The sequence below is a fragment of the Harpia harpyja genome, chromosome 4, assembly GCF_026419915.1.
Source record: "Harpia harpyja isolate bHarHar1 chromosome 4, bHarHar1 primary haplotype, whole genome shotgun sequence".
NCBI lineage: Eukaryota > Metazoa > Chordata > Aves > Accipitriformes > Accipitridae > Harpia > Harpia harpyja.
In genome coordinates this window covers 15,252,561-15,324,649 of record NC_068943.1, presented here as the reverse complement: position 1 = coordinate 15,324,649, position 72,089 = coordinate 15,252,561, and the positions used below count along the sequence as shown (strand labels likewise).

General features: G+C 41.8%; 1 protein-coding gene across 4 annotated transcripts; it reads right to left on the bottom strand.

The window, feature by feature from the left end:
- Positions 1–39,065: 39,065 nt before the first annotated feature.
- Positions 39,066–45,646, bottom strand: SPRY2 (sprouty RTK signaling antagonist 2). Of its 4 annotated transcripts, none has more exons than XM_052785903.1 (2): positions 44,738–45,646; positions 39,066–40,846 (listed from the first exon to the last, which is right to left on the bottom strand). In XM_052785903.1, exon 2 carries the CDS (start codon positions 40,793–40,795, stop codon positions 39,854–39,856), a length of 942 nt encoding a protein of 313 aa, XP_052641863.1. In that variant the 5' UTR covers positions 40,796–40,846; positions 44,738–45,646; the 3' UTR covers positions 39,066–39,853. The 4 variants fall into 4 exon arrangements, with proteins under 4 accessions (XP_052641863.1, XP_052641866.1, XP_052641867.1 ...); XM_052785906.1 differs by lacking the exon at positions 44,738–45,646 and adding an exon at positions 43,319–43,808; XM_052785907.1 differs by lacking the exon at positions 44,738–45,646 and adding an exon at positions 42,641–42,757.
- Positions 45,647–72,089: the final 26,443 nt, after the last annotated feature.

Below are 72,089 nucleotides of genomic sequence, written 5' to 3'. Positions count from 1 at the left end.
ACACACACCACCACATACAAGTGCTCTTAAAATAGCAATACTACTCATGTATAGTATCCACCTGCTTCTCAAAACAGAAGTTCTCAAGAAAGGAACTGAAACTAGGACTCTTCACGTCCTAATTGTTTGATCTTTCTAGCTTGTTTCATTTATACATTTATATTACATATTTCTATATATCTCTAAATATAACTCACATACCACACAAATGTAGGACTTCCTCTGCTTACTATAATACCAGTGCAAGACATAGATCTCCTTGTAGTCATCGAATCATTTATTTAAATCCTGAAAACTGTGACGTGTCATATTCATTCAAGATATCTAGGTACTCATATATCTGGGTGTCTCAGTATAATTCATCTATGATGTTCATATCATGCCTCTGTTCCTTTGAGTTCATCGTAATTACAGCTCTGCTGTAAAAACCATTGTCTAGAAAGTAAGAAAAGAAGTAGGCCTGTGGTGAATCTCCTATTATTTCTGGAACTGAGTATTTCAGCAGTAACTTAGATAAAATTAAGCTGAGGTGCAATCCTTTTCTTTTTCTTTCATATGATAATCGTACAACATTCCTCCAAACTCTATGACCCAGGAGCTGTTTTACACTTTCAGGGGCAAAGAATTAAGACCTTTAACAACTTTGTGATGTGTTTTTACAATGCCAGTGAGGTTACACAAATGGTTTACATCACTTTAGCAAAGGATTAGCTCTTTTAATAATATTCAGTGCCTGATTACCTCCGCCCTCCCAAGCCACACCCTTAATTATATGCAAATGTTAGGACATTTGTCCAGCCAGGGGCTGGTACTTACTTTTCATATTGTATTTGTTTGTCCCAGCATGTCGCTGGGACAAGTTTAGGGAAAAGGCCCTGTGTCTTCTGCAACAAATGAACCTGAATTCCTCTGCAAAGCTGTGAGGTTCAGCCCATTCTTGTGTTCAGAAGGCTGGCCATCTGGAAGTGCTTTACAGCTTTCATTAATAGAGAGATTTATTGAACACAGTAATATAAAATACAAATAACTGAATCAGAGAAGCATTCTCTATGTTACATTGACATTAAATTCAAACAACTTTATATTTTCATACTTTACATCTGACTTTCCATATTTTTGCAGTGACAACACATTTATCACCCTGTTTTGCTTGATGCATGAGGCTCCATACAATATGCTGGGTGAAGGGCAAGGATGGACACCCCTTGTAGGGTGTCAAAAGAGGTGGATATCCTCACTGGAACTGACTGTGGAGGGACAAAACCACAGGACAGGACTGTTTTACACCTCATTCTATACGCAGTGGCTGATGCAATCCTTCTCTGGAACGCTTCTCAGCGAGAACATCAATGTGCCCCAGGAGCAAAAGAGAAAGCTTGTCATCCCTAGCAAGGAGTTGTGCAAGCCATAGTAGTAGACCTATGTTTGCAAGCCTGGCATTTGACAGGCCTCACAATAACTGCTCTGGAGAGGTTGTTGGGAGAAGCTGGTGGGTTTTGGAAGCTGGACAGTGGGCACGGAGCTTTTAGCATTTTTTGAAAAGGATTTTGTTTTTCCTGTCATCTATGGGAAGGACTCCAAACAACTTGAATGTCTGTATAGCTCTTTGCATCCACATCCTTGACGTAATAAACTCCTTGCTAGATCTTTTTACCTCATTGTCTGCTGCCTTATGCAGCTATGATTGATAAGGGCTGCATTTTTTTTTACTCTTGCCAAAATGATAAGCGACGTGAGAACCCATCCACATAAATGGGGGACCTAGTTTGAGTCAAGCATTAGATCCCTAGGGATGGATTGCCCCTAATGCCCAGGTGCCCTGTATCAGAGAGAGTCACTGCACTATAAAAGGGCTTTGAAAATGCTTAAACTGTAGGTACAAATTTGGAGTCAAAATTAGGTGGACCGGACTGTAGACTATATTGACATTTATACTGCTGTCTTTACAACTCTGTTAAAATTGTTACAACAGCATCAGCAAGGGACTGTATCTGCCTGGCCGTAATGCATACTTCAGATCTGGGAAAGCAAAACTGTACTGGTTTACATACATTTGACTTTGGAAGCTTTTTCCCTGCTGTAAGATCACGAGTGCAACTGATGCTGATGCCGTTCACAAAGTAACACACGAATATAATTGAATTTCTTTTGATGTACCGTGTAATTATCTCACAGATCAATAAGGGAGCTAAATGAAATTTATGTCCTATGTTAGCACTGACATATTATTCACTCTTTTGACTATTGATCTATACTAGATATGAACTTTTTTCTCTTTTTAATTCTCTTGGACATTGTTATAACATTGCCTACTCTGAAACATGTTATCTGAGACACGTAAGTACCAGTGTCTGTTATCATTAGCAACAGTAACCAGATGAAAATTCTTATGAATATTTTTTACTCTGTTAATTCTCAATCAAATCCCTCAGTTGCTTTGGACTATGAGACACACTTCTCATTCTCATGTGTCACTTGCACATACTACATCAAATCTCTGGTGCCCGTCTTCACCTTATTATGAACTCTTTACATTTAAAATGTGAGGATTATGAAGAAATAAAGCTGTGAAAGAGCCACGAGGATTGGGTCCAAACTGACTCTAATTTTTATTCACATTTTCTCATTTCTTCTGGGTCTTCTGTCCTACAGTTAGGCTGCATGGAGTTCAGTTCTTCAGTATCAAACCATTCTGATTTTGAGACTATTTGTGGGAAACTTGAACGAGTTTTATTGTAACCTACCTAAAAGTTACAAACATACAGCCTTTAGTATTTGATATATACCTGCTTTGTTCACTACAGCTACTGCTGAAGCTAGGTTCAAGACAGTAAAGAGAGAGTCAGTACTTGTATTGTCCACATCTGCCCTATTCTGGATCCCATTTGTATTGTCCACATCTGCCCTATTCGGGATCCCATCTTTGGAGAGACATAAACACAACACCTTTGCTAGGCACATCTAGCAGGTCAACTGAATGTAACACACTTGGGCTTGACACAAATCAGTGCAGAATAAGGCACTGCATAGTGTAAACCAGTATGCCTGTGCTCTCTGTGTAATAAAGCAAATGCGTTGTTCGGCATGAGAAAAGTCTCACTCTCTGAATTGGGTTACATTCATTTCCACATTCTCATAGCATGCTGTCATTCCTAAGAAAAAAATGGCAGTCCAAGTTTGTGCTAAAACAGGGAGTGTCTGCCTCTGAACTCTCACACCAAGCCTGGTTTTGGTTTTAACCAGCTGTCCTGATTGCCTGAACATCCTCTCCTTGTGATCGTGTGGCACTGAGTGCCCAAACACCATTTTTCTGCACATCAGAGATTTTTATGTTGCCAGCCAAGAGCAAATTAGATTGCTAACCATGCACATCTCTCTGGCCCTGTAATGCTGGACACGATAGTTGTTTTCTTCAGCATTGCTCTTCTGTATGGTAACGTTCTGCATTTTGCTTGATTCACAAGTGTAAGCTAAAGAAGTGCAGGAATGATCAGTAACAGATGCTTAAGGATCTAATTACAGAAACTGACATAGTCACGTTTTTAAATGCAAACACAGTAGTTTATTTAGAGACACATATGCGCTTTATATTAATTAGTCTTGAATGTACCTCAACATGGATTAGAACAATAAAACAGTGTGCCCCTTGCAATCTGATTTCAGTGGTACTGTCTTATATTGTGTTTTGGCCAGACAACTCCATAAGGAAGTTTTTTGTAGGAATACTTTGTGCATGTCCACTTGGTAAAGCTTTCTGTGTGATATGTGGATTCAGGCTTGTAGGGCCATAAACTGAATTTATATTTAAGTCTTCTACCTGCCTTTTGCTTACCACTTAGGCGAGAAAAAGAAAAAAAAATACATATTTCTCTCCTCATGACACCTTTAGCAGGATTAAAAAAAAATTCCTTGTGATGTCCTTTTGAAAACTTGTCTTTCAGATAGTTCAGGAGAGGTTCCAGTTCATCTAATGCAAGCACGCAACTGATAGTTTTAGCTGTCTGCTGGAGCAGACAGTGTACTCCAGAAGGTAAGTGCTAAAGCCTCTATATAGTATATTTGAAGATACCCAGATTGAGAACCTGCCTGCCCCTACATTAAGTTCCCAAACTGGGTACCTAAGCCTCAGCAGCTAAAATCTTTCATAGGCACTCAGAGCCATCCGTTCCTTTCTGTTGACTGTGTCCTTACAAAGTACATATTAACTTTTGTGGAACTGCTTCATTGGTTACCTAAAGTAGAGAGACAAATCAGGTGTCCCATTGGATGCTTAGGATGTTGCCATGTATTTCTAGCCTGGGAATTCCAACATATTTTATGACTGGATTTTAATAGATATTTTATATTGCACATATCTACATATATAAATGGGGTTTTTAAATGCTGCAGGCTGACACTTGCAAAGAAACTAGTGATTTTGGACTGTACTGGGGCCTTGATGCATAATTTTTATGCACCTTAAAGGGGCTGAACTTTCCCAGGGGGGATTGTCACTTCTATAGTCAGACCTTTGCAGTTTCTCAAGTTTAACATCATAGTGCTGACACCCACTGAAAGCAGAGGCCAAAATCATTGTCTTCTCTTATCTGGTCTTCTCATTTCTCTTTTCATATGAACATCTTAATCAATATTAATCATATTTTATTAAACTAAAAGTAGGATTTTGTTTCTCTGTATATTATAGGGAATCAATGAGTTCATCATAAACTACTAAATGGACAGAAACATGCCTGTCCACTGTGTGTCATAAAACATACATTCTTAAGAAGGGTCCTCTTAATTCAAGTGAAAGGATATAATATTTTGGGGGTAGGAGAAACTGAGTTCCCTCCTGCTGTCATTATAAAGGTCCTGGTGGGAACATGGAGAATCTTATAACAACCATAAAGTTCTGCAGAGTTTACAGAAATATTTTTACTTTCCTAGGCACCTCCTCTCATTTTCATGTTCTTTAACTGATTCAAACTCAGGCTTCCCGGGAACACATTTTAATACAATTTACTGGTAGAACCTTTTTAATGGTGACCAGCCTCCCTCCATCCCATTCCCTTACAAAGAAGATACAATATCTTTTGCCAACCCAAAGTTTCTTCTGTTTTCTCCAAACTCTCCCCATGCTTTTAAACTTTCTGTTGTTAATAAAGATTACTATTATAGGATCAAATGCTGCTATACCTATGAAATTTACACTTCTGTGTGATGAAAATCAGCAAAAAGCAACGCATAGCATATGAAGTTGACGAGATGATAACTTGGTACAGTTTTTTAGATGAGGATTCAGTAATGTACTTTAACAAAAGATGTTTCCTGGAAATACTTGCTTTAGCAAAGGATGTCTCCTGAAAGATTCCATTAGCAAGGAATCTTTTTGTAAAGTCTCAGTATTTCTTTGCTGATACATCAATATTTTTGCTGAAATATCAATATTTTTGCTAATCCATTTCTTACACTACCGTTAAAAAAAAAAGTTTACTGTCTATCTAATTCACCCTTGCACAGATTGTGCCATTCTTTTCCCCCAGGGAATGAATTTGCAATGTAATTGTGACGAAGTTTCACTTTGTGTTTAGAAAAAAATTGTGTTCTGCAGCAGAAACAGGACATTCCAAGGTGTCCTGCCCTTCAAGTGTTTGCAAAGATGCTAGTTCCTAAACACAAGTAGGTAGGAAGCAAAAATATGTAGCTTTGCAAAGCATTAATTTATAAGAGTTGACCGTACTTCAAATGCAGTTTTTCCTACCATCTAGATTAGATTCATCAGTTGCCAATCTAAATGTCTAACTGAAGAGCAGCTTTCTGAAGAGTCTGTAACTGTCGCTTGGCTTCATCCTTCCCTGTTTGCTCCTAAGGTTTCTTTCCTCTCTTGTTTTCCTTCTGAAACAACAATGCACTCTATTTTGGGGTTGCTAGTCATGATTCCAGGAATGGGAATCCAACTCTTGAGTACAACAGCCTTTACATAGTAACTTCTTGGCAGAAATTCAGAAATGCTTTGACCAAAGGGAAGAAAAAAAGGACCCAGAATAAGGGTAACTTGAAATGAAAGACACTCTCAAAAAAAAAAGTGGAAAAAAAAACCTATAAAAAATACCTTCACAACATGAAAGACTGAAGAATTGAGATAAATTGTGATATTTGTTTTTCATGCTTAATTTAAAGCTTTTTGCTACTCTATCACCAAGTATCATGAATACTAAGATACTTCTCTTCTAAATGTGTATGTGTATATGGGAACATTCTAACCCCAAGCTTGCCAAACTGCTCTCTTTTTAAAATTAACTCTTGATGGAGGAATGGTTCCATTCAGCAAGGGAAGGAGTTTAAGGTTTCCTTAAGTCTGGGGAATTAGCATAAGAATGGTCCTGGAAATGATGAACTGTCTAAAAGGTTATTCTGCTCACAGACAAATGGTTCACTGTTCAAGGGTACCTGCTTCTCTCTCCTCCCCCCGCACCTCCACCCCCTGCAACACTGGAGAGATGTCATTGGAGGCAGAGCCACAACAGGCGATTTGGGATTTTGGCACCTGAATGTGTCTCTTTAAATGTTTTCCTTCTCAAATTCCTTTCCCTCTTTCTAGTTATTTCTGACTATGCTTTGCCCCACTAATCATATCCTCTTCTTGACATGACTGTCCCAGCTAGCAGGACGTATACACCTAATATGGTGCTTCTCTCACACCTCACAAGGCTTCAAGAAGTAGGTACTCTGTTCAGTTCTGTCTTGTAACAGTCCTTTTTAGGTTTTAAAGACCCCAAATCCCTGTGTTATTTTGCTCTACCTTTCCACTTTCATTTTTATCTTGCTTCCCTCCATCCTCAAATCAGTTAAGAGAAAGAAAAGGAATGCACAGGTAACAAGAAAATACACTCTTCCAAAGAAATGACACACCCAGTTATTGCTAAGGTGAACTGCCTCTCTTCTTTCAACATTTATTTGTCTGTTGCTAAATGCACCAAAGCAGCTATCATATTTTAAACAGTCTTTTTCAAGCTATTTAATAAAGTGTACTGTGTATTTATGACTCCTTAACCAGAAAACCATACCCTAATGGATATATTTCAAGTTCCTGACCCAAAACCCTTAATTAACTGTAAAACCAACATTCTTATTCTTCTTCAGAGGAGTATTATGTTAGCAGATTTGGAAGTTAGTTCTGAAGGGGACTGTTTTTATAGTACCACAGATCCTGAGGGGGGGAAGTCATTTTCTATTCCAAGAAAACATCCACCACTAGCACCAGTGAGAAGCAGAGCTCTGGGTTTTTTTTTTTTTAAAGCCCTAATGACTAGTTTTTATTCCATAATCACAGAGCGCCCCTTTCACCTGATGATTTTTGTTCAGTCTTAAGCACACTTCCTTTCCTGCTTCATCATTCATCAGCTATGAGGTCATTAATTTTAAATGGGAGACTCTCGGTAACCAACAGAGAATTTCATTGTAAATCAAAACTTCTCCAGCTGATAAGTTAATTTGTCAGTAAGGCGGCTCGGCAGCCCTTTTGTTTTGTATGGAATTTTCCAGACAGTCCTCTAGGCTGACACCACAGAAATCAGGATCACCATTTACTATGGGCCTTCAGTCTTGAGGGAGGTCCTAAAAGAAAACAGAGATGACATGTTTTCCCCTGTGCTCCCAAGGTCTCTATACCTACAACTATCTGTTCTACTGTCTGCTGGAATATGTTTGATCATACTGCCAATGTATGGACACATGCCAAAAAATTGTGTATGGCCATTAAGGAACACTTGTTCTCTGGCTGAAAGGGCCCCTTTACACATGTCCGTCCTGCAAAAACTTGCACAAAAGCTTAATCTCCAAGATATGACAGCTAACAAACTCATTACAATCCATATGGGGGAGGGAACAAGTGGAATACAACAAGGACACCAAGTAGCTCAGATGTCCACTAAGTCTCCACATCAAAACAGCAATCAGAAGAAAGCTTTGGAGCCAGTAATGGAACCAGCTTTTTATCAAACTGGGTGTAGATAGCTGTGCTGAAGAAACTCCACAACAGAACTCAGGATCTTGTATCTGGAGCTTCTGTTAAAAATCATATGGAGCCTGGTGAAGCTCAGCAAATGGAAACATGCTGAATTAGCACAAACTTCTCTCTCCAAAGAAATTTTACAGGCCAGATCATCTCCGTTGTTAAGATCTGGGTTTGCCCTATGCAAATTTTAAGGTCAAGGAAAGGGAAAGGAGCAAGCATGTGCTTGTTTCGTCAGTGCTCTAACCGCATATAGGCCATGCCGGTTAGGGCAGCTGAGTTTCAGTCTAAGTTGGTCTGGGCCTGGCCAGAGGAGTCAAGAACATGATGCTTTCTTCATTCCTCCTGTGCTACGCAGAGCTTTGGTATAAAAAGGTGCCTCACCTAGCACGCATCCTCCAGAAACATGATTTTTTTAAAGTGAGGGTCACCTCTCATACTAGTGTATGTGGACAAGTGAAATAATGGCAAGTCGCTTTTCTATTTGGGACACTATGTTATGACAGCTGTCCAGTACAGCATTCGCCAGTGTTGCTCTAATTGTCTTAAAACCAACCCTTGCTCTATTTCATGTTGCTTTATATGCAGAACGGACTAGCAGGACTTGCCAGGAGGAAGAATGGATGGAGATAGAACTTTAGAGAGCTTCTGCATGTTAGGTTTTTCATTCTGAACTTCCAAGGAGAAGGAAAGGCAGAATATGTGCCTCTGCATTTATTCCTGGAAGAGGTCACTGGTGATGGCAATGTGCTTGGAAGAGCAGCAGTGACTATTCTGCAAATGTGCATCTGCTTCCACTACTGCTCCCTCACTGCTGCTCTCTCTCTTTACTTTTGATCATGGCATCCCCACAGCTGTCCTTTTTCTTTCTCTTTTTCACCTCAGAAACAATTCAGTTCCCTTTTCCATGTGACATTTGAGGCCATCGTTTCCGATTCTGATGAGCTACAGAAGTGAGAGAACCAGACCTCCATTCTGACTGCCCTGCCCCTGCTTCCTCTTGGCCCGGACCATGAGGATCACAGCCGAAGCAGCCAAGGATTAATTACAGAGCTGTGCAAGAAAGGAGACCCTTGCTACTGGAATGAGTGCTGCCATCACAAAATATTTTGACTGCTTTTAGCCACAGGGCCCGATCCTGTCAGCAAGCCACATGCGGACCTCCCATTAGCTCTATGGGTGTTCCACAGGCAGGCAGCTGGGGACTGCCAGCCCCTCTCAGAATTGTCTAACAGATCTGCATAGGACTATGAATGACGCATACCAACATGCGATTCTTCACATGTAACGCAAATTCAGCCTTACTGCTGAAGTGTTGCAGTAGTTGGAAGAACACGCTTCTCAGATCCTTTCCCAGAGTTTTATGACTCAGGGTAGTTAACTGGAAATGCAAAAGCCAATCGAGTCACTGGGTGGCTGCTCATATGGAATTTTGATGCATCTGTAAAGGGGAGAGAAGTCAGCTCGTAGCATACTTTCTGCTATCAAAGGCATGCTGGGCAGTAAAGCTAATTGCATTACGCTGTGTTCAAACAAAAACGCTTGAAAGCAGTTCTGTCTAGCCATGTGAATATGTGCACAGAGCTTGTGTATGTGACTGTTGCAGTAAAGTGAAAATGTCTGTCAACGGCAAAGAAAAAGAAAGAAAGAAAAAAAGAAATATGTCACTACTACCTCATGGGGAATTTTCCCTCCAGTTTCTAACCAGTAATACCCTCCACTCATTTGCCCTTTAAGACATTTTCAAAGAAATGGTTTCTTGGTCATAAAACAAATCACGGCACAAAAACCCCTACCAGAACAAGACACTCCATTGCACATGCTGCATCTCAAGGGAAAGGATGAGACAATAAACAGCACGTAACAGATGTTATTCACGTTGCTTCATGCACTGTTGGAAGGCTCTCAGACACTGCAGTTCTGAGCATGGTGAAAGAGGCCACAGACATAGAGTAGGGTCACTAATGATGTATTATTTAGGACAAGATAAAAAAAAACCTATTTATATATTCATAGACAAGGTATTAACAAAAGTAATAATCTTGAATCCTTTCCACCTCACTACAGCCCTTACAGTAAGATGTTAATACAATCTTTCAAGAATCTGGAAATCAGTAAAGATTTCATATAATTCAAGATTTCTGAAGTAAAATATATATGCAAAATAACAACCTCGGTAACAGCTTATAAGCAGTATCTGGAGCTGCACTAGCTTTGACTCATGGAGTTTCAAGGGAATTTTTTATTATAGTTTTGGCTCCAGTGCACTCACACCATGTGGGTTTTTGCTTTGAGTTTTAGGTTTGAATGGACCAAGTACTTCAAAGCAAGACTCTAAATCAGGAAAATGCACTGAGTTTCATATGCTTTCCACTCAAAACCATACCTTGGCCCAGATTCCCTCACAATGGAGCCCAGCCTCACTTGAAACTCGGCCCACATTTGTTGAAAGCATTTACAAATCCCATCAAAACTGGCCTGAGTTTCAAGTTTGTAATAAAATCCAAACCCAAGAGTTCTGCTTGGCTTCAAATGTCTCTCTGTTCTAGTAATTTCCACTTGTTTCCGTTAAAAAGAAAAAAAAATGGTATGATTTGTGCTGATTTCTGCCTGTTGCACTGGTAAACCTGGAATAACTCCATTAACTCCTCGAGGTTGTTTCAGATTTGCACCAGGGTAGGTGTGAGCAGGTTGAGCAGAGGTTTTATTAAGATAAAGGTGGGAAGCTGGGTATACTCCAAGGCCAAAATTCCAAACGTGGAACGCGTGTCTTTCTGTTGAAGTTAACAAAATGCAACCGCAGCCCGTAGGCTTTCTTGGGTATCAGCAAATCCTTCTGGCTTTGAACGTGGCACTCGAAGTGCCTCAGCACGGTGCCGTGCCAAAGGACAACATCCGCCTTGCCGAGCCCAGGCTGCAGCAGCTTCACCGTGGCGTCTGTCCCCACCGCACCGCCCCGCTGCCTTCTGTCCTTCCTGCCAGCACCGGCCTTCTGCACGGTGACCGGGTGAGCAGGCTCGGGGACTGACATTTGTTTCCAGCTGCATCCAAGCTTGCGACCAAGCAAGACTTGAAGCAATAATGTTGACTAAGAGGATGGATCAGGAACACACAGCTGGGGACACCAACATGCGTGGGAGCACCCCTGGGCTTGCAGAAACAGGATTGCGTGAATACTAAAGCCTCTGCATTCACCAGAGTCTACTATCTCACCATCCATCGCAGATTTGCCAGTGCATAATCTATGATGTGACATTAAGAATGACATCACTGACACACCTATTACCTGCTCCGCTACCAGATCATATTGTCTGAGGACAGCCCACCACGATGAATCAAAAAAAGCCTGCAGCTATCACAGAGACCAGATCCAGCCACCAAACCGTAGTGGGGGCTATCCCACGGACAGATCTTCATAGAACGAGAGAGGCAGCATCGCAAAATCCACATAGTGACTTTATGGTTGTAACCTGATTTTAGACTGGAAGTGCTGAGATGTTGCAGGGATGTAATATGGCAGGTAAAATGCAACGGCAGACAGATTTTTGCTCTGGATCCTCCTAGACCAGTTATCCCTTTTGCACTCCCTCCGTCACGAATCCTCAGGAGGAGAACTTGCCCTGACCCCATGCCATTACTACAAGCAGGGCCAGGCTCGCAGCACTCTGCCTCATGAAACTAGTCCCTTCGGCTCTGTTTTTCACCTTCTCCTTTTTCTCTGGGGTGAAAAGAGCTAACTGGGCTAGGGACTGGGTAATCAGAAATGCACATTGTATTTTTATCCTCTTTAAGTGAACCTGTTTCAACAGACAGGTTTGCTCTGTCTGTCCCACACCCTTTTCCACCTCACCCTTCGTTACCCCTGAACGATAAACGAGTCGTTAAATAGCGCACAGCTCCCAGTAGTGCCTTCTGATCACGACAGAAATGTTTCCTAGCGCTGGAAGGTCTCCTCAGTGGCTCCTGCAGTTTGCTCCCGCACTTTCTTTTCGCCCGGTGACAGTCCAGAAGCGGTTTTGAGCAGCTCCGTCCCACCCGGGGCGACTCTCGCCCCTCCCTTCCCCAACCCTTTTCCCCTGGAGAAAGGCCGAGGGCTGGAAAACGGCTACCTGAGGCCCTGAGCCGTGAAAAGATGCGGTTGGAGTGCAGGGCAAACAAAGTAAACGCCATGAGAAGGCAGTCCCCCGCTTCCCCCCCGCTCCCCTGCCCCGGGCCCACCAGAAGAGGCCTGAGCGGGAGCCGGCAGCCGGGCCACAGGGCTGTTTGATTGCCTAAGCCTGGTGGCCAGACAATAGGACCAGAAAGAATGGCTGCTTCCTTCCTTCCTGTCGAGTGTTCTGCCTGAGTGAGCAAATTCAATAGCACTTCGCTTCGCAGCAACACCAGGCTCTCTCGCACAGGCGAAAATCAACAAAGAGCCATTCTCGGGCATTTCCAACTGCACCTAAGCCAAGGCACTGAGCTGTGGAGCCATCCGGCCCGGGCAGGGGGGCGGCGCAGACGTCGCTCGAGGCTGTGCGGCCAGGCACAGTAAACATCCAGGTTATTGTTTATGGCGAAGGACTGCCGCATTATTTTATTCTCTTTTATGGCAGGCACCGGGCGGTTTGGTTCCCCACCCCACCCCTCACCCTGCCGCTTATTTTGTTGGGTGTTTTTGAAGTGCTCCTGGCGAATTTGCTGTTTTAAACCCCTCCGTACAGGCTGGTCGAAGGGTGCTATGAGGTATTCAGGCGTAACTAAACTAGGAGACGGTGACACAAGAGTTGCTCTGTGCGAAACATAAGCCTGCTGCTTTCTTCAGATTCAAGGGGTCGCACGTTTAAACCACAGGCTGACTGAAAATAAAATAGGTGTCAGTCAAGGAAAGTATCTGAGAAAAGCAGGTAAGCAGACGACCAAGGCTGTGCTCGGGTGGGTATAAACTGAAACATTGTTCCCTATAAATTCTGTCAATAAGAAGGTAAGATAATAATTATGGAGTGTGGTTTTTATTAGCATCAGGCTCTTTTCTGTCTTCCCGATCCCACTCTTTAGTTCAGCGCTGTGCCAGACTAAGGCAGCACATCGTGTCGCTAACAAGACAACGACCCAGGATGCGCGTGCCCAGAGCTGCCAGTCAGAAGTCACATTTTTTGTAAGCACTGAGTTTCTAGATCTTCAGGGCCCCTGAAGAGGGTTCAGTCCACGAAGCTTTCCCCGGGCAGAAATAAAATGCGCATTCAGTTTCCCTGCTGTCTCTGCAGCGCAGTTTGTACATCACTTTGCAGTGCAACAATTGGTCCCGCGGGATTCCTGTGCATCTGCAGCAAGGCATCTTCTCTGTTGTACATACATGGCATAGGACGTGGCTGCACCGAGGGATTTATTCTTGTGAACATCTGGGTTTGTTGATTCAGCGTGTGTGGGAAGAGGAAGGGGGAAGCGCAGAAAGTATCTCAAAAAAGAAAAGCTTACATGGGATCTTTGGAGTGATCTCTCTCTCTCTTTCTCTCTCCTAAAAAGCTAGATTTTTGCTTTTTGTCTTTGAAACGAGTAAAGTAAGATTTTGCACTTGCCTGCTGCATCTGTTTTCTCAAGCAAAGACCTGTTTGTTTTTCCCATTGTGTCTGAACCATATTTGAAACAGACCACTGAGCTAAGTTACATCAAGCCTGTTTCTTTTCTTTTCTACTTCTGAACTATGACAGATTATCCTAACCCATCTGCAGGCATGATTAAAAATATGAAAATCATTTTTACTTTTCTTTTGAACTGCCTTTGATATAGTATTTGCTGTCAGATAATCTATAGAGTTTTAACATCTGGTAATGTAAAATGGTATGTTATTGCAGCTGAAGAAAGAACCATTTAGATATTTTTATAGTGAGTTTTTTGTGGCATCCAAGATTGCAATTGTGGCTTCAGTTTACAATAAACTTGTGGTGGTACAGTTATAACTAAATTATTCATTTTTATGCATCAGAACATAGCTTATAACCCAGAGGGAAAAAAAATCCCAGCACAGAGGATCTTTATTAAAAGATACACATACTGCTTACACGATTACGATAAGTGACGTTCAAATATGTCATCACCTAATCTTAAGAAACTAGCTCAGACAACTTTCTATTAAGCAATAACCTGTAAATGACAAAACAATATCTATTTCAGCCATTGCACAGTGAAGGCTAGATTACAGTAGTTGAAAGATTTTTCTCTTTCTCCAAGAGCATTCAGAAGCAACATGTAGAGAAAAATTAGCAAGTGAAGTAGGACAGCTGTACAGACTTTCATCTTTTAGAATTTGGCATCAATGAAAATTCATAGAATTTATAGATACAGCTGATCTAGTTGTACCCATTAATGTTTACAGCCTGCTTCCCTACAGAAAGATAGTAGCCGCTAACTTAACATGAGGCCCACTCCTGGTTCGCTTTGCTTTGGTTTGCCTTGGTTGATTTAACCGCTGGAAGAAGCTCATGATATCGTGCAGTTGGTTTACTGCTAGCAAAAGTAGTAACCTAAGAGGATGGGGTATGCAACCCAACTACTTTTTATCCAAATTCAGTCAAAGTTTCCCTAAGGAAGCATTACATTATTGCTTGTCCTGTGGAAAAGACTTTGCAACTAAGGGTGAAGAAACTGATTTAGATCAAAGAACACTACCGCCAGTCTGTACTCTGATTGGCCAAAATCTGATATTTGTAAGAATTTTGTTTATGCTGTTCCTTACTTGATATCCTCTGGAAGGGACATGCAGGTACCTTCCCCACTCGCTTCAGCCAAGAGCGTGCATCACCTTAAGCAGATTTCAGCCTCAAGTTTGAAGATTCCACACGTTCAGGTACACCACATTAACTCTGAGGGCAAAACCAAACAAACTATGGGATTCTGACATCTGGAAAGATGGTTGTTGGTCATCAGCTGCTCATTATAATGCAACCCCCTTCCTTTTAGCACCTTCTGTTCTTTTAAAATGGTCTGGTGCCTTTTTTTTTTTTTTAATCTCCACTGTAGTCAGACTAGAGAGAGGTCAGATGAGTCAGACATTGGTTAAACCAACAGAACTGAGATAATTTTTGACAGTTATATAACCTCCCACCTTCATTTTGGTAGTTTGCTCATTCGTCTAGCCATACCCACTAGGACTTCCCACAAGGTCCTAGGGAAATTTGAGAAGATAACTATTTAGCGTATTTTAGACTATATATTAAATACTCTCATTAACCCTATGACATCTGCATTCGTCACAGTCTTTCGATATGTTTGTTTTCAGATTGCACCTGTGAGGTAGACAAATACTTTCACAGGTGAAGAGCTGAGGCACAGTCTACACTGCGGTTGGGAAGCATGGCAGCAGTGAGGACAGGCATGGGAGAGCTGGTGGTAGCCAGACCAGCTCGGGCACTCGCGGAATCGTAGACAAAGCAGCTCAGGCTGCACAAATCTGCCTGGGACCCTCGGCATTTAACCCACATTGAAGCCATGCCATTGGAGTGATTCCCATCTGCAGTTCCCAATTTATAGTAAGTGGTTTGCTGAACCATATAAAACAAAGTTGTCACAATGGTGCTTTTGATTAAAATTTTTATAGGGGGCCACGGTGGCCTTTGAAAACAGTGGGGGTTGACAGTGGTCTGCTGGTGCTGCTAAAAAGTTCAGGAATGCTGAACTTTAAGGTTAGGTTGTCTGATTGCAGTGCAAATATATGCTAAGTGACTTGCCCAAGGTCATTTGTATTATGATATCTGTAGTAGAGCAGGCACTGAACACTGATTTTCCATAGCTGTGGTGAGTGCTCTAATCTCTACTATGAAAAGAAAAAATATTTTCTAATCTGACTAAGTATGTTGAATTGTATTTTAGGCAAAGTTTAACTGGCAATACAATATACATAAGCAGTCTAATAAGCATATCAGGAATCTCCATCTTTACTTCTTCCCTATGTGAACACTTGAAATAGCAGTTCGTTTTAATTTACACCTTCTGATACTTTTGGTGCAGACTCTCACCCAAGAATTGAAATGGGACGCACTTGTTCTCAAGTGAGAGGAATCGCAAACAGGTTTGCACAGAAACAATGAATGATCTGACTTGAAACCACTTTTGTTTCTCCCTACAGGAGAAAGTTGCACTGGTTAACTAAAGGGACAGTGTAAACTAATCTAGTTAAACTACATTAAATGGCAGGTGGAGGTCTGTTACGCATATTCAGACTAAACAGAACTTACAGCATTTTAACTGGGTCACTCTTGAAAAACGACATGACTTTGTTCTATAGACAAAGACTGCCATTATTAGGGTGCACATTTCTGTATAACCCCAATGCCAGAACTCAGAGGAAGCTCTTCTCCTTCAGGTTTATTTGCTGCTGTAGCTCATGAAATAATTGTCACTCTTGCTTTCCATAGACTAATAAATTATGGGGAAGACTGCTCTTCTCGGAGAGCTTAATGGCCTGTCCATGTTGCTAATATGCTAATATTGCAAAATGACTTATGATTACTGTAATCAATACCCAGTCTCTTTTCCAAACAAGCTGACTGTACTGATTCCAAAGGATTTCCAGTATCTGAGAAACTGTAAAAAAAAAAAAAAAATATATATATATATATATATAAAAATTTTTTTTTCAAATGGAAGGGAAGGAAGTCTGTCTTTAGGTGGCTGTATTTTGACTGGGTCTTTTTGAAACAGAATTTGAACATTTAGAATAAATAATAATTTTGGAAATTGTAGCTAAAGAAAGCAAAAGGTAATAAGAGCAGAAACAGCAGTGGTGTGTGGAAGTTCACCCAGGGGATATAAGAATCTAAAGGAGCAGCCTTTTTCATACCCCAGAGATTGCTGTGCAGTCACTAGTGGAAGCCTACACAGAGCGAATGGACAGCATATAGACTGCAGTACCATTCTGTAAAGTATGTCATAAGCTTCACGACTAAGGAGACATTAGTGGGTAGGCTCCCTTTCATTTTTGCTCACAAAATGAATCATGGACACAGATTTAAAGATCTAATACTTATGTGCTTAATTATATTACAAGCAACTTACACCTGCAAAAGAAAAATGTCCCTTTTGCAAATTCACCTCTTGGGTGTGGAGTTGGGGTGAGAACTACTGTCATGCAATAATTCATGAAATGGAAAATGACTGCCTACACGCTTTGTTGCATCAGGTGCTTTGCGCAGTTGTCTGGTTTACCATGTGACAAAGTACAACAAGCTGATATACCCAGCAGCATGAAATGAAAGTGCTCCGTATTAAAAAGTGAGAACAACCAAACCATTTTTAAATATAGGCAGAATCTATAATAAGCAGTAAAACACCCATGCCTCTCACAGCTAATGAGTATTCCCATCCGTAATGGTCTGCCACATCCCTGGTTAATTAGAAACTAAATTACTAACATGTCTAATTATTCATAATGACATTCTTTTACGTCTGTTAAATTAGTTATAAAAATGATTAGCATAAGAAATGCTCAGCTTTGAAATACTAGTCAATAAGTCAAAAAGCCTCTGTTTGCCTATTTAATCTAATGAAAGGTATTTTATCTCACATGGCATCTAAGCGCACAGGCAAAATTAACCCTGTGAAAGTAAGTGGTTTTATCAAACAAAGCAGGGCTGCGTTGCACTGCTATCATTTACATGTACAGACTGTTTTGCCTAATAAACGTATTTCAGAATACTATACATACTTTGAATAAGTTACATAATCTTCAGGGACATATGAAAAAAAAAGCTTTGAAAAATGTATGTCATGTTTTAATGTATTAATAAAAAGATGGCCCAACTGTCTCCCAGGCTTCCCAGACACTTGACTAACCTATTTGCTTAAAAGGTGTATATGGACAGGCAAGTTTTCACAGGGTGTCATTTTCCATATAATCAGGAGGCCTTTGTGCTAAATTGTATAAGAAAGCATTCAGGGTTAAAATTCAGCATGACTCTCCCCCAAACAACCCTTCCTGCACCTTCACCCCCACTCCCACTTAAACCCTTTTGGAGGTTCCTGCCCTCCCCTCCCTGTTCTCCTCTTAGAAGCAAACTCATCACCATTAGCACACAAATGCAAAATAACCAGCCTAGGCCTCTTCCCAGGAATACAAATTAGGGGCAGGTAGTTGAAGAGCTTAGAAAGCTGAAATAGCGAAGTTCACAATGAAAAGGATGAATAGATGAGAGACTGAAAGTGGGGTAAAGTGTTCAGCTTTTGTCATTTAAAGTGACGTCTTTAACTCTTTGCCTTCATGAGGCTGCTCTTCACAAAAATAATAATGAATTGCAATTAAGACCTGAAGGACAAAAGGGAATTATGTGGGAGGAAAAAAGAAAAGGAAAAGAAAAAAAGAAAAATTATGATGACAAGAAGAAGATTTTTCTTTCCTTTTACAGCATATGAATATCTGTCAGGAAAGCAGAGAGGATAGTTTTAGAACTGTCATTGTTTAATGTGACAATGGTGCCACTGTAGATAGTGAAACCAATGATGTCATCAAAGCAGCTGGAGGAAAGTTTGAGATGGCTCATCAGGTCTTCTAAATTTATATCCACTCATGAAGTCCCGTAGCTACTTAGGCTTCTGTTCTACTGTTGGGGACATATTACTGTTTCTTACTGAAATAGGGGATATTTTAGGTGTAAAGTGCTGCTATGTTTAATGTTATTTGTCCTTCATTTATGCAAAGCCTTTGGGAAATTAAGTCTCATCTTCTCTGTTTCAGCTGCACCTCGAGACTTGGCTGCCACCCTTTTGTCCCCTGAGCGAACAAAGTTCCATTTTATAGCATAGACGTATGCTCAAATCACGGTGAGAGTTAGGGCTTTAAAAGCCTTCTTTAAAACATATTATTTGTGGATATGGTATCCTGCTGGCAGTGTAAAATGGAATGGCTCTTTGATCACACTGAGGACGAGCAGTTCTTTAAACCAGTCTTCTGATCCATCTGAATGTGGAGTTTGCATAGGGACCCAAGTTGGGTGTAAAAGCTTTGGTCCATATTTTCTCTTACCTCTCAAGTTACTAGAGCTCCTTGGAAAACCTGGGGAAGACTTTTGGAAGAGTTCCATAAATCCCTTTCCCATTTATTACTGCTACAGTATTTCCAAACAAAATGTGCTCATCGGTCCTTTGTATTCACCCACAAAAAGCACAAAACCAAAGGTAAGCTGGCACTATGACAGCTTGTAGCAGGCCATGTAGGATGGATCCACAGACTAGGGACTGCAATATTTGGCATAGGACTATATCAGTACTTAAACAGCAATGTTACTAGTAGAATCTGGAAAAGACAGCTTTTAAACATGGAAAATGAAGAACTAAACTGCAAAAATAAAAATAAATAATGAACCCTCAAATATTTATGATAAAAAGTCAAGTGAATAATATTAGACAGCACTGCTCTAAATGACTAGTGAGGATTATACATCCATCTTCTGTTTTTACCTGGGGTGTTCTTTTTTATTACTGAAGAAATTAATGCTTTTTCATACACTGTAATGGCCATTTTTACTTTGCTACATTACTGAATTTAATAACAAATATGCTTTGGGAAAATTTTACCAACAGACACATTCATGCAACACTTATGACTTCAAAGTATGGAATCTTATCCAAAGTTTACCAGGACCTTTAATTTTATGAAAGAAAATTGAAAATCTCACAGGGTCTCTTGTACTTCCTGTACCAATAGCCAGTATTTCTTGTTCACATTTTGGAAATATCAAAATTCAAGTTCTTCTTAAAATAAGAAAAAACATATTAAAATAGGAGAATAATGAACAAAATAAAAGGTGACTGCACACTACTAAATTAGCTTTTCAAAAAGAGTTTACGTCAATTCCAGCTATTGCACTTGCATGACAGTTTATGGGTGTGGGAGGAAAAAAATCTAATTTTATTTGCATTGTTTTCCCTGTTCTCTTTGTTGAGGATTTTTTAGTTCCATGATGATTGCTTGACATTCCATATTCATTGTTTACTGTGACATTAAAAAAAAAAAATCAGCTATTTAGCAGCTTTAGGGTATGTCTACAGGGACAGGTACAGACAGATGCAAGCTTGTCTGTCTGTTCTTCAAAATGGCCAGACATGAGCCAGCTCTGATCCAAAGTCATATATAGACACATTCACATGGCACTTGTGTTTTGAGGTAACAAGCAGAGTTGAGCAACACGAGTGCAATTACTTGATTTTGGACAGGAGCTGGCTTTGTCTGACCAGGTCAGGGCATAGCCAGAGGATCTTGGGTCTTCTTGTGCTTGTCCAAGTAGTCAGGCTGCAAAAACCTTCCAGAACAAATAGAAGCACAACAGCGACAGCTGAAAACAGCCCTTTCAATGTCCTTATAATGTAAAGGATAAAATCTTAAGACCTATTTTCTTTATGGTAATATGAATTCGGATGCTTTTCAACAACCTCACTGCAGTGAAAAATGAGTTAAAGCTTTATCCTTTGTTTACGTCTTAGAGATGATACATCTGTTGTGAGATGTTGTGTTTAATTAGTCCTTAGAAATACCTCCCGACAAGAAGTTTTTGTGGCTTTCTTCATTTCACCATTCCTTTGATTTCTTGAACATATTTTAGTGATTTGTCTCTTTCTTGTATTAAAAAAAAAAAATCGAACTAAGGTGCTTAAATTTTGTTGTAGTTGATGGAAATATTAACATTTATTCAGAACTACTCATTTTCCTTAGTGTGCCTAAATAAATGTTTCCAACACTGTGGTCTATTACGGCTTGAAATTCCCCACCAAAGTCAATAGGAACTGATCACGTGTATCAGAAGTCAAACTTTGCCTCTTTATGATTTCTAGAGCATTTTTAAAAGTCTCTGAAGGAACACTCATATAAAATACATTCTGAGGTAAGCCCCATAAGGAGAACTAAAGCAGGTATTATTTAACAGCCTCACCAAAAAGCAGCGGATCTGGAATAAATCAGGAAGAGTTTGGAATGGATTTATTGGAAGGGTGATGCTTCTGTTTAGCTTTCCATTTTTTATGGGAAGAATTAGAAATGTCATTTGGCAGATGTCTATAATGTTTTTGGAACTGGAAGGAAATTTGGCTTTTCCATTTGGTGTGGGCGGATGTTCCTCTAGGCCACATTTAACATGTAAAATGAGAGAGGTGGGTTTGAAACCCTTCCTAAAGGGAGACCTGTAGCTGCATGTTTTGCAGACTTACTTTAGAAAATCCTCTGCCAGCAACCTGCATACTTGATCCATATATTACCCCTAGGGAGATGGCCCTAAGCATTAGTTTCACCCTTTTTGCAGCATAAAGATTCAAGCCAAAAAAATCAAAGTATCAGGATTCAGAGCAACAAGAAATCAATAGACCAGATAAACTGGTTTATCCTCCTTGCTTTTTGCTGCTGTGCAAAAGAGTTACAAACATGGTCTAACTAGCCAGATTCCACCAGAGCATCTAACCTTATCTGCAGTTTGTGCCACTAAGTACATCTTGGGTTTATGCTTGACATTATATTTAATGGCTGTCCTATCTGTCCCTCCCCGAGCAGGATGCAATTCTAATCTTTCTGGATTTGGGGACGCTGCTGCTGTTAACACTGATAATAATAACTGACTAAGAAAAAAAGGAAAACTCTTACACATTGCAGGAGACCACAGGAAGCTTCAAACAGTACCACACAGTGCTAGATGCAAAATAAAACTGCAAAGATGTGAACCTGAATAAGATACAGAGGGACTTGAATATTTCACCAAACATTGATAAAAAAAATCTAAATTTATTACACCCTAATACTGAGGTAGGTCTCCCTCCCCATGAGAAGAAACTCTAAAGGCATAACTCTGCTGCTACTCATACATTTGCCTTACAACAAAAGGATGACACTGCCATGATTCTTGTATCCTGCATCATTCTTGAAAATTCTTGCAGGAATTTGAACTGCAAAGACAAGGAAACCAATCTGGTAATATTTCTTTTCCGCAACGTGACAAAAGCATTAGCAGCAACAGCAGCATAATAAATGGCTACAGAAAACAGTGAAGCTTGGTGCACAGACCCTAGAAACATATGTACCTAGTTAGATGAATTTGCTTTGTGCTGCACCTGAGCTAATAACCCCTGCTGAGAGGTTCATAGTACAGGTTAAGTGCTGCAACACAATCAAGGAATTATAGATCGAAGTATAGATCGGTCAGCGTACCTTCAGTCCTCATAAAGATACTGAATACATCTATAACAATCAGTTTGCAAGTGTTTAGGGTGAAATTAATTTTATCTTCTTTGGCCAGCTAAAAGCTAGATTCATAGTCTAACAGTGGAACTCCTTGCTGAAGGATATTGTAGACAATAATTTTAGAATGGCTTAAGAGAGTAGGCTTTAGAAATTAACAGAAAGGTCATTAAAAGCCATTAAAACACCAGATTGGATGCAGGAAGCTTCTGGGTTGAAAGTTGCTTAATTATGGGAGAGTGTTCTGGGGGTAGTATCTGTACCAGCTAGCATGTTTTTATATATCTCCTATTTCTGTAAGGAGTAGGATAAAGAGCGATATGGATCTTTTGTCTGACCAAAGGTGGCTGATCTTACATTTTTGCAGTGAGACAAGGTCATGGTGTTCCACTATAGTCCTTGCAGACATAAGCATTTCCACAGGATGTTCTAGACATAATCACCATAAAATGTATGTGCAGCTGACTGAAAGATATTTTTTCTTTTTTTTTCAAGAATCAGAAGCCTGTAGAGGGAGGCAATAACAATCTTCCTGTATACAGTGTGTAAAATATTAGAACAGGGACTCAGCAGGAAATGCTTCATTAGGATTGTTTAGGAACAGATTAGGCAAATACCTGCAACGAATGATTGCAGTACATTTAGTCCTTCTTACTGTAGATGATTACATTAAATGATCTTAAGTAATTCTGTACAGTCCTGCCTTTTTCTACATGCCTGGAAAAATTTCACCAATACTGTTATTGGACAGTGTATTTTATAAGCCATGAAACAACTTTCTGCTGAAGCTCCGTGTTATGCTCCATGAAAGCTGTGCTCAGGGAATTATTTTTGGCAATAATAGGGCTGTTAAGCCCCAGAGATACAACTGTGAGGAGAAGTGGGGTGTGTAGTTTTCATGTATATTTAGTATATTACACTAAATAAAATGAATAAAACACCATGGAAAACTGTTACAATCATCAGAACCATAAACCGATTATACTTTAACAGTTTAAAAAATGGCAATGCCATTAAAATGGATAAAATAAGGAATTCACATTCTATTTCTGAATTAGTATGCCATATAGTCACTTGAAATGATTATGTAATGGTTAGCCAAGTAAGAACAGGATGCAGTAACGAGGGGTAGGATTCTGTTCAAGATTCAGACATCTAAATTTTGGAAGTAATAAATGTAGGTGTCTAAGCTAAGTCAATGGAGACCTAGTCAATCCAGTCAAAGGAGGCTAGGGTGCTGTTCATCTAGTCAGAGATTTTCTTTAGGATGACTTAAAAGGTACACTGAACCTCCTGACTCTGTTGATCCTCTGACTACACAATTGCTTGTGTACAGGTACCTAGTGCAATACCTGGACTCCACCTGCCACTCCTGATGGTCATGCCAGACTCATGCAAATATCACACACTTGGACAACTCAAATGGCACAAACCATTCAAGTGTGAACAACTGAGTAGAACTCCCAGTGACTGTAATGGAAGCTTAGACAACTCTTTCACATACAGACATATACATTTAATACAGAAGCTTGCCCTGAATTAATTATTTCTAAATTAATACAGAATTTAGAAATAGTCATCTTTTCACTTTTGCTTTTAAAAAAAACAGAATTTTAAAATGTTGCTTAGATTTGGTTATGGAATTATATGACATATCAAACAGATAGAAGATCTAAAAAAAGATAGGGCTTCCATATCCAAATAATGTACAGATTCAGAGTTAATAAAATAGTTTCAATACAACATCTTATATATCTGAATGTGGAGAAAAATTTTTATTATAAAGAGAAGTACAGCATCAGATTCATTTTAATCAATCTTAAAAGTATAGATGTCTCCATCTGGACTAGTCACATACGCTCCCTTCTTAATCAGTTCAGTTCATCCTAATGTAGATGAATAAAAATTAGATTAAATAGGCCATACAGCTTGTTCCCTACAGGTGCATCTACACTAGTTATTCAGTGCATTGGAGGGGTGGTTTTTGACGCAAATTTGTCATGAATCTATATTTGAAGACTTCTGATTTACACAGCTGGTGTGCTTGAAGCACTTTTGCTCCTGAGGGAGCAAAGAGGGACGTTGTGCCATGGGGTGCCATTCGCAGCACCCCACTTGCAAAATGGATGCAGGGTCATTCAGCAGTTACTCTTCTATATAGGATAGGGATGCACTGTAAATCAGCAACTGGCACCAACGTCGTTGCCAGTATAGAAGCAATGTGAATATGCAGACCTAGAATCATAACAGGTCACAACAAACCCAGCCCTGTCCTCCACTCTGCTCTGTAACACCTGGTAACGCAGACACATCCTAAGATTATTCATTTACATACAGTAAAGATCAAGGGAGCCCAAGGGTGGTGAGTATAGAAATAGATGCATAAGCTGTGGACATCTGAAGTGAGATGAATTTCATCCATCCAGGGCTCCATTGTGCCTTGACTTCTTTAAAAAATACTTTTAATGAAGCAAGGCAAGGCAAGGCAAGGCAAGGCAAGGCAAGGCAATGGAGGGGAGGGGAGGGGAGGGGAGGGGAGGGGAGAGGAGAGGAGAGGAGAGGAGAGGAGAGGAGAGGAGAGGAGAGGAGAGGAGAGGAGGGGAGGGGAGGGGAGGGGAGGGGAGGGGAGGGGAGGGGAGGGGAGGGAAGGACATCCTCAATTTACATTTACATTTACAATTCCTTTATCAAGTATTTAATATTTCAAAAAGGTCTAACTTTAGAAAAAATCTGCATCTAAAATGTAGAGTTATTTTCTATGGAGGTGTAGGAAGCAAAAATTTGGACTATAATCATTTTAGTTTTGTCAGTTCAGCCAATGATCTAATAGCTCTGAGGACTATGTATTTACTTATTAAAATACTATTGCTAAAGGGGAAGAGTAGGCTTAGAGCCAGTCTTCCAGACAGGAAGGCACTGAGTGATCAAATCAAAGTCCATCCTGGATCTCAGTGTTCCCTTTACAATATACGTGATTCTGACCTGAACAAAACTAAACCGTGAGAAACCATAATTTTCTCTCCTGCAATGTCTGCACATTAACTTTGTCTCACATCACATTACTACTTGTCTGCCCAAGGAAGCTAACACATAGAAGTTTAGCCTTTAAACCACTAGGACTGTGCTACAATATTTTCCAATATTGTACTTCTATACTTCAACAATATCACCCCACTAAACAGGTTTTTATATTAAAACTGCAACCAATAGGATGTGTTTTTCTCCATTCAGCAAAGCTGCAAAGAAGTACTTTATTATTCCTTATTGTCCCTATTGATGTATCAGAGTTTATGTCTTTTCTGGATGTCCCAGGGCTGATCTCCCAGGCATGAATGCTTACTGTCACCTAGCCAACTTGTTAACTTTGCAGAACCATCCATAAACTATAGCTAAATAGCTGTGTTCATGTTGGGCTTTCTGAGGGACACCGGTTGCAGTGTCTCACTGACTTAACAGTTTGAAAAGCTGAATTTTAGTGAAAAATCTTCCCTAAGACCACTGTAGAGAACAACTTTATCAACATATTTAGAAGAAGAATTTCATCTTTGCCCACTGTCAGCTATGTCCATTCACACTGGAAAAAAGTCACAGATCCAGTACAACTCCCTGAGTTGTTTTTTATTACTTCTACACAAGTTTTCCAGCAGAATCCAGATGGAGATGGTAGACAAGGATGGGCAGCCATCTGAGCCTCGATAGGCTGTAGTAAACTGCTGCTGAGTGACACACAGACAGTCACTTTATTTGCCCTACACCTACTTCAGGAAAACCCAAGACAGTTCAGACTTAGTATGAATTTCTGTGTCTCCAAAATGTCTTAAGAACATAGGGACTTCCTACAGCCTCAGAAAAGTGGTGCATATAGCCCAGGATGCAGTTTCTGATGGTGACAACAGAGATGCTATTTAGGGAAAACATGCAGACATGGCCACTGTCTGCAGTCCATTCACTTCCTACCCCTCCCCCATCCACCACTGTTCTACTGGGATGTTAGACAGTGCACACACACACACCTCCCCCTTCATTTTAATTTCTGTTCAAGGATCTATTGTCTGTAAAGCAAATATTTTACAGATACATGCAAGGTGCATGTCTCACTTTTTATCACCAAATTTATAAAAACAAAGGAGGTTAAGCCACCCCAGAAGCAGGTTGCAGTTGGGGTCCCGAAGCTGGTTATCATTATGGGTGTTAATGGGACTGTGTCTAGTTGTGAAAGCTGTTTGTCCCTGGAGATTGCCTTACGCATCTTCTCAACTACTGATTATGGATGTATCTCAGCTTGGCTGCCACTTCTTGAAAGGCTCCTAAGAGGTTCCTAAATAAATCTATCATCAGCAGGCTTTTCCCTTACTGGATGTCCTCCCCTTTCTCGTCTTTGGCTAGCAGGGAAATACAGCATATTAGTCTGTTATAGTCCTTACAAATGTATAATCCCTAAAAAAATTGTTGTTATAGTCCCTATAAATTGGGGGAAGTTGAATCCAGCATTTAACCATGGTCAGGATTCCCTTCTATGCAGGACACTGAGGATCCGAAAGCAGAGATGGTTCTTTCACAATCACACTAAAAAGTAATAATCAAAAAATGTAATTACCAAAAACATTTACAGTCTTGTGGTAAGGTTACATTGCTTACCAAAAGGATGTGTATGCATCACGATGTCTAGGATGTGCAGTGAGGTGTGCTCCTGCTACTTCTTCCTCTCTGCAGCCAGAGGGGGGTTATCCTAAACTACTCTCCCTGTCCCTTCCTGCTTCTAGGCCAAAAATCTAAACGGATCCTGCTTGGGCAATGAAGTGGTGAGAACCTGGAAAAACTCCTTGTAGCTGGTCAGGAGGAGAAGACATATTCACATTTATAAAAGCAGGTCTCTTGCTTTTTAAGGCACGGATATGAAATGCAAGATGGTTAGTAACATCTTTGAAGGTGTTTGTTAACCAGAAGCTCAGGTCTCATCTTCTCTAAGAAAATTGGTTGGAGAATGGAACTTATTTGTTGTGTTTTTTAAACAAACATTTTCTACTTATCAGGATGGTAAAATCACAGTGCTAAGAGCGTGACTGTAGCTTTTAACATGTATTGGTAGAGATGGTAAACATTTTCTTGGTAGCACGAATGACCAAACCACATGCGCTGAAATTCCAGCAGCTTTGACCACATGAACATTTTACCTTATGCTAATGATCATGTGTGAGCAAGCAGCTGGTAAAAAACATACACTTTTTTTCCTTACTAGTGTGGACACAAAGACAACAGCCTTCTTCACCTAAGATAAAATAATTGAGCTAACAGGACTAAACCATCTACTTTGTCTTTCTTTTGGCCTGCTAAGAAAGGGGACAAAATGTGAACTTCTGAGGCATCACAAATATGAAGGAGGAACTCATTTTCCTCCATCAAAAAAATCCACAAATTATTTTTAAATCTTTTTAAAGCTGTGGAAATGTGGTGACAACCTAAAGCAGGGAAGGTCAGTAGCCTCTCTGACTGGAACGGTAAAAGCTCAGTGGTGAACAGCAACCAAAGCCCATCAATTATCTGAAAGCCCTAATATTCTGTGGAAACCAGGCTCTCAGTCAAGGCTTAGGAGCCAGTCATTGTCCTTAAAATGAACTGAGCTTTGGGTATGAGCTAGAAACTCTCCTCACTTTTAAACTGTGTTATATTCTTGTTTTCCATTTTATCTCCTTGTTTTCACCTGTGTTATAGGTCAGGCTTGGTTGCAAAATTATAGACCAAATGCAAGTACTGGGTATTGAGCACTGTTGCTTCATTTTATCTCTAATGCAATTCAGATGTTTTATGGAAAAAAATGATAAGTTTGTGTATAGGCCAATGGCATAATATACATCTCAGATTCTTATTCTTTTGCAATATAGTCTGTGGTGGGTGAGTTAGTCTGCCCATCCTTACACTGAATAATAGCTTTCATAACTGCAGATAGAATAGTTCACATCACCTTACTTAACTGAGGAGACTAGTCAAGAGGTTCTGTAATGCATGAGATTCACACGGTGACTCTCAGTAATTATCTGCAGGATTCACGTGCTCAAGGCCTGTAGATGGCTTTCCACCACGATTAATCCATTGACTCTTACTAAGCAGAGCTGATAATTCCCCAAATTACAGACCTTTTCTACCTCTGAAACTTGCAGAAAAGGCAGAATTATCCCCAATCAGCCCAGCTCAACAAACAAACAAAACCCACATTGTGCCAAAATGCAGGCTCCCATATCAGCAGGGCAGTCATAGTGGTTGTGTGGTTGTAAAGTCACAGCTTTCCAGAGATGCTGGCTCTCTCACATATCACAGCTACGTGAGCCTGCCCAGAAACCTCCTGCCTGACCGCCCAAGGGCCCAGGTTTCTCCATCTCTTTTTTTGGTCTTGGATTTGTCAACATCCCACCATCCCCATCTAGGAGGTATAGGCGCTCCCTTTTGTTTGATGTGAGCTGAACGCCCGGGGGCACTGAAGGGGTTAAGTGGAGGAAATTCTTGTCAACTTCAATAGAGAATCAGGCATTTTAAAGGATTTTCTGTAAGAAGAACCCAGTATGTCTGACATCAGAGCCACAGCACATCACAGTGAAAGAGTAAAATTTTTACTTAAAGGGTTTTTTATACTTTCGGAGTGGAAAATATTCATATTGTGGTTTCGCACTAAAAATAAATTCTTCCATTCACAGCCAGCAACAGGTAGCTGAGGTTAGATCAAACCACTAGCTTACTAATGACTATGAATTGCAGTATCTATAGAAATGACCAGAATTCAAGGCAGCCTCTAAAATAAGCCAGATGAATCATTCTTGAAAAATATTATTCACTCCGTAATAAATAGGCCTAGCATAAATGTCTGCCGCACAAAGCATGCTTTAAGTATTTTTAAAAAATGTAAAACACTGTTGCATATAAATTGAAATTATCAGTTTTCTTCCTTTTCCAGGGGTTCTGCTTTTTTCATAACAAGTCTGGGAACACTCAAGTGATCCCAGGATCCTAAAGTTAAGTGACTGAATTGAAAGCATTCCTTTTGCGCAAGCATCTTGAACGTAATAAATAATAGCTCTTAAAGTATTATAAATAAGGAATCTGAACTGTCTTGAGTTATAGTGAAAGCTATTGTTCAACAAAGATGCAGTAAGAAACAAAAGCTGATAAAATCTTTAGATTCTTATTCTACTGTGCAACACATTTTTTTTTGGTAGTAAGTGACTAGGTCAGACGCTCTGTTAGTGCAAGTCACCAGAACATCACTACTATTAGCAGATCCAACTTGGGAATCTGGGCCCCAGTTAATTTATTAAAAAACAAAAACCAAAAATCACAAAACCCCCACAGTGACAGCAACCACTGTCCTGCAATGCTGTTACATAATTTTCTACAGGGGTATATTTTCATTTCATATCCCATGTTATCGCATTAAGGCAAGGGGTTTATCTATGCCTACAGGTCTGGCAGACTCTAAGAGACCTGAAGGAGACTAAGACCATTAGGAAAGAAAGACCAAAACAAATAAACAATGGAAAAAAATCACCACCAACAACAAAAAATACGCAGCCCACCAAGGAAGCAAACACCAAAGCAGCAAAAACCTTTCACTTCAGCATGGGGTTTTTTTGGTCTCTGGTGTTTCCTTGTCCCAGTAAGCCTTATTGCACGTCTCCGAAATAGGTAGCAAGGATGGTAGGATTTTACTGCCGTGCATGCTGTAGCCTGCCTTCACCAGAAAAAAAAACCAAAACCCCAACAAAGAAACACAGTTGAAAAACAATACCTTTCATGCCATCAACATGAGATATCTAAATCACATGTGGAGAATTCAGGTTTAAGTCACTAAATTTAGAAATGAATGCTCTTTGTGTCTACTTAGTGTCCATACTACTGTCGGACTGAATCTTTCAGTAAAGCCAAACCAACAGTCATTATTTCATGGCCATTGCTGCTCATGGGCATTGCTGCTACAGCCCTCATGTATCTAGATAGGATATTTTTTTCTTTTTCCCCTTGAAAACCAGGATATAACTTACTTATAACCCACCCATTTTATTTGTAGCACAGTTGCAGCCATAGAGGGAAATTGGTAAACCAGTTGTGCCTATCCAAAACCAAAGATTAATCTACTGGGTTCTTCAGCTTTACTGCATACATTAAAAATTTTCAACATTTAGAAAGCTCCTATACTTTTAAAGGATATTTAAAAGTTTTGGCATCATCAAGATATGCACATACTTGGTTTATATAACCACATCACGTCTGTGCACTCATCCTTCCTTTTACCACTCACCCTCTGATGATGTCGTCTCCCAAAGTAGTTTATAAATTGTAAGGGGCTGGGAATCTGCCTTTCTGTGCATTTGCATGAGAGCTTATATCAGTGCTGTTCAGGGATTGACAAAGCCTTTGAAGGTTTCCATATTATGTATGTTTAGCAATAAGAAAACTAGCATCTTCATCACTCATTTCTCACTGAAAGTACAGAGTGAAAAAAAGCTGTTCTGTTAACTGGACTAACATACCACACCTGGGAGACTTCAGCATACAAAGCAAAGAGTACAGGGTAGATGCGCTCCACACTGCAGATGTACTCTCTCAGGGGTTGGGGCAAGGAGTACCTTTCACGGTCTCATTTGAAAATAAGGGGAGAATGTTACAGCAAAAGCTGATACTCTGAAAGAAGAATATTAATAACAGTGAAACATGGTAATGGGAAGTAGTTTCTTTCCTTCCATTCCTCATTTCCCCTAAAGAAGAATTGTGATGTGCAATATATATACAGGAGATGTGCAATACAGAAATGTAACTAACTGTAAAAAGATTTTGCCTATCTTAATGGGCATCTTAGGTCAAAGCAACGCTAGTGCGCATAGACACTTCTGTCTGTGAGTAGCTCACTATAGTTTACTTTAAGCATGCTTTCACTCATTTAACTTCAGGTAGTGCTTATAGCTGATTTAATAATACTGTTACAAAACACTGTGCAGATACTCTCAGTATGAATGAGCCTATGCCAATTAACCAGATTGTCAGCTAAACCAAACTAATACTCTCCCTAGACTTTTTTGCAATGGCTGAGCTAAACTGAATTCAGACTGTTGCAGCTTCAGTATACAAGAAAGGTTTGTAACAGTAAGCTGAAATAAAGGGAGAAGAGTCTACACACAACGTTGTATCAGCACTAGTCTGTCAGTAAAAAGCCTACAGGAATCTGCAGCACCATTAATGGAATTAACCCCCAAAACAGAATCCCTCAGCAAAATCTTAAAGAATAGTGCCTAAAGGAAGCAACTGCATATATACTACAGCTGCGGTAGGAATAAATTATCTTGGTCGTAGAGTAAGTTAAGTAGGATCAGAACGAAGGTTAAAAATCCTAAAGTAAGGTAGCTATTCCTTGATTCAGAAGTGTGTCTCATGCAATTATAAACTTTTTTTATTCCCTTAGGCAGCTGGGATTTTCCCAGGATACCCATTCAAGTGTATGTTCAATCAGTACATATTCAGGAATTCACCTCTTGTCTATACAAAGTTTCAAGGAGGTCAAGGAGAATTTTGTCATTGCCTCCAGTGAGGCCAGGCATTTCACCCACCAATCTTGCAGCTGAAGTGAGGTCTTTGGATAAAAACTATGTGAAATGTAAACAGCACAAATCCTGGCCACATTTAAAAAACCGAACAGGATGTCCCTCCATATAATATTTCGCCTGCTTAATTTATCAACTTTAAAAAGAGAAAAAAATAGTTGATGTCTTTTTCATTTTTCTAAAACAGAGGTTTTAAGGGGTGAATTATGACAGTCCTTTTCTCTCCAGCCACATCCCTCAGACTGCATGTATATAGAAATGTATTTTGCATACACTTAAAATACTTTGGTGAGGTCCATTCTCTCAGATGCCAAGCTCAAATGCAATACTTTACACACCAGTTTTTCTCTATGAAAGCCTGCAAAATCACTCAGCAATCCCAAGGTTCCATAAGCCACCCACTCTATAAACTGGGGGCTAAGGGAGCACGGGGCTGAAAGGAAAAAAGAGAGCACTTTCCGTATCTTGTGGAAAGATGAGGTTATAGTGATTATCATGGGAGGAAATGATTTTTTGTGACTGTTTTCAAGATGTATGTAACTTCTAAAAGTAAGACATACCATCTTAATTCTTAAAAATTAAGTAAGTGCTGTGACATATGAAAGCTTGCTCATTAATGGAAGATAAATACAGGAAGAAGTCTGTTTTTATGACTTGTCAGTAGATACTGAAGGAATTACTTTGTAAAAAGAAAAAATACCATTCCCCAAATCAAACAAAAAAAATACAGATTTGGGTTTGATACAAAATATCGATATATAATTTTAGGTAGCTACTCTACATTGGAGCAAGAGCCCCTATCACCTAAGCTTTGTTACATTGCCAACTGCCTTACTCCTTTGACAAAAACTGAAATATGTTGCTTCTGTGCAATTAAGTTACCACTTGGGGATTAGACTGTCATTCTAACTCATGAGGATGTCTGTGTGAGTGAATTTCCCTTGAGATGAGATTTGTGGGAGAGACCTCCTTCCTCCTGGACTGCAAATAAACGTGCCCCAGAACATTCCTGGGCCCATGTTCCAGCTGGCCCTGAAAGGACAGTGTCCATGCTGGGCAACTCCGTTAACCTCTAAAAGAGGGGAGCTGCTGGCAAGATGACTTTTGGGAATGGCTCTGGAACATTTTAGCTCCTGAAATGTGCTGGGGAATAGCTTGGGAGAGTAATTTTTGGCACATGCTTAACTCACACCAGGGAAAGTCTTAATGCTTCACTAGCGTGGGTAGTTGCAATCTATTGTCCAGGAACATTTCCACCTACTGTCTGATTTACTAGTACCAAGGTGGCCAGGGACTCTGTCTCGCACTTTCAGACTTAGTACTGTGATCGTATGTATGCAGGAGAGAACAGTTCAGGCATAGTCCTGATGTAAAGTTCACTTTTTATACCATTACCCCACCACCCATACATATTTCAGAGTAACTTACATAGTCTTTTTCTTCCACTTGAGATGAAGGGGTCTGAGGAATCCCTTCCTCCCCAAGAACAGTACTGAGAATAGTAGGCAGTGTGCAGTTAGCCTTTACATGTAGCTGCAATATTATGGGATCCTCATGCACTGGTTTTAAATTGTGAACACAGTGTTTCTCCAACATAAAAAAAGTCACTGGGGGATAAAAACATATACATGATAAACAACCACATAATCTCCATCTGCAGAGCAGCAGAGGTAGAAGACAATAAACCTACTGCTAAAAGGTACGTTGCATTCAGTGAGTTCTGCAAGAAGGCACTGACCCTCCTGCTTTGCTTTACTACCCAATGCAGCTGCAGTTAGGTAAGTTCCCAAAGTGCATTCTTGGTCCCTTAACTGCTCTGCTTACATGCTTCATAGTGCCAAATACATCACGAAAAAAATCATAAAACTAACATTCCATTAAATTACCACTCTGTCTACAACAATTAAACAAAATGCATGAACAAAATGACCCAAAGCAAACAAAACAATTTTGAAATGTTCTCCTCTTTGCAATAGTTTATGCAAGAGAAATGAAAGGCAAGAATAACTTTGTTCACTTTGTGCATTTGACAGCGTTTGTGGTACACCAACTTTTACATGTGTCTTATATGATAACAAGGATTAACATCAATGCTTAAAAACAAATCAGTAACTGATAAAAACTGCACTACAGTGGAAGCTGACAAAGGTCTGAATTGATTTTTAGACCTAAAGTGGAACTGTCTGTCTCAAAGTAACAGTTTTAAGTATAACCAGTTGGTGTATTTTACTTACAGTGCAACTAATTTTGAAACATGGATTGCTATAGCCCTGATGTTTGACTTCATTTCTGAAGATGACAGTGTTAAGTTTGAATGGTCATTTAGAAATTTTCCATTCCGGTGTGTTTTTTTCAGACACACTGAAAGAGCATCAAGATATTCTTTTATCAGTAATTATATTGATGACCACATGATTTATGATTGGTTCATATACACTGCTTCATGATCAAAATAAATTCACGGTGAAAAAAAAACAAAATTACACACCCCCCCCCACTTTGTTCAAGGTGCTCTCTGTCAATAAGTTGGTGATTCATCCTGATACATACACCCTTGTGTACTGGCTCAGACTCTCCAAGTTAAACTTCTGCCTGCAACATCTGATTTGCATCAAGTGCTTTCTCTTGTAGCATATCTCAGGTGCACTGAGTGGTTTTGTAATTATACAGCAGGCTTTCGGGAAAGCAGAGCTACTCTGATTATACTGTTTCTTACATTTTTAAAACAGATTATCTCCCTTGGCAAGATTGTTTTAAAATGTAACTTAAACTCCTAAGTATTAAAATATCCATAAATAATCCTATATAATAGTAGGCTACATTCTCAAAGCTTCTGATTATTGGTAACTTCTACTGAAATGGTAACTGATCCATTTTAGTCTAAAAGTTTGAACATTTTAGCCATAAGCTTCTCTAATCAGCATGCAGGATTTGAGTCAGAGAAAAACAAAACAAAACAAAACAAAAACAAAAAACCCTTTGCTACAGCACAGGCAAAGAGAAACTTCAGATGTATAGTACAACGTCTGTTGCCTTTTCCCAAGGTTGAAAACATCAAACTTCCACCCTGTTTCAAGCAAAATTGTTGCTACTTGTGCCCAAAGGTAACTGCATCAGCTCTCTTCTGAACAATCCCTGGGATAGAGGAACAGCAGATTATACTTTTATAGTAGTAAGACCTCTGTCTCTGTCATCTGAAACACAGCGTCAATAGGTTAAAACAAAGGGGAACTCTTTAAAGACACATAAAGCCTTCTTGAGTAATAAAAATCACACTAAAGAAATGAAAATGAGATATTTTCTGGAACTGTGGATTTCAATGTCACATGAATGGAAAAACACTTTATATATCTCTAAAATCCAGGATAAGTACAGCAAGGTAATAATTTTTTCCACCTTGTCTTAAACTTTCAGAGACAGAGAATACTAATGAGAAAAGCATGTTTCGTCCTCCTCTTTCACCTTTTGTGCTAGTAAGTGGCAGTAAACCTTTACGTATTATGGCTAGGAAAGGTCAAGGGGAGGGACAGGGACCAGAAAGAAGAAATATGAAAAGAAAGAAATAAGACTACCACATCGGGGGGGTCTCCTCAGATTGAAACAGACAGTATTTTTGAAAGAAAAAGTACTATGTATATGTACAGTTTCTGTGTCAAGCGGTCCTGATTTCAATGAGACATCAATTTTTATTTCTAAATTTCCAGTTTAATATCAGATTGTGTAAACAGGAACAAAACTGAGTATTTTCTTTGCTAAGCATTTGGTGTGCTTTGTCACAATGCAGTCTTACCTGCAACCCCAACCTGTAATTGATTTATTTAAGATGAGCCAATACATTGCTGACATTTTCAGTGAGAAATCTATCCAACACTATTCATACAGACATTACTCAATCAAGCATGCTCTTATATTCAGCCAGTTTCTTTCTAGGTCTCTGCTCCAGTGACTGACTGAGAAATTACTCTCAGCAAATGAAATCATTGTTACTCGCTGTACCTGCACTCATCTAGGAACATCTGAGACGAGACAGACTGTTCAAATCCGCCTTCCCCAACAGTTAATTCCTAAAAATAATTTTCTACTGCAGTACAGAAACACGTTCTATCCTCTCCCTGCCATTTAAGAATAAGTCTTAAGATTTCACTCAACACACAAATGAATTATTTGATATTTTGCCAAAAGTGAAAAAGGCAATACAGGTAATACTGTACATTAAAAAAAAAAAAAGGCAAGTTATGCATGGTGCGTAAGTGATTGGTACTTTGCTACTGTCAAGTCACTTCCACCTCATACATCCTGAGTTTTGTAAGAAAATATAAAAAAGCTATTGTGTTAATCATCACCACCACTTAACTACTGCACCTCCTTATTTGGAGAATTTTGGCTTTTGAAGACTGATTTGGTAACTCACTTGAATAGGTAAATACTCACCTGAATATGATCTCAAATCTTTTAAGGACACGTTTTATTTCCATCTAAAGTACTATACCTTTTTATTCTCCACTTGAAACCAAGTTTCTTTTTCTTTTTTTTAACTGCTATGATCACTATCTCAAAAAAGAAATTATAATCAAGCCTCAAACCATTAAAGAGCAAAAAAAAAATTTTCTTGAGGATATTAATAGACACATTTCTAAGTTACTGTACGAGCAAATTTGATGTATTTATTTGTAACTCACATCATATGGAAAAATAATATGAAAAAAGCTATTTGTTTCCATTGTCACTGTAGTCAACTGTCAGTCCAATCCTGCAGGTCTCGCAACTTCAGGCAAACCTTACAGTGATATCAGAATTTATAGGAGGTTAACAGATCGAAACACTAAAGCAACAACACAACAAATGGAGCAATAAGGGTTTTTCCCTCTCTCGTGGCTTAGTAGCTGTCTAAAATCAAAGACCTATATGGTGTATATCTGGCATGACTTTCATGGTTATCCTCAAAACCTGTGTATGGAAAACTTTCCTCTATTGGACCTCTACTTTCCTATCTCAAAGGACAAAGTAGGCATGCTTTAATAACATTATCTCAATCCACTTGAAAAGCCCTCTTAATTCTTACTAAAACAATCTAATCTGCTTGAGGCAAGATTTTGGTTTTATTTAGAATAGTAAACCTTATCTAATTAAGTGTAATATTAGGATGTTAACTAACATGCACAAGCCAACTTTTAAGAGTCCACTGCACGCACATGCTAACTCATACTAACTGAAGCCTAGACCAAAGCACCATAGTTAGCCCAACAGGCAGTGCCTAATGCCATCCTCCCGTACAGCCTCACGCCCAAGTGTCATACGTGCAACCCAATTCACTGGTAGTGGGCTTACCTGGGGGGTGGGGCGGAATCCACTATTTATCCTCATTAAGAACCAAGTGGAAGGTGACAACCAGTGTTTAATGTTAAGGCCGCCTTCAAATTTCACTGTCAACAAGAAGATGGTTTTCCTTTTCCCTTCGAACACATCTAGGTAGTCAGAGTATTTGCTGTCGTGCAAAACAAAACACACCCACAATTTTAGTATTGGACTTCATCTAGTAGGACTTAAGAGTTGCACCTTCCTTGACGGCTACACTGCTCAGCCATACTGCAGTTTTCCAGTTTCACCTTCAGCTTTCCTTAGAGCTATCTTCTTTGACTGAAACACAAATGACTGAAAAGGCAGGGCTCGCCTTCAGTGTTAAGTTCATCAATACAGTGAAAAGACTGGATTTAACGTCTACTGAAATCAGTGGAGTTTTGGGTTTCCAAAATACAGCATAAAGGTCAAAGATTCCCCCAATACATGGACTATTTGATTATTCCCATGTTTGTTCTCAATCAGCAAGACTAACCCAGGACAGTTTAGGCATAAACACCTAATCTAATTCAAGAATCACATTCAGTGAATGGAAACACATGATGGTTACCAACTCCTTCAAGAACAAAACTTCTAAAAAAAATAATAGAAATCTCTGTTTATCAGCAGCCCAGTACAATCCCATGTATATGCCCCAACACTCAGTCACAGTATACTGATGCACCTTAAATATAGACAAATTACTCATGTAACAAAAGCCACCTTCTTCCTGGCAAATTCCACTCAGAAGGCTAAATACATACTGCTTGTCTTTGTATACCAAAGTATCCAGCCGGCTGGTGCAGAGAGGAAAGAAAACCAGCTTACATTTTTCACCAGAGAGGTAAAGAAAAAAAAAAAAAAAAAAAAGGAAAGAGAACAAGGCCCATGTATCAGCTATTTTTGTTTTGCAAACTAGTCAAGACTTGCACTTTTTAATTTCACTTGATGATTGATAACCAATACACACAAACACGCAGTGCAAGATTTTTCAGTACTACAGACCTACGTAAAATAGCCTAAACACCAGATCACAGATGAAAATTAAGGAGCAAAAAGATGTAACGTTTACTCAATGCTCTGGTTTTCAACTTTTAGTGAGTTCCTAATTTATTAGTTATAACTTGTTTTTGTTGGAGAGGGTTCAGACAAGGCTGTGAGATTTTTCTAAGCGTCAGCTTAAAAATACTTACAACTATTTCTTAAATGCCAGCTTAAGAAATGTATAAATAAAATTCAACATTAAGACCTCTAAACTTGGAGAGACATGCTCAGAACAGGAAATGATAGTTTGTTAATAAAGAAAGGTAAATCATTCTCTAGGCTTCCGGTGGGAAACTTGGCAGCGAAAGGATTTTGACCTCAGTGGAAGGTAACTGCCACAAATGACAAATCAAGCAACTTTCTTCTTGCAAGTGAGGCAAATGTTTGACATAAGGCTGGACTGCATTCAGATCTATCATTCCCTGTGGCATATTCTTCTACTTTTAACAAATAATCCTGCAAACTTTTTGCACTGACCGTATTAATTTTTTTTTCCGCTCCCTCTCTGTCTCTCTCTCTCTCCGAGTAAAGCCATGCAAGCCTAACATTTTTTGTGAATGATTACTTATTTCCTATTTGAAGTACAAAAGCTCATCACTTATAGAATAGGTCAAGCTTTCGGTGCCTATTAGTCCTAGTCTGGAATGAATTAATGCATTTTCCTATGTTCATTTTCCTTTTCTGTTGTAAAACGGAAGTCAGTATATGGGACATTTGTGCAAAGGAAGGAAGCAAAAATCCTGCATTATTTTCAGCTGAAGTAGTAAACAACAACAAAAAAAATACACTTAAAAATTCTGTTTGTGTTTTCATATTAGACTCACTGTGACTGTATCACTGTGAAGTTTGCAATTAGAAGTACCAGTTTTCCCAACTCGGAACAATAAATGGGGGGAAAAAATGACAAGTAGCCCAGTTTAATTTCAAACGTTAATATATTTTCTATTTTATAGTGAACATATGCATCGTTCACCCCTTATTTGCAGCAACTATGACGTCCTCATAAAAAGGGGTGACATTTGTAAGATGCCTCTTAAAATAAATATTTCTTTTTATAAAATAATAAAACTTCAAATAAATATTCTTTACACTAAACAATATGTTGAAAAAATTAGAAAATAAAGGCTGAATTTTACTGTAACTGTACAATATACATGAAGTCCAAAGGGAAATCAGAGTCTTGTAATAGCAGGTTTCCGTAAGACAAAATACAATCTAAAAACATACTGATTGATTCACATTCTTCCGAATGTACAACATATTAGTATAATATTTTGTGACTGTGCCATGTTTTATGACACCACTTATTTTTCACAGTTGAAAATATTATTGTATATACAAAAATATAGCACATTATCTCTGGCAGAAAACAATGAAAAAAAGGAGTCATTTGCTAATTTACAAATTTTGCAAGTACTATTCACAAACAATAGAGTTGCCTAGGAGTGTCTGTGTTGCTTTAGCTTATGCAATATGTGGGTCACAATGTACTGCACCCCATTTTTTTCTTTTTTCTGTATGCCACTAGCTGGATTCTAACTAACGTATCAGTTAAGATGGCACACACAGAGAAAAGCATTTCACTGCAAACAGCAAAGTATATCCCCAACCCTTCTACTACAGTGCTGGGACCATAGCTGCTTAGTTGGTTGCATATGTACGTTAAAATAAACCTCGTTACTTTAGTACTTCTGGCTAGCGACGCTATGTTGGCTTTTCAAAGTTCCTGGGAGGGACGCTGGGAACTTTGCAGCAAACGGTGTTGGATCGTTTACAGCGGCACCCAGGCCGATTTACCCGGTCGTAACAGCCCTGGCACAACTTAAGGCAACCCTTGGCTGGTAGGTAACACCACAAGCAAGGCAGAAAGAGGGACACCACACCCATGGCGGACCACCTAGTGCAGCAATGCGACTGACTGCAGGAGCAGGGGTTGTCAGCACAGTTGTCCTCGTCATCGTTAGAGCAGTGATAGAAGAGGCCCTTCACGCAGCAAACGCAAGTCCCGTAATCGACCACGTTCTGGGCTGAGCAAAGACACTGCTTGTCACAGATCCAACACGATGGGAGGGTCCTCGGATAAGTGCACTCCTTACACTTACACTTTCCACAGTCCTCACACCTGTAGCTGTGTGCTCCCAAGTCTTCTTTGCTCAGCGGCTTCAGGTCACTTGACTTGAGCTCAGACTTGGGCTGCATTCGGACTATCCCGTCGGCAACTGGCCCCAACGATGATCCTAGAAGTCTTTGTTCGGATGAATTACTGCTCGTACTTGTCCTTGTACTGCTCCGCGAACCTGTGCTGACCGTGCTGATGGATCGGGACAGAGGCGCCCGAGGAGAGGCGTGCGTTTGCGTGTGCTGAATCCGGCTGAAATGACGATGCTCGGGCAAGCCATGGGGCCTTTCATGTTTGGGTTGGGTCGCTAGCCGGGGAGCGGACTTGACCCCCGGCCGCGGAGCCACCGTAGGTCCCTCCGTGTACTCATTCGTGTTTCGGATGGCTCTGATCTGGTCCAGCGACAAGACATGAACCTGCTGCATCAGGACATCCCGCAGGTCGGGCTCCCCGTGTGGTCTCCCACTGTCACGCCGAGCCTGTAGCAAGGCCTGCGACCCGCTGCCGTGCTGAGCTCTCGTCTCCATCAGTGCCTGGAAGCGTGCTCACCCCGGCAGGCTTAGAACACATCTGAAATCCTGGAGCAACAAAGAGAGGATTCACTATTGCAACACATCTCATGCTCTCTCCGACAGCCTTTCAAGCCTGCAGGATCCCACAGCACCGCACACAATCTAGTAATGCATCAGCCATTAAAAAAAGGAGTCACATCTGGGGCGGAGTGCGGGCGCCGGTCAGCTGAATGCACTTCCCTTGGCCTGTCCTGCCTACTCCTGTGGAGACCGTAAAGGGATTCTGTTCTAGGTCCACACATCTTAACGTGCGGCTCTAGAAAGTCTAGGTATTGCGCCTGCTAACTAAGGCTTCTCAGGCCATCTTCTGGTTAGACCATGGCCTTTAAAGTCATTACATTTCAGCCACTTGAAGTGACTCTTCTTTTCACATCAGGCTACTGAAAAACTTATATTAAAAAAAAAAGGGGGGAAAAAAAAAAAGCCTGCAAGTATTTAGCAAGTGTAACGTGACCTGCTGATGACAGACATATAATTCTCCAATTTTGTTTAAAACTGGATAATATTTTGGTAGGCTAGTCTCTTTACACATTAAACTTTACATGATGTAAATAGGAAATTTTAGTTTAATACCAATGGTCCCAAGAAAAACACTAAATAGCAATAAAATGTTTGAGGTTAGACATTAAATGAGTTAGTGCTACCAAAAACTTCAACAGCACAAGTAAAAATATCTCTCTCCAGTATTTTAGTGTGTGTCATACTTGTGTACACCACTGTGATTGTTATTTTAAGGCTCAATACTACAAAAGCAACACTACCACAGTTTTATTTTTTTAAAACATGTAAAAAATTCCATAGACTACATTTCAAATTGTAAATATTACCAAGAGTGGCTTGTGGGACAGAGGCATGCATAATATAACCAAACAATGCCAGCATCCAAATAGTCTACTTGATTGCAAATATTACTTTAAAGGATCATTAACTACAGAGTAGAAATGCAGACTTAAGAATTTAAATGGAAACCCAGTAAAAGACCCAGAAGATGAGAACTTGTAAATAACTAACTTCCACACTCAGATATGCAAACGTTTCAAGTACTGCCCTCTAAATTAGTTACTATTTGTTTTGCCTTTATCATATCTTAAAGTAGTTCCAAAATCCAATTACCTATACAAAAATCCAGAACAATATTTTACAATTAAAACCCAAGCAGGAACCAAGCTTCTTACAAGGACCACACAATGTCTTCAATTATACCTAGAAAGAGCACCATAGTGTTACTCTGTACACATCAGTTACCAGCAATAATACTATACTTGCAGTATAATAAAATATAGCCAAACAGTTTAACAATGAATATCTCAAGACACTGTCTTTATTCTAACAGCAGTGGAAAACATTTAACCTTTTAACTCCTGCCTCCCCCCTCCCAAGTGCTTTTTCTTTAAAAAAAAAAAAAAAAAAAAAGTAGCCACCTATTTTAAATATTGCCAAATCCTGGGTTTGGACACAGAGCGTATGTCATGCTGTCCCCCCCACCAAAAAAAAAAAAAAAAAAAAAAAGTCTTGCAAACTTGTCTTGAAGCATTGCTTATGTTTTCTTTAAATTAAAGCCTTTGCCATATAAAAAGTTGCAACCAACAGCCTAAGTAGACATTTCCTCCTCTGAAACTACCTGGCGATAAAGAAGAATAGAAAACAAAATGCTTTCCCCATCCTTGAGAGGAACTAGCAGCCCTATCTGCCCTCCAGGTCCAGATTTTAAGCAGACTCAGCCAGCCGAGAAGCTACGCCGAATCCAACCCTGCCCCTCCAGGAATGACAACCCAGTGCAAAAGCAGAGCTGACCCTGACCTGCAGGCGCTTAAGACGACCCCGGTCCCGGTGGCGGAGCCCCCTTCAGACGCCAAGGTGGGAGCCGGAGGAGCAGCCCCCGCGCTTCGCCCCCTTCCCCTTCACAGGCTGCATCCCGGAGCGGGGCGGGGGGGGGACGGGACGGGACACGGACGCGGACGCGGACACGCGGCAGGTGGGAGGCGGCCGCCCCTCACCCGCAGGAGCCGCCGGCAGCCCCGCAAGTGCAGACAACCTGGAGATAACCAGGAGACATCCTCTGGGCTGGGAGGTGGGAGGGGGCTGCTGCAGCCGCCTTATCAGGAAAGTCAAACCCATGTTTCCTTTTAACTCTTCCCCCCCGCCCTCCCCCGAGAGATGCTGAAGAAGCCTTCCCCTCCCGGGGACTGCAAGGCGCCCTGCAGACGGTTTGAGACGACACCTCCGGGACAGTCGGGCGAAAGGCAGATTACCCCCTCCCGCCTCGCCATAAGCACCCACTCGGCTCCACAGAGCCAGCCGCTGGAAAAAGCTCCTCGTATTTTACGCGTATTCTGCAAACCGCCCGAACTCCAGCCCGCCCCCCTCCGCCCCAGCCCGAAGGGACCCCGAAGGCATTTTCAGCGGGACGCCGGTCCCTTGCCGGATCCGCTAACAGGACGAGACGCACACCTCCAGCGCGTTTATTTGCAAACGTACATTTGCCGGAGAATCCTTACGGGAAAGCACGTCTCGCCCTCCTCTGAGCTAGCGCTTCTCCCCTTGCCGTGCACCAAGAGCAGAGAAGCAGCATTTGCCTTTTTCTGTGTCCGTGCGTGTGATAACGCGATTCCCCACTTCCAAAAGCCAAAGTCCGCTCTCGCCGAGCTCAAGTGCCATGATTGCTAACTTCTCCTAGCTGGGATTGGCAAAAGGGCGAGCAAGGGGGCCGGGTTTCGCGTTCGGCACATTTGGGGAAGTTTAAAACGCAAGGGGCTTCTCGCGTGCTGTGGAAAAACCCCGTGTCTCGCTGGCTGGGAGAAGGCGAGCCTGAGGGGGAGAAGTCCTCTGCCCGTGAATTTCTGTTTTGTGTCCGGAGCCTGTGCAAGGCACCCCCGCCCCCATCCCCACCGCACACACACCAACCACCTCCTCTTCTTTCAAAGTGCTTTGAAACCCCCATTAAGGGCCGAGTGTGTGATCAGACTATGGATTAGGGCAAAAGGGACTTTATCATCGGGGTGGGGCAAACTGACACACAAATAGCTTGCTGGAAACACCAGCAGCTTTTTTTCTTTTTTTTTGGGGGGGGGGGGTGTTACAAAGTAAACCCACCAAAGGAAGAAAAAAAAAAAAGTAAAAGCAAAAATTAAGGCTTTCGTTCCCCTCCACACATGCCCTCTGCATAGAAGAACCCGGGGAAGAACTTTACTCGTCTTAGGGATCGAATTAATTTCATCCCACGAGAAATATCTATGTGTACACACACACACACACACACATCTGTACCAGACGTGCACTCACTTCCGAATTGCACGGCTCTCCCGACGCCACTACAGACGGGCGTAAATCACGCACTGGAAGGCGGGTTGCTCGCTCTCCCCCAGGCCGGGGGGCCAAACAGCCCCGGCGCTCGCCAGCCCCGCAGCGCCCTCCCCTCACCTCCCCCCGGGGCTTGTCGGAAACCCACGCGTGCCCGCCGAGGCAGGAGCGCGCAGGACCGCCCGTGCCCGGCTCCCCGCAGCAGGGAGAACACGCCGAAGTGTGTGTCGTGTCGTGTGTGTCCCCCCCGCCCCGCTCGCAGCCCCCGCAGGCATGCCGGCGCGCCCGCGCAGCCCTCCGCCCCCCGCGCAGCCGTCCGCCCCCCGCGCCCCCGAGGCACCCCGGCGGGGCGCAAACGCGGCGCAGCCCGCAAACCCCAGCGGAGCTCCCCCCCCCCCCCCCCGGAGAGAAACCGCTCCGAAATCCCACCTCCGGCTCCTCTCTGGGAAAGGAAGGAGAGGGGAAGGGGGGAGAGGGAGAACCTGTACGAATGGAAAAGGGATCGGCCTCAAACATTTCCACGAGTTTTCTTGGAGCAACCAAGGGGGGGGGGGTGTACTGAAAAGCTTGTTTTGCAAAGAAGGAAAAGGCTCTCACCGTGATCGCGGCGCTGCACCAAACCCCTCTCTCTCTTGTATTTTCTTCTTCCTGCGGTTTGCAAATAAATCCAGCCCTAAAGCAAAAAAAAATTCTTTTCCAAACTCTGCTTTAGTCCAACTTGCAAATTAAGAATGATCACCATGTAAAAAAGTCCAGAGCAAAGTTAGGTCCCTCTCCCCGGATCGATTATAAATACGTGTGTGCGCGTATATACTATAATAATAATGATAAAAACACCTCTCCGGTTCGGGGTGGGTTTTCTTTGCTCCTAAAAAGAAATCACCCAGTCTCTCTCTCACACACACACACTTTCCTTTTTTTTCCTCAATGAACAGGAGGCCGAATCGCCAATACCAAGTCACTTTTTTTGTTGTTGTTGCAAATGATCAAGAGGAAGGGGAAAACAAAATAAAGTGGATCTAAAATAAAATCCCAGAGCTTTCTTCCACTGAGCTCCTCCAAAAAAGCAGCTTGTGCAATGTAGCCGTTCTGCTGAGAAGCTGCTGGCTGCAAGCTCCTCTCCCCTCTCTCCCTCTAGCTTTCTCGCTCCCTCTGCGAGCGTGTGTGTTGCAGGCAGCTCTGTGGTTTGCAATCGGGGGGGGGGGTGTTTTGGGAGCGCAGCGGATTTGTGGTGGTGGTTGTTGTTGTGTGTTTGGAGGAGGTGGAGGAGGAGGAGGAAGATTTGAGATGTGAGCTGTAGGGGCTCGGCGTTTTTCTGCTCGCTCGCTCTCTCCCTCTCTCTCTTTTTCTTTCCGGAGGAGGTAGGGTGATCTCTCTGCAAAAGCAGCAGTAAATGGCGTCATGTGGATCTGAGGAGGAACAGAGCAGTTGTTGTCCCAGAGGATATATCGCATCCGGTCCCAGCTCATTGGCTCTGCGGGGCTACATTCACTGGCGCTCCCAGCGCCCTGCCAGCACTCCGAGCTGCGGGAGGCATTCAAAAGGGCAGCGCCGCCGGCCCCGGCCCCGGCCCCGGCCCCGGCCCCGGCCCCGGCCCCGGCCCCGGCCCCGGCCCCGGCCCCGGCCCCGGCCCCGGCCCCGGCCCCGGCCCCGGCGCTGCGCGGGGGCGGCGGGGAGCCCCGCTGCCGGGGCCTGGCCGCAGCCTGTTTCCACAGGAGGCTCCTCCGTGCGCGGTCACACGACGCTTGGGCTTGCTTTTGTGCTCGTGTATTTATTCAGAGGCAGGCACCGGTGGCTTTGCAGGGGAGCCGAGGGGAGCTCGCTTCTCCCGGGGGGGGAAGGCACGCTCTCCCCGCCGCGGCGGGCTTTCGGGAGAGCCCTTTCCAGGTGCTCCCCCCACACACACGTGTTTTTTTTTTAACTGAGTGGAATAAAAGTTTACACTTTCTGTGCACCCCCCCCCCCCCCCGCCCTTTTCAGCAATCGGTCCCCGGCCGCGCAGGGAGAAGGAAGGGTGATCACTTGGGGCATTGTCCCGCGGATTAACGCGATTAGGCGGCGCGGGGGGGCGTCCCGGTGGCGGGGCGGGAGCGCGGAGCGGAGCCCGCGGGGCGCGGAGCGGCGGGACGGGCGCCGCGGGGGGAGCGGGCGCCGGGCCGGACCGGGCCGCGCCGGGCCGGGCCGGGCCGGGCCGGGCGGCTGACAGCGCGCCGCGGTGCTCTCCGCGCCTCGGACGGCTGCGGGGTTTGCGGCGTGCCGGGCGGCCGCGGGGTCTCCTCGCCTGTGCGGAGGGGTGGGCGGTGTTAGGAAAAAAAAAAAACCAAACCACCCAACACCCCCCCCCCCCCAACTTTGTTTTGATTAATTCCCATTCGTGTGGGGGACACGGTCTGCGAGCAGCTCACAAACGTGACTGTTTGTCTTCTGGGCGTTTCCTGACACGGCCACAGCTCGGTGCCTTTTGTACGAGCTGAAATCACCGACGGGGCCACTGTCGCTGGGCCCGGGCATCTTGCGCCTACATGTACCTTTAAGCGCGCAAAGCGGCGTATCCACGTAGGCATGCACCGAGCCCGAATATACCCGTATCACGTGTGGCACTGCTTAAAATACCCACGATGTGTAAAGCAGCGATGCACTGCATTATTGACAGGAACGATCCTCAGCGCAAAAACCCCACCGGCCCTTTTTACTGCTTGAGGCGATTTTGCGGGCACTTCCTCTTCTACACCTGCTGGTCACCGCCTTTTGAGGGAGGTGGTCGTTCTCAGCAAAAACATGGAAATAAAAAGGGCAGTGCCTTACACGGACGGCCTTTTCATATTTTTACACGCAGACAGCCATTCTTCCACAACAGGATGCTGAACCTGCAAATTATTTTCCGCAGTTGCCTGACAGGAAGGTTAGCCTGAGTTGCAGGGGTCTAACTTCTCCTTTCCGTCCGCGGGGGCTTCACCGGCCCCTACCCCGCACAAAATTGCTGCCGCCTCGGGGGGGACGGGGGACGGGGACGGTGCTCGGGCCCCAGGCGTCCGTCCCGTCCCCGCCCTCCCTGCTCGCCCCCCCTCCAGCAGCCGCAGACGGAGCAAACTGCCCGCCGGGTGGACGGAGGCGGCGGGGGCAGCGCCGTTTGGGGGTAGAGGAAGGGCGGGAGGAAGCCCGGTGCCCCGGGCTGCCCCCGCGGGAGGGGACACCCGGCGGCGGGGCGGCGGGCTGAGGGGCGCGCCCGTGGACGCGCCGGGGACCGAGCTGGGCATCCTCGGAGGTGTGCCCGATGTGCAGGCTGCGGAGTTTGTGCCGGCAAGGAAATCCGCGGGGTTCAGCTGTGGGGGACGAGCATAGGTTAAAATACCTGCGAGAGAGAAGGCGCAATCTTAATTTCACTTCACTGTGGAAAGAGAAAAATCTCTTCCTCCCACATAGCCGAGACAAAAATAGGTGAAGAGCTCTTCGTGCAAGCCTGTACACACGGGAAAGGTCTGTTAGGCTGTTTATCAGCGTTTATGCTGAGTATATTAATAGTGTTTAAACTGGCAAGTTCATAATACCTTTTTAAATCTCTCAGTCAGTAGTGCAATCAGCAATTTATATGCCAGTTCACAAGTACAGGTGTATACCCTTAATATAGCGAGTAGTCCCAAAGAGAGATATGAAAACAGTGAAACTATTCTTATTCACAGAGCCTGTCATGTGTGCAAAATGGTGAAGAGTCAACGTCTTATAGCAAAAAAAAAAAACAAACCCCAAACCAACAACCCCCAAGCATACAGTGTCCTACTACTGCTGGGTTTGAAAGAGAAGCACCGAACCTGCAAACATTTGTGCACTATCTTAACTTGCACACAGGTAATCAGTAACTACTGCATAAACACGCAAAATTAAGTGCGCTCTTTTTTGTTTGTTTGTTTGTTTGTTTGTTTTCGGGTTGGAACCTCAAAGCTGAATTCTCAGGCCTTTAATTTGGTGATACCTTGGAACAGGCTTTCACAGGATTACATAGATCACTCATATTTCACATTTCTTGTCGTGGGTAGTGAGTGGCTTAATGCATGTGACGATGTTTCCCCTAGTGGTTTGCTCTAACCACTGCAGGATTTTTTTGCTTTCAACTCAAGCAGACCTTGTTTTTGGAGATGAAGGGCTTTAGTTCATTCTCAGCAGAGGAATGTAGCTGTTGTATATGTATATATGTGTGTGTGTGTACATATATATATTTATATACATATAGATGCGTGTGTGTTCGTGATATATTAGAGTAGTAGTAATTCCAGTGACTTCAGGTGAAGAGTTGGGCAGAGTGAGGTCTGTGATATGAGAGATACCCATCTGAAATAGTTGCAACTTTTCTGCATCATCCTGAAATTGTCCCACAAGATTTTACTTGATTTGATTTTCAGACCCAGGACCTGAAAACAAGTAGTGTTTCCCCCTTTTTGTAAAAGAAAAGGAAGTTCATTCATAAGGAATTGCTTCTTGCGAGGGAATGAAAGAACAGTAAACTTGCTGACTTTCAGAACATTTTGTGCATTATCTCATGAATTAATGCAGTGATATGAGGATATTGATTCTGCACATCCTGAAAGGTCTAAGTTGTCTGCACACTGCTTCTAATGCCCAGTATTTCCTTTGAAACTTAAACCTTTAATTGATTGTCTTTCATGTTTGTAACTCTGAAAAAGGTAATGTACATAAAAGAATTATAGGATTTTTTTAAAGTGATTAGCTGTAAAGCTTTTTGCCTACAGATATTTCATTGAGATTCCCAGGGCAGACAAGGACACTTAGGTATATCATAGAGAGAAACAGAGAAGTCAAGCTCACCGTACTGTAAACAGTTGGACATTTTTTATGAAGAAAATTAGGTCCCCGACTCGGTACTGTTAGTTTTGCTTTTGTAATTTTCATTGGAGGTTACCTGAGGGAAATCCCAGAATTCCTTAAGAGGGGAAAATGAGCAAAGGCACCTGGGAACCTGCTCTGGTGGGACAAGGAGCAGCACTGTTAAATGTGAAAAATAGAATAAATACCTGCCGCTCTGGCTGGGAATACGCATGTTCTGCAGCTGCTGAGATTTGGTTTCCTGCTTTTAGTGATGCCCAGATCTTCTGGGATTAAACTACTGTTACTCAGATCTAGCTAATGATCACCACCTTCCTTAAAGGTGATATAGGCCAGATCCCGTGTAACTTTATCCCATCTGATGATTGCCCCAGTATATGGAGGGACAGTTGCCAGAGGAATATTTTCTTGTTGAATACCAAATATACTTATGTAAACTTAAAAAATAAACAAATCCCTTTCCTGATCCTTCTGAAATTATACTGAAGAATACATACATTTAGTACTTATAATATAATGTGGAGCTTTTGCATATAAATTGTTCTAATAAAGCTAGTATGCTCTTTGATGTGCCATTCAATGTTATTTGGTTATATTTGTGTCCTTGATAAAATCAGCATTGGTTTTTTGGAATTCAACTTTATAAACCTTTCCAGTTTATACAATGCATTTTATAATTAGTTCTCTCTTCTCTAATACCTTGAGACCAAATGTTCAAAAGTGGGACAATTTGGCATGGAGAGGACTAAGTGCAGTTTATTTGCTAAACTGGTATTCTAGCAGGCTTTTTTCATGGTGTATTTGTTTGTCCCCGGATTTTCCTCCTAACATTTTCAGCTGCTTTGGTAGAAGCAATCGTGAGAATGACAGCACAGACAAGCCACGTCTGTCAGTGTTTGAAACACTGCACTCTCTAGCCTCATTCAATTAGAGGCTAGATAACACTGGGCTTGACTATACTAGAATTTTATGCAAAATTAACTGGTTGCCTATTAAAATGTTAGTAAGTGCGTGCTAGTTTGGAAATTCCCAAAATATTTTGTAGCAGGATGCAGACATTTGTGTGTTGACCTGGGATTAAAGTGACTCAGAAGAAGTGGAAGAGGTCAACGTTAGCAGTTACGGGCAATTTGGGAACGAGAAGGTTTTATGAAGAGACTTATCACATCTGTACTGTGGTTTGCAGCAGTAGTTTTCAAACTTCTTCAGTCTGTAGACTTTTTCTATGCTTTAGAAGAGAAAACAAATCATAAGAGAAGTGCAGGCTTTTTTAGAAAATTATAAATTGTAAGACCTCCCATTTAGAAGTCGTCCATAGGAATCCACAGATCACGGTTTGAAAACCACTGATGTAGAGATAACCGAACTAGCTCTAAACTGCAATGTAGTGGAAAGGTAAATAAGTATCTTGGGGCAGCGTAGCTCGAAGAGCACAGATGCCTGCTCTTCTCGGAAGTGCGAGGTAGCTTGCATGGGCCTCCATGCTGTGACGGCTACTCTGCTCCCAGAATGTAAGGCACCTTTCTTCACTGGAGGCTGGAGTTCAAACGAATACCTCCGAGAGATTAGCAATTGGTAGCATATAGCTTGCAAGCCAGCCAAGGGATACGTACAAGTAAGACTTACAGATTTCGCTGCAAACCAAAGCGGGCGGATCGAGCAATTGTTAAAAATTGTATCATCTTTCTCCCATGTGCTGAGATTATTTTTATTTTCCCCAGTTGTGAAAGGCTTGTATTCATCTGAGTGGCACAAAAGCACATCCTGAAAGCAGAGGTGACGTGTGCAGAACAGAATCGTTTCCTAGAGATGAATGGATTTTTCACGAAAAGGAAAATAAAAACTGGTGTTGCCCCATCATTTGTCTGACAATCAGAACACAACAAAAAATACTGTTTGTCTGGTTGTGTCAATCAAAAAAAATTGTGAAAGACCCTGATCCTGCTGTCAGATCTGCACAGGAGTGTCTTCATTCTCCTGATTATAATGGCAATATCAATGACGTAATCAAAATGCTGGATATTCTATCACAGTTTTCTCCATAGACCTCAAAACAGTTTTCAAGAGGTGTCGCTATGTCCGTTTCATAGATGAGGAAACCCAGCAGTGAAAGCAAGAAGTTACTTATCTGAAAAGCAAGAACTAGGAGTCTCAGGTCCCAGTCCAGTCTCTCCACTGTGTACATGCTGCTTCCCACGGAGACCCGTGGCATTGTATTTCCTTGTGGGCTCCAGGGTCTTTCCCCACAACTAAAATGTCAGGGTCTGTGTCTAATCGAATCGGAACACCTTAAAAGAGAGCAGGAACTGTTAGACAATTATACTTATCTTACTTAGAGAGGGAAAAGGACAAAATGTTTGATTATCTAAACAAGGTTATCTCTGCAGGAGCATCCACTCCCACCACTTGATTAAAGAGTTCCTCTAAACTTCCGTCTCTGCATCTGGTGTACTTACTCCTATCTTATTTGTGGTTTTGTAATCATCTTTTCCTGTATTTTAAGCAGGCCTATTACTTTCAAAAGCCCTGCAGAGGCAAAGGCAGAAATTAACCCAGAAGCCGAATCTCTGAGCTGTTCCTCCTAAGCAGGCCCCTGACGCCTTCTGGAGCCCAAGTGAAAGTCTGCAGTGCTCCAGGTCTCGGAGGGAATCCAGCTGCCCAGAGCGGCTCCCGGGACAGTATCCTAATTAACGAAACCTAAAGGAAGCGCTGGAAATGGCATTACAAATGTACGCAATAAATCCACCGCATCTGACAGAATGAGATTGCAAAATAAGCCCACTGAAAAACTTCCTTCGTTCTTGAGGTTAAATGTTTAAGCCGTTTAGCATATTTCAAGTTTTCTTATTGTTGCCTTCTTGCAACGCAATTCGGATTGACATAAATTATATCAGCTTCTGGTGGTTTACGTTGTGTCAAAGCAATTATGTTTTCCAAACTACGTGCTGTTCAATTTTTGTTTTCTTTCTTAGCTCTGTAGGATTTTTTTCTCCACAGGGACACAAATTACGGTTCTACAAAATCCATCGTAGCTAAGGAAATTTCTGTTAATGCCCCCTTAATCAAAATCCCACTGTGGACAATAGAAATAAAGGTAACAGCCTCGATTTAGTTGAATAGATTCTGCATCGGGTAAAGTGTGACTTTTGAGAAGACACGGTCTGTTGCAGAGGTAGAGACTACATGTGTTTAGACAGTCAATGTGTACAATTATACGCTGGGATGGTACGAGCTGGGCCGCAGCCCGGGCTAGCTTTAGTGCTTTCATGTTTCGTCAAAGCTACAGCTTAAGCGGCAAAGGCAGAATCTTCATTCAGCTCGACTTCAAACCCAGGTTTTTTTCTGTAGTAAAAAGGAATAGGAGAGCTAAAGCGTTTTCTGTGCGGTGAGGGGGCGGCAGGAGGGAAGAAAGCTGCCTTTTGCAGAGACCTTCTCGGTTTTAGCATTGCAGCAGCCGATCCTGAAGGCACGTTAATGAAATACAAACGGGAATTTCCTCGGCTCTCCTTCCTGCTTCTATCTTTGCCTGTCTCACCTTCTGAGAACCTGATTTGTATTTGTATACATGTGTGTGATCCCGATTTCATTGTTTGCCTTTTCACACAGGCACTTTCACCTACATCCCCCCCCCCCCCCCTTCCCTCCCTTCCTCTCATTTGGCAGCCAGTTGGGCTTCTTCCTGCCTTGAATACCACATTCCCTGGTTATTCAAGCTCAGTCATTAGCACCCTGTCCCCCTACTGAAATTATGAATGAAAAGCCTTGTTGTTCTTTACAAATAACTCGGGCTTCCTCAGTCAGTCAAATTCAAATGGAAGTGACTGCCAGACAAAGCGCCCGTATGATGGACAGTCCTCGCAGCAAGTGATCGAGGCGCACAGGAAGTTTTTAAAGGCACAATATAGGTAGAGCAGCCTGGGCGTTCCCCCCGGGTGCGGGCCGGGGAGCGGGGATGGGGGAGCGGGGGGGCGGCCCGCCCCGGCCGGGCCCGGCCCCCCCGGAGCGCCGAGGGGGGCGGCGGGGCTCCCGCGGGGCTCCCCCGGCCCGCGGGGGCTCTCCGCCATGGCGGCACCTACACCTTCGCCCGGCGGAGACGGCGACGGGGCCGCGGCCGGGGCCGGGGCCGGGGCCGGGGCCGGGGCCGGCACCGCCGCGTCCCGGCGCTGAATGCCGCGGGGGTCGCGGGCCCCGAGCGGCACAACCCCCCGCCGCCGGGGCGCATTGTCCGCGGCCCCCTTTTCACAACGGGGGAAAAGGTAATTGACAGCCCCATTGTCCGCCCCGGCCCCCCGCGGCTTTAAAACACTCCGGGGCCCCAGTCACACGTTGTCAATAAGAGCTGTCGGAGGTGACGAGTGAAGAAGGGCTGTTCAGGAAACAGTCTGAGCCCTTCAAGTGGACAGGCCTCAGTGACTTCTCCGGCACTCTGGCTGCCACAGGCAGCCCCTTCAAAAATAACCTTAAGGCAATAAATCAAACATGTTTCCTGCACTATACAAGGAACAGCTGGTTATTTTTCCTCACTTCCCCCCCCCCCCTTCCTCCCCCATCCCTTTTTTTAAGCCTAAAAATTATTTAAGCACAGGAAATCAAGCATGTCAAAGTTTGGCAAAGCAGTTTGGGTGATTTAGCGGTTACAACACTCCTTTCTCTATTAGGCAATCTTTGGGCTTTGACTTTTTATCTCCTCATTTCCACCGGTTTCTGCATCTGCTCTGATGGCCAGGATAACTCGTCCCTTGTCTTCCACTCGGCAAGGGGAGTGATCGGCGTGGTTTGCAAGGAGAAGCCGTTCGCCCTCATTCTCCTCTCTCACAGGAGCTCCGCATCCTGGAGTTCAAAAAGATGTCTTGGGCTTAGTCGATCTGTTTATTTAGGAACAAAACCCCTGCACCTGAGAATTACTGAAATGTCTTGCCATAGGCAAGTCTGGACGCCTATGCCATACTTCGTGTTTTACGTACGCAGCGCTCCTTGCCCTTATCTATCTATCTGATGCAGGCAGCGTTGATGTATCATCACACATGACACAACATATATGATGTGTGTGCGTAATGATATGTAGGATGCATTCAATTTTAAATACGGTTACGGGTTTTTCTCCAAAGGCCTCTGCAACCTCAGGCTCTGTTGCTGCAGCTGGATCCACACCGGCCAGCATTTGTGTTTGCACCGAGCCCCTTTAGGAGCCCACCTGCCTGGATCTGATTTCAGCCTTGGAGCTGTCATTTCCTGCCATCACATGAGGTAGGTAGTGTATGCTAACGAACTAAAATCCAGATCTGCTAGACTTAGCGTTGTCATTTAGCAATGCCCAATTCTGCTAATATATTCAGCGCTTGGCTCTCATGATACACTTAGGAAATAAAAGGCAGGGGTCAAATATTCTTCGCAGTATTCTGCAATGTCTGTGCGCTGTGACTGAAACATTGTATTCCAGCCAGAAATGTAACTCTTCAAAAAACTGACAGTAAAACCAGAGACTGAATTAAGGAGAAAAACAACTTTCCTGGAGGCTTCGGCTCTGTGAAAATCGAGTTTAAAAAGAAAGAGCTAGCTAATCTCCAGCAGCATTAAATTCTCCTTACTCACGTAACACAGGATACATGTTCTTATTTCTTTATCATGCCACCTATTAATAAGATATAAAGAAGATCACTGTTCGCTTTAGGGTGGCCAGGGGGTCTTTAAGAGAAATAAATTGTCATGAGAAAGGAGGTGTGTGGCAGCAGGTTTAAGTCGGTGATCTATAGATGCAGCACAGTTTACTCCGTTGCACTAATTCTGGCAGCTCTGCACTCATGGGTCAGGCCATGGGAAAGAAGATTTGCATTTTTTTATTATTTTTATTTTTGGAGTATTGTTATTGTCCGTCTTTCATTTGCAATATGATACATTCATATGTCCATTAATGTAATTTCATCTCCTTGTGCATCTAGTTCCAGTTCACCTATCCACAGCACACTTCTGCCATATTTTAAAGACCAAGGTAACACAGACTCGCTAAGTGCCTGAGACTAGTTTACAGGCAATTTTAGCCAAACCTTACAGCATGCTGGAAGACATGTAAGCCTGAGTACCTTTTGAAATCTTATGGGAGTAAAAGCCCTTCAAAACCTCAGACCAGATGCTTTGGTAGGATCCAGTCTTTAGATTGCAAATTACTTCAGGTAAGGATGTCCTTCCCGTTTGGCAACTTCCTAGAACACTTTTGCAGCAGGATAAATAAACAGCTTATTATATGGAGGAGGAGATACTCAGCTGGGTTGATTTACCATTGCTAAATTCCATCCTCTGAGAATCCAGCTCCACATGGAAGTCAGGGGTTATCCATACCCTGCAAAGGTTTCACATGCCTGGAACCCATGATGGCAAGAATTGGCTGTATGGACCTGTTTCACTTACTCTTCTTTGCTGTGATCAAGAATTACACATTCTCACTTGGCATGTTATACCAACTAATGCTAATCTACGGTCTGCTCACACACTGGGTATGGCAGTATTTTGCTGTTAAATTGAGTAGCATTTTAGAACCTGCCAACTTGGGTGCTTTGGGGTGTGTCTTTTGTGCTGGGGAGCGGTATAAAAATGCACAGTTGGCAAGTTTGCTATTGCCTTTGCTCAGCGGTGCAAAATGACTGCTTAGACACCATTAGATCACTGGGAAAAAAAACCCAAACCCCTCAACAAAACAATAATAATGACAAAAAATTCTGCTGTTCACTGATCTACATGTAGGAAAGCATTTGAAAAGCCATTACAGAATATGTATGCTTATGCCCCAGCAGAGCTGAATCCTTCACTTCTCAATTCTTCTCAGCTTTTTGGAGAGGCAGAAGAAAAAGCCACTATTTTGGAACACCACTGGCAGAGAAAGCCAGTGCCAGTACTTTCCTGACAGGCTTTTCCTTCTTAGCCAAGCTCATTTTTAATGGCGTAGGAGAAGCAAGTACGACAAATATTTGTCTTCCTATATAGAAACAGGTCTGTGAGCTGAGGCTGTGAATCCAGCTGTCTGAAAAGAGTGACAGCAAGATGGCAGGAGGGCTGACATCATGTGCTGAAAGAGGAGTGACAGCAAGGCTGACAGAGAAGCTTAACTGGACAGTCAAGTGTGAAGAAAGGGCAGCTGGACGGGTGTCTGTAGATGAGAAGATGGCAGAGAAAAAAGGGCCAAGAACTAGTAACTGTCTGAACAGGAGGATCCATTTAATTTAATTTCATTTCATTTCATTTCATTTATTTATTTATTTATTTATACTTTTATTTCTTGCCTTAAAGCCCTGGAGAACCATGCCCTGTCCCTGGACTGCAGTGAGGAAAGCATTCTTGCTTTTACTTTGCCTTTGCCTCAGTCTTGCAGTCGTACTCCCTTAACATTTGTTGTGAAATCTAGACTCTACTAAAGTCAACAGGAATTTTGCCATCAAGTTTAGTGTGGCCAGGATTTTATTCAATACATAACTCCAGCAGCGTCAGCAATGTTGTACTTGCATAGACCAAGGCTAGATTTGCCCACAGGAAGGGAACGTTTCCCACATTTCCCCTCACCCCTCCTTCCCAAAAGAAAGATGTAAGAGACTGTTGAAGGACAGTTAATGGGCATTAGTCAGATCTGTGTAAGCAGTGAGAACTTGGAGGAAAAACACCCATTCTGCAAGGTATAGGCCAAACACAGCCTGCAAACTCAATTTATTCAGCCTATAGCCTACTCTCAGGAGTCCTTTTCTGCAGGGGCAGCTTGGGAACGAACTGCAAAACACATTCATGGTTTCTGGGAAACATTGTGCTACTTTGCATCCCAGTCCAATGGACCTCCATGTGCACTCTACCTCAGGCTATGTGAGTCGTAAGGGCTGGGATATAAAGCTCTCACTGGCTCTTAGGAGGAGCTGTATTGCCCAGACAGCCGGAAGAAAACTGGGGACTACTGATTTCGATCATGGTAGAATTTTCTTTAGAGATTCTTGTCAGTTCTTCCACCATTCAACCAGGAAGAAGTTGGGCTGCCAAATGAATTGAGGGTGAAACCTGTTTCTGAACATATCTCCGGGTTCAGTAGCACATAAATGTAACAGATGAAGTTCTGAATCTTTTGAAGTCTATAGGAAAAGTACCCTTGACTTTGATGAGGTCTGAATTTCATCTCTTTCCCATCGCCTCCTTCTTCCCCCTTCACTTTATTCACATCATAAAATAAAAACTGAGGCCCATGTGTATTTTTGTGTAGCTGTTTAGATTCCTTTGAGCCGTACACTAGCGCACAGGCTCCATTTGTATGTACAAAAGCCAGCTATACATATGCAATTGCCGTAACTGTGCATGAGAAGATCCTCTACAACCTTAGGCCTCAGCTTATGAAAATCTGATCCCAGAAGCTTTATGGTTCCAGACTCTTTTAGGGAGAGTCAGGGAGCCAAGGGATGCAGCTGTCTGCTAGATTTTGCAATGAGCTTTTTACTTGGGAATAAAACCTGTAAGATGCTAAGTGCTGCTGTTCCCTTTAACAAGAGTCCCTTTGAAGGCATGGTAAAGTAGGACCCAATTCTGTGAGAATCCGATCATGAGAATCACGAGGAAAAGAAAAGGCCTTAACTGACTCTGTCTTTAAGTTTTCTGGAGTCCTTTGTCGGGATTTTCTAGTGCGTCGAAGAGCTTGACACACATTTTTCCTCTGGCTGGAGTCTGGGGGCAAACCTTCCCTGCTGCTGTCAGCTGTGCAAGCTGCACAAGTATCATACGTTTCACCCTCAAAAGTTTTGCAGTTATTTGGCTTCAGACGCATGGACGTTTTACCTGAGTAATGACAGGAAGATAAGGCTCATTAGCTAATTAATTCTCACAACACCAGGGTCACACCCCTTTCGTAGTCCGTTGGGCACAGGTGTGTTGGATACACGTATGTGTACAAACATGCCCTTTGAAAACAGCATCTCCTTTTTGTGCAGCGGCTGCCGTGCGTGAGCACGTGTTGTGCCACTAACTGAGGATGGTTTGAAGGTGCTTTTTTGGGACGTGATCTAGCCGCTATGCCCTGGGATATCTCAGGTCTCATCTTGGTGAAATTCCCTACCTGTGTCTGCCTTGGCGTTCCAGGTGCTAAAAGTTATTTACAGAACAGCAATCTGACACCTATGTTATCTTAGGGCTGTATTCACGACGCGTGGAAAGGTGCTTTTAGCACCTTGAAAGTGGTTTAAAAACCCCTTTATTGGGGGCAAAACTGGGACAGAAGAGGGGACCCCTCCCCTTCGCCGGTCGGCAGCCCCCAGAACCCAAAGCTCTGCGCTCCCTCTGCTGGCCCCGGGCAGCAGCTCTCCGCCCGGGCCTCCTCCCGGGGGGGCTGGCACACCAGCGCCCGCACACTTTCAGCGGTACATGAAAAACTCGTGCGGTTAAGGGCACTGCTTTTGTTAGGTGGAGTAACAGCCAAATAATAAGCCACTTGAGATTTTTTTTTTTTTTTGCTTCATTCTGTTTTTCAGAAACAAGGGGCTGAGGACGAAACAGAAAGCATAGCTCGGCTGCATGATTCTGCATTCATACTTACATCTAGCCTGAATGCACTGCTTCTCATAACACAATCTGTGCCCAAAAGGGGAAAAGACATATTTAGGGTGTCATTCATAGCAAACAGGACAGTAGCACGTTATTATTCTTATTTCCTTTTTTTTTTTTTTTTTCCCCATGAGAACCGCATCTAGGCTGAGTGCTGCTATTCTCTGACTTCTGCTCTTCATTCTAGCTGTTTTGGAGGCCCTTAGGTTATTAATATAGCTAACTTATTTATTTATATGATTTAATGAGTATTAAGTAAGGCCTTTTTCTTTGCTTCTCCTTTAGCAAATGGTAATACATGGTAATGTTACCCTTTAGTAAATGGCCATTTGCACCGGTTTAATGGGCTGCAATTCATCCCATGTAATTTATTTCTTTTAACTATCCTGACTCTTAAAGTGTCTCATTTCTGAAATTATATTTATCTACTTTTAACTGTCAAACGGAAGAGAGAATTATCTTCCAATTAATTTTGTTATGCAATAGTTTTTGATAATGCTGAAGAAAAAATAGTGGCAACATGCTATTATTTTATTTAGTACTTCTCTTATCTGGGTATGCTTTTGTTTGCAATGGAAGAGTTGGTGAAAGTGAACAAGAAAGTCTTGTAGAGTGAGGTTTTTGCTTCCTCCCACTATGGTTTTTCTGGCTTTGCTAAGAAACAGTGCAAAACCTTTGGTTGAATGACTGAACCGTCACTGATCAGGTACTTCTAAGTGCAAAGCTGCCTTTGAGGAACGGAGCAGAAGTGGCAGAGATGGTCATGTGCCGGGTGCAGACATTGCATCTATAGTGACTCTTCCATATTGTCCTTGCTGGAGGGAAGTGATGAAAACAATTACTACTCATCAACTGCAGTTCATTGTGCCTGTCTTCTGCCCCTCCTGTATCCACTTTGCAAAGAAGGACATACCTGGAAGGAGAGTCAGACCGTCAGAGGTCAGATCTCTAACAGCTTTGCTTCAGGAAGAAAAACTGCTGCAGGTGCTACTTTGGTATAATATAGAGGCTTCGGTGTAGTGCAGATGAGAAAAGAGCGTCTTATGCAGACAAGGCTAGCTGAAGAAAATCTCAAGGTCAGCCAAGGCCGAAATATCAACGTACGCATACAATACAGATCACATAACTCTTGGACAAATCAGAGGACACTCTCACCTTCAGACAACATCCTCGGCTACAGTCCCAGAATACTATGATTAATTTTGAAGGTTTGATTCCTTCCTAGGCCATGCATTCTCCTCTCTCCAAAATCAATGACAGTGGTTGATGCCACGACCAAACAAACTTCTTAAAACAGAATCTTTATTTAGTACAGAGACACTTCAAAGAAAACAGATTTGAAACCAATTAAAGAAATATATGCATATCTAGCTTTTCCCTGAGGCTTATCTCTCCCTAGATCTGGAAGGGCCTAACAAACTTCAGCAGTCTCCACAAACTTTTCTCTCTCTCTCTCTTTCTCTTAGCATGTTTCCTTAGACAGCTTTTGACAAGTAACTACAGCAGGATGGGAAATGTTTTTCCTGTTCCATGGTGGGACGAGACTTTTAAACGTATATACATAACACACAAAAATACCCCCCCTCCCCAAAGACTGTTGCTGAATAAATAAAACCAAACGACCAGGCATCTAATACAAATGTGATTTCACACTGAAAATAATATGTAGTCCTTTATACCAAGCAAAATATTTTCAATAGGCAACCATATACTGCTGGGATTCTTTAAAACGCTGCTCCAGTAGCTGGTGTTGAGTGAGCCCTAGCATTGCCCTGGCAGCTCCCCCATTGCCATCTGCTCAGAGGATGAGTTAGGACCTGGAAAGACTGAAGTGAAGAAGTGCGTGTCAGTTAAGAAGAGGAAGCCGAGGGAATAGGACGTGGGTGGAAAACATATTTTGAAGTTAAGCAGTTAGACAAAGAATAGTAAAATGAAAAGTGCAGTCTCAACTCGGCTTGGGGCTGGTAGACTGTATAACCTAAAGCAAAACATCATAGTATGAGCTTCTGTTTAATTTGGAGGAGGCAGGCTGATGGCGAATCCTGAAGTGGGGTGGAATAAAAGTTTCTCTGAATTTAACCCAGATAAAGGACCAAAATACATGATTTCCTTTAATAAACACAGTTTTAAAGGAATCTGATTAGAGGGCCATGTTCTGAATGCAAAAAGCAAAAGGAAAAACTATGCGAGACTGGTCTGTTGATAAACCCTGTTACGCAGTCTCAGAGCAGACTATAGTTTGGCTTCTGGTATAATGAGTTGGGATGTGATAGATAACTGTTCACGATAACGGTTTGAGTTAAGTGAGGTGAGTGGGTATTTGCACTTTCCCATGTACTGTTCAAACTGGGAGGCTGTTGGCCTCTCTGGGGATGATGCAGATGATGTTTATTTCTCTTATTTAAATGGAAGTAGTTTTTGTTTAGACCTGAGAGAATTCCTTAACAATAATCTGATCAGAAATGTTACAATCCCACAAGAGATTTTCTGATAGGAAAAAGCTCCCCTCCCCATTCCTGTCTAGCTTTAACAATATGACTTTCGTATCAACCAACAAGTGCTGTCCAATTCATATTCTTTTTTTCCCCTAGGGTCCTTGGTTTTAAATAAACCTTACAGCAGCTCATTGGAGGCAGAATCATTAAAACACCTGGTTTTCCAGTGTGCACAGAGGTGCTTTCTCTGGTATGGTTTTTTAATTGGTCTTACTACCTTTCCTAAAGCCATTCAGAAAATTCTTATAATTGATGATGGTGGTACAGTAACTTCATTTCATTGACCAGATCACAAATACAATTCCCCAAATTATTATTCCCTGTATTTTTATTTAGCAGCCTAATCAGTTGTACAACTGCCACAGGTACCATGGTGTTGGATCAAATGTCAGTCTGGCTCAAAGCTTTGTGCCAGCTTTTGGAAGGAAACATGATCATGCACAGGTTGCAAAGTCAGATCGTATTACATCTCACAAAAGCAAACCAAAAAAAAGGTCTTTCTCTTTATACATGCACACTCGGAAGGCAGATCTTGCTCTACTGGCAGCTGAATTTTGGAGTGATGCTACAGTTTGCAGTAGCTGCTCAGGCATAACCTCAAATAAAATGCTTTGCATTCATCTAGCCCAGAGGGTCAAGAAAAATGGATTTTATGGACAATACATTATTTGGTTATGATACTTAATTTAGCGTTATTCTCATATGCTCATTAGTACCACCCACTTCGTGGGTGATTTAGAACAAACCCTTCCAACTGGTAGCCTGTGGGATATTGTGGCCCATAGAACAGTTCTAGTCCTCAGGACAACTATAACATCAGATAAGAATTATTTGCCCTGAGAAAACATCTGTAATATAACCCAGCCTACAGTAGTCAAGAAGCTGTGCAGCATGAGGTTAGATCAGTGTTGGGAGTCTGAACAACTCACATAATATGTATCGCATGTGCACAGTGGGGAAAATAGCTGGGTTATCATAGGGAGAATGGATGAGGGATGAATCAAATCCTACTGAAAATTGCTCCCTACCTACAGCTGTGAGAGCCCTTATACAAACATTTATCCAAGTACTGGATTCACACAGTGTTATGCCCCAAAATGAAATTTAAATGCTTGCACTGGTAAGAAAGAAATAAGGGCTGTGCTAAGGCAGATGGACTGTGACAGCTGACCAAGCACATTCTCTTTTTCGAGAATAAGGAACAAACACTAAAGTAAGTGATGATGAAGGAATCAGAGAAAGGCTAAAGGGTTAAATGAATGCTTAAAATTCTGCATACTGCAAAGAATTTGTCTATCTTCGTGTTCTTTTTTCCTTTTTCTCCACTTTCAATAGCATAAATCATCTCCCAGACACTTAACCTTATCTGTAGCTACACAGGAAAGGCAGAATTTACCTTCAGAAACCTATGGTTAATGGAGAGAAACAGGCATTTTTAGAGTACAATTCACCAGCCCTATTTCAGAAGTCTGCTGCAGGTTAAGATGACAGACATCATGCAAGTGCTCTCCAGTAGCTACAAAGGAAACCAGGATGACTAATTTGGAGGTAGATGTCTTTAAACACTATGATAGTTTCACCTTGGATATCTTTCTTTATTAAGTCAGGCAAAAACTACTGTAATTAAACTCCTATCTCTAGGTTTCTTCATAGCCTTGGAATGGGAGAGCACTGGTGATAAACTGGTCTTTCATACAAATACATTGGACTGCTGTGAGAGCAATATCCTATATGTATAAGACAGAAAAGACAAGAGTTATTTATCTAACTTAGTTCTATACCAGAGATACATACTGGAGCAATTAATACAATGTAGGATAATTTAGAGGGAATAATAATACAACTGTGGTCATAAACCTCTTCTTTACACCTGCAAATAGAGAAGCTGATTATTCCCTTGGATACTTTTGCTAGATTTAACCTCTGTTCTGTAGAGAGGTTTATCCTCTCTGTATGAGAAACAATATTGACTTGTGTTGCAGCGTGCTGGCTGCTGGATCAGCTGTCACTAGATAACAATGTATAATTGCATACTGCCTACATGAGAACATCCTGTCGCCGCGTCTCCAAGAATAACTTCACTGCAGAGTACATTGTTCTGCAGGGTCACTGCCAGTGAAGTCATATGCTGTGGACCTCCAAGAACTGGAACAGTTACACTAGTCCCAAAGTCCACGTTTAAAAAAGAAAAACAAACAAAACAAAAACCCCCAATCCCCCAAAACAACGACAACAACAAAAAACAAAACAAAACCCCAACCGACCAACCAAACACAACAAAAGAACCCCAGTGGTGAAATTTGTGAGGAACAAAAGTTAAGCCTGCAAAAGTTAAGAAACTGTCTCTTCTTGTTAACCTTAACACTCCCTTTATGCTACAACTTTTAATCATATTAATACTTACTATTTTTTCTTTTGGGCTTCTGCCTCATTTAGCACAGAGCACAGATCATGTTCATTGATTTTCTGGTTATTTGACATTTGTTAGGTGTTATTTCATACTGCTGATTATGAATTGTTTACAAATGTATTGTAGTTTAGACATTCTTGTCCTGATGTTCTATCTCTTGCTGACACCAGTGGCAGTTGTAGGTGTCATAGCTGTGGAGAGTAAGGTCTTGCATGACTGTAAAGAAGTTCAGTACATATGTACGAGTGGGAAGACCCTCTCATTCTTTTTTCTTTCCAGTATTTTAAGTGGTCTTTCCTCTCACTGATACAGCTGTAGCACTGAGAAAATTACTGCCTTAAATAGTGTTTTATAGTTGCTATCACTGCAAAAATAAAGAGGCAAAGGAATAAAAGGGCATTTTCTGTGTATTAGGGAAGACATGAATGTTCTACTCATATTTGGAAGCAGAGATATAAAAGTATATATATTCTTATAATGGTAGTTCATTTTAATTTTTCACTATATTTCCCATGGGCTCCCATTGCTAATGAAACACACAATTGTCACAGTAGTATTTTATCAACAAAGGTAAACAGAGGTGGACTTTCATCACTTTTCTGCATCCATAGCGGAACAGTTAATTTTGGATTACTGGTTACTAGTGAACAGTGTTCATCATGCAGGTGTTACCTTAGTTGCAAGGTGGATACTCTATGGTTTATACTGTAATTTATCTAACAAAATAGTCTTTTCCTTAAAAAATAGAATTTTACAATCCTCATATTTTTTTTTAAACAGTTATTGTACTGAGTAATGAAGAGTGTTTTAATAAGATGATCTCAAATTGAGCAAAATGCATTAAATTAAAATTGGTAATTTTAGACTGGGTTTCCAAACAATTCAGTGATACCAGTTTTCCTGTTGGTTCTGCTGACAGATGGAGTATGCTGTCCTTTTCATTAGAAGAGAATAATTATCAGGAAGATAAAGCAGTTTTGTTTGGCACCAGAAAGAAGTATGACACACACACATACAATACAGTCTCAGTCAACCCGAGACACAGGTCTCCTGCACAATTTTGCATGCAGCTTCTGGCCAATGGGCATTACGTGTGCTCCATTTTGGAGATGACAGGGCCTGCCAGGGTGATGGTATGGCGGCACTGGTTGTGTCTTCCAATGAATATGCACTGCGTTTTCATTCATGTTGATGGCTCCCTTGTGTTTCCCAACAGGGTGTCATTAAAGGTGTTAAGGCTCTCTAAATCATTTCCTGTCTTCCTACCATAGTACTTCTCCAAATGCACTCTTTCAATAGCTCACATCTTCATAACATATACAATCTACAACTTCTGAAAGCAATTAGGTTTACATTTTTCCATTTCATCCCCTCTGATTGAAGAGGTTAGACATTGACAATACCACCTTGGTCTTTTGTTCCTTTTTCTTGCCAACGTCAACTTTTTCTACCCATGTTTTTATTTTTTCTGTTGGCTTAGCCAGTCAACATTAGGCATTTCTAGTAAGAAATTATTAATACTCAGTACTGCTTGTTTTCCTACTGGTGAGCCTAACATTCATCTTTGTTAATATTGTCCTTTTTCTTCAGTTTGCTCTCTTAAACAGCCCTGCACAATTCTGTGCACTTTTCTGGTGAAATCTTAGTCAGAATGAAGTTCATGGGAATTTTGTCATCAACTTCAAAGAGGGTAGGATTTCACACTTGTGTTTATCAAGGTGTACTTGTTATATTCAATGCTTACCATGGAGTTTCGGGTGAGTAGGATTAGAGAGGAACACAGCACAAGTTAGAATAACAAACCAAAAGGGTACACTGTCTAGACCTAATACAAATATTCTTATCATAAAGATGATACACTATTTCTAACATTCACAAAAAGCAGAGCTAAAAAATGGTCATCTGAACTTCTGAATTTTCTTTCATTTTGGCATCAACTTTGTAAATCATCTGCACACATTAATTCAGCTCCCTAGATTTCCTAATATTGGGATTTGTCTCATCCAACCTGAAGCATACACAAGTTAGATGTCTAAACCTGATTTAGGTTGCGTTTTATACTCACAGGAGAAAAGTAGGTATCTCTGGAGATGATGTGTCTGACCTTATTCCAGAAGCCAACATTATTATGCAGAGGTTGTGTTGTGGTTTAACCCCAGCCAGCATCTAAGCCCCACACAGCTGCTTAAACCATGTCATACGGTCTGGAATATCCCTTTGGTCAGTTGGGGTCAGCTGTCCCAGCTGTGTCCCCTCCCAACTACTTGTGCACCCCCAGCCTCCTCGCTGGTGGGGTAGTGGGAGAAGCAGAAAAGGCCTTGACTCTGTGTAAGCCCTGCTCAGCAGTAACAGAAACATCCCTGTGTTATCAACGCTGTTTTCAGCACAAATCCAAAACATAGCCCCATACTAGCTACTATGAAGAAAAATAATTCCACCCCAGCCAAAACCAGCACAGGTTAATGTCCTGTTTTTTTCTTTGTTGATCAAGAAAAACCTAGAGGGACTGGCTCAAAGATATTGGAGCCTTCATTGCCTAAGATAGATTACATGAACCACACCCTAAATTTCCTACATCCTATGCCAAGGATAGGTCTCTTGACTACTCTTGATTCTTGAGTACCTCAAAAGTACATTATGTGTCTGAAAGTGGTCCTTTTCTGGACCTGTTCCCAACTGTTGGGGGCAATTTTGGAGGCACTGGCTCTAATTGTTTATAATTCTTTTTTCTTTTTTTTAAAATGTTAAATAAGGTACACAGTTCGGGTTGGTATCTTGTTTTATTGTTCCACCTTAAATTTCAACTTCTTTCCTTTTTCTTCCATTTGTACAGTCTCTTTTTATCTTTCTACTTCTTTTCCCCCTTCCATAGCTATAAAAGTCCTGTTATTCTTTTCCCTTTTTGGCCTATTCAGATTTAAGACTCCTTGGATTCTTTTCCTGCCACTCCTTCCTGTATATGTACTTTGAACTCTGAATAGCCCTTGTGAAGACACTCTGACCATTGCTTTGCCTTATTATCTCCTGTGGTTTTTTTTTCACAGATGACTTTTAATCCTGTTGCATTTTCCCCCAAAGTCTCCAATTTTCTTGTATAAAGATAAACTTTAAACATTTATTCTCATCCCATATTCAATTGTTTATGTTCTCTGTGGATTGCTCTGTAAATTATTTTCTTGCTGTAGTGGATTCAAGTGCCCTGCTTCCATATTTTCAGTGCCCACTTCCCAATAGGTGAAACTTTGACCCAACTCATTATCTTTATTCTTTGGAATTCACTGTGTGAGATTGTTATCTTTGCATCTGTATGTGCTATCTAGAGACTTGATCAACTAAAATCCACTCAGAGGTTTGTGCCTTTCCTGGCTCTGTTCCAGAGTGGTGGCCTAAAGGAAATGCATGGTATTAATACTGTAAGTTTTCTTTTTTTTTCTTTTAAAAAAATTTCTTGTATGCTTACCCGAGATTTTTACCATTTTACTATTGTCACTGTCAAAATTATAGTATATGTGCTTTGAAAGCATTATATAACATTTTTTACACCTATCGATTTTCTCCGCTCTGCCTTTCCCATGCATACTGCATCCTGTCTTTTCAACACACAGGAATTATCCCACTAAGTTTCAGTTAGTCTTTCCAGATCGTAATCTCCTTTATTTAGTACAGCACCTTCCAGTTGTTGCTTGTTTCCCCACACATTTGCGTCAGGCATTTTATTCTCGTTATCCTTCATCTTTCGCTTCAGAACAATTTTAGTTTCTCGCTTAATTTGTATGTTGGAAGTACAAGCCGGATTATTCAAATTAAGCGAAAGCTTTCCCTTTCCCTCCTTCTCCCGAAGGTTTACAGCCTGCCTAACAGGTCCTGCCAGTTCTGAGCCCAAGAGGCTGGCAACCTGTCTGCATAAGTGGAGATGGTGTAATCCAAACAGTTGGCTCCGGCTGCAGGAGGCATTCCAGTGATCTGTGCATTCAAAACCCTCCAACCTACCCTATCAGATCTTCCCTTGGCTGGCTTCCAGTATCAGCATTTTACTTTCTTCACCCATGCTTGGCACAGGGAAAACTTCTGTAAGTTACTTATCTGCACAGTCCCAATTAATTTTTTTTTTCTTACTGTCTGAAGAAACAGTTGCTTATATATTATATAAATGTACTTCATTGGTATCATTTGTTCCTATAGGGAATATGATGATTAGAAATTCTGGAGCATTACTCAATAAATCTAGCAACACCTTTGTTATGACAGTCCTTTCTGTCCTGGCTCTCTATCGTGTTTTCCTTATGTAATATTTTGAACTACTTTCCTTGTATGCAAAGTAATTGGCTGGGACTGCTCATCCTTTCTGCCTTTCTGACAGGTCTCTTTCAGTGCTTGCGCTGTGGTCATAGGTGATTGGAACCATTTTCTTCATATCGAAAGAATAACACACCTGTTGCAGGTGTCAGCACTGTTTCCATACATATTTCCCATCTGCTTTTCCTGTGGGCTTTTTTAGGACTCTGCCTTGGCACAAAGCTTTACTTTTCTCCTCTTCTATATGTGGGGTCTCAGTTGCCTCATCCTTTTTTGGTAATTTCTCCTCTTGGTCTTTGTCCAGTCCCTGTTTCAGTCTGCCTCTCCAGTTTGCACTTTATTTGGCTGTTCCCTTATCATTTGTAAAATACATCTATTCCCCACTGGGTTTGTCATGGAAAGGTCGTGGACATATTTTTGAGCAGCTGTTTCTTCCTGTTCTTCAGGCTGTTTTGCAGTGTCACAGCCCTTTGCATCCCTTTTCAAGAGCTGCTGCATTGCTTGCATCTGCCCTGTAGCTAGCAATTCCCATCACTGCCAGGTTTTCTGCCCTGGTTTTCCATGTGCTACCACGTGCCTGAGGTGATTCTAGCTAGCACATATGACCAAAAATATGAGAGTGGGAAAGCTGGAGGAAAAGTAGGCCTGTATTTTGCTGAGGAAACAGCATACTGTGGGACACATCTTCCTGCTTCAGCCTGCAGAAAGGTTGGTGACAGCTTTCCCTTAGCTTGGGTGGATTTTGCTGATAAATGTTGGGAGATGCATTATAGCCATGGCTAATCAAAATAAAGGAAAAGGTAAACATGCTTAGCTAAGTGTGTGTAATCCATATAACAGTCATCATAATACTTTACTTTCAAATAATTTTACTGAATGGGGAATACAGTCTTGTGGAAGAGGTACAGCCATCTGGTTTGAGGACAGATCACCCAATGCAATGTCAGAGAGTCACAGGATCATAGAATGGTTTGGGTTGGAAGGGACCTTCAAAGGTTATCTAGTCCAACCTCTTTGCAATGAGCGTTGTCCTCCCCTGCACCTGTGAAGAACCAACAGGTTTTCTTGGGTCAGTAAAAGGAAAAGGAAGATGCTGAAGCAGGAAAAAACCAATCATTATTATTCCAGAGCCAGCAGGTGCCTTCCCCTTATCAGTGCCGGGAGAGACATCTCAGCTGCTTTGTCCCCCTGGAGGTGGGCAGGGGAGGGGGACAAGCTGTTGCCTGCCTCCTTCTGGGAAAGGTCCAGTCCTCTCTGCATTGACTGTCTTCCTTCTTACACCCATGTGTAAATTACCTGGCCTTTATTCTCATACGGCCAAGCTATGGTCAGTTGTAAGAGAGGATGGTGGAAATAAGGAACTTCCCTCTGGTTCAAGGCTGATTAGCCTCAGCGCAAGTTTTATAGGAAGCAGGTTTGGGGCCCCTCATGTAGCTGTTAAAATAAGTGGGATATGGGGCCATCCATATGTGTATGTAGGTCACACAGGCTCTGAACTCTGATTTTGCCCTCTAGCTTGTTTGATGTGAATTTGCTGGTGGTGACTCCCTTCAGACAGGAATTCCTCACCAGAAGTCTTGATGTAGATTAAGAGCACTTTGTTCAAAGGAGATCTGAGCCCATTTTCCTGCAGAGCAGGTTCCCTAAGGAGGCAAAGGTGTTCAGCCTGGTTGTCTCTATAAGGTGTTAATCAGAATACGATTTTCTAAAAGCGCTACTTAATTTTGTTATCCTTGGACAGTTGACTTCTGTTGATACTCTGCTCTGTGGATGACTTGCATTTTTATTCCCTCATATTTTTCCCTCATCTTATTAAACAGTCACGTAAATTTTACAGGCCACTAAGATGAGGTGGCTGAGTAACAGTTATAAAGAAAACTATTGCAAACATTTTAGAAGATAATTTTGTCATTTTGTCAAAATGAGCTACAATCAAACATATTAATACTCGATGAAAAATAACATTAAAAATAGGGGGGTGAATTTGCAGTCTGCTAGTAATTTTCCATTCTCAGGAAGAAAGCTCAGTTTTATCCAAAACAACTCAATCCCTACTCTTATCACTAATGTACATAGCATGATTGATATTACATTTCATTATGTAAACAACGCTTTAATGCTTCTCATTACTTCTGCTCAAGTAACTCTGAATAAATGTAGTATCTGGCACAAGATGCTATTCCTACGGCATTATTTCAAAAGTAGTGGCTTTGTGTTGCACAAGATGGAGTTCTCAGCGACATGGCAAAGCCTCCACTTTAAATCTTCACTTTAGGAAAGCTCTTGCATCTAACAAAAGCCCTACATCCTACATGGGGTTCTGGATCCATACCCCAGGGCATCATGCCAGTGATGCAAGATTAAGCCCTAGGTATGAAAAGGTCTTGAAATCAACAGGAGTAAGCAAGTTTTGGTTTAGGGCCTAGGTATGGAGAGCATTAGGGAAATGTCTTTGGTTCTGGCTGTTGCCAGTCCAAAATAATTGTAAAAATAGTGTCTTTGTTTTGCTGGGGTGCGCAATAAGAGAAGCAGGACAAAAGGAAGGAAATGAATGTCTGTCTAATTATGCTTCTATAAATGTCCTCAAATACTTTGCTAATGTGGTTGGGGGAACCTTTTCAAAACCAAAATAGGTAAATGTGGAGCTTGCTCGTCCAGTTAAAGTGGGCAATTTACACTCATCAGGCTTGGCTAGGAAGCTTCAGGAAAGCTTGGCTTTAAGTGTGGAGCCATACCACATCATTTGCTGTGTCACAGTGGCCAAAATAAATGACAGCTAAAGCTGTCTATAACATAGCCTTGACTTCTAGGGTCTGAAACCTCAAAGAAATCCTTCATTTGACTGTACTGTATCTATCCTGGTGATGATATGATATTATAATCACTTCCCACCATTGGCAATATTTAGGTCGAAGGCACAAATTGTCATTGTGTGCTAAATAAAAGAAGGCGAGAGAGAAGTAGAGTTTTGGATCCTTCATTGTAGGCACTGCTTAATTGCTGGCTCAGTCCCAGGCTCTGGGAGGATCTCTCCAAACAACTGTTTCTGAGTCAATATGTGGCACAGTTCTGGGGATAATTTGTTCCAGGGACCACCTCCAAAAACAGTGTCACATTTTGTTTCAGTCTTTGGCCCTCTTTTATTTACCAGCATAGACATAGCCACTGAGTTTGGGTTGGCCTGCAGTCTTATGAAGCTTTTCTAGTAAAGTCTACAAAATCTTTCATGGTGATTCTGTTTCTCAGTGACTTCACCTCATCAAATGTCAGCTTCAAAACCCAGTGTGTCCAAATTCCCATCTGCCCTACAGTTTATTTCCTCCAGCTAGAACATCCAAAGTTTCAGAGGTCCGCGATCTACTGTTTTATTCAAATGAACATCTTTGTAGTTTGGGTTGGTTGTTTTTTTTTTTAATTATTACCTATGTATTGATTTATTTTTTTGTTTGAAAATTAGATCTGAACTCAACACAAACACAACAGAGTTAAAGTTCCTTCTCATGCATCCTTTTCATGTCTATGCTGGTGAAACTGATTTTTTTCTAGCTTGGTTTAGCCAGTAAAGTATGTGCAAAAGAAAAAGATTAAAATGCATTTTATCTATCAATCCCTTACATGATACTAATTTCCATTAGAAACATAAAATACAAGAACTTCAGTCTTCAACTTAAGACTTAGCAATTTAGCAGTATCCAGTTGTGTTTTTAATGAAGTAAATTTGATTTAGAGGGAGAACATACATCTCAAACACTAAGATGATTTTTTTTTTTTTTAAAGAAAGTTGAAAAACATGTGTTTTGATGCATATAATTGTGCTTTGTGAAGGCCTGGAAGGTGGCCTAGTAAGCTCTTGCAATCATTGAGCTTATAATTAAAGGAATGAAAGCTATGCATTGGCATAAGAAAACTATATATTTATGTGGGAAACATAAATATTGATGTCTTGATGAGTGGGGGCCAGGTAATGAAGAGAATGGTTTCCATAGTTCTTTAGGGAAGGGAAAAATGTACGTGGTAGCGATACCTGCCCTCAGCAATTTCCTATTAGTGTACTCATTCATGGCACTGGCACGTACAGTGGAAAGTATTCACAGGTATTACAACCCTTCTGATATTTTAGGAAAAGGTCTCACTTCAGAATTTTAAGATTTCTGTGTTTGAAATTAGGCATATTTTCCTTCAGAGAGGAAGGAATATTCTTCTACTACAGAAAGGATAAGCCTACTCAGTCTATTCAAACCGGTCTTTGAACTGCATCTGTTATGTTTGGTACCCTATGGCTGTAGCACCTCACCTGTCTCTTGCAGTCATGCCTAGTCTAAGGCTCAGCTGCTTTTTTGAACAGTTCACC

Coding starts and splice junctions, on each gene's coding strand:
- SPRY2 (XM_052785903.1), bottom strand. CDS start 40,795: ATGGAGACGAGAGCTCAGCACGGCAGCGGGTCGCAGGCCTTGCTACAG.